Source organism: Semicossyphus pulcher, unplaced genomic scaffold, assembly GCF_022749685.1.
Source record: "Semicossyphus pulcher isolate SPU_LCO1_2020_fin unplaced genomic scaffold, fSemPul1.0.p SCAF_23, whole genome shotgun sequence".
NCBI classification, from domain to species: Eukaryota; Metazoa; Chordata; class Actinopteri; order Labriformes; family Labridae; genus Semicossyphus; species Semicossyphus pulcher.
In genome coordinates this window covers 14,641,103-14,713,191 of record NW_027211697.1, presented here as the reverse complement: position 1 = coordinate 14,713,191, position 72,089 = coordinate 14,641,103, and the positions used below count along the sequence as shown (strand labels likewise).

At 40.3% G+C, this 72,089-nt stretch overlaps 1 protein-coding gene and 2 pseudogenes across 1 annotated transcript; all 3 read left to right on the top strand.

Moving 5' to 3' along the window:
• Positions 1 to 20,118: 20,118 nt before the first annotated feature.
• On the top strand, positions 20,119 to 32,015 carry LOC138602575 (immunoglobulin gamma-1 heavy chain-like; annotated as a pseudogene).
• Positions 32,016 to 36,517: 4,502 nt separating this feature from the next.
• On the top strand, positions 36,518 to 64,233 carry LOC138602574 (immunoglobulin gamma-1 heavy chain-like; annotated as a pseudogene).
• On the top strand, positions 43,825 to 53,595 carry LOC138602765 (immunoglobulin gamma-1 heavy chain-like). The gene is made up of 9 exons (XM_069674335.1): positions 43,825 to 43,873; positions 43,952 to 43,986; positions 45,886 to 46,173; positions 49,307 to 49,355; positions 50,399 to 50,680; positions 50,848 to 51,474; positions 51,582 to 51,878; positions 52,341 to 52,474; positions 53,274 to 53,595. Exons 1-9 carry the CDS (start codon positions 43,825 to 43,827, stop codon positions 53,286 to 53,288), a joined length of 1,776 nt encoding a protein of 591 aa, XP_069530436.1. The 3' UTR covers positions 53,289 to 53,595.
• Positions 64,234 to 72,089: the final 7,856 nt, after the last annotated feature.

The following is a 72,089-nucleotide window of genomic DNA, read 5'->3' as shown; positions in this document are numbered from 1 at the left end:
TCAGCAGCTGATTTCACTTGATGTTTTTATCCTCTCTCCAGGTGTTGATGGTCAGACTCTGACACAATCTGGACCAGTGGTTAAACGTCCTGGAGAATCCCACAGACTGACCTGTACAGCCTCTGGATTCACATTCAGCAGCTATCAGATGGCCTGGGTCAGACAGGCACCTGGAAAAGGACTGGAGTGGGTCGCTCTCGTCTACGGTGATGGTAGCGACGAATACTACTCTCAGTCAGTTCAAGGTCGGTTCACCATCTCCAGAGACAACAGCAGACAGCAGGTGCATCTGCAGATGAACAGTCTGAAGACTGAAGACACAGCTGTGTATTACTGTGCCAGAGTCACAGTGAGAGACAATAACAGGAGAGTCGTACAAAAACTACTTCCTCTATTTATCACCAGCAGCAACATCATTACAATAATATCTATATATTTTTTTACATTTGAAGGACATTAATATTAATCCAAATCAATCTCTAAATCTAATCTTGTTTTATTAACATGTTACATGATATTTTAATTGCAGGACTTCAGAGAGTTTTTCAGTGATCATCATCATTAAAGTGCTCAAACATACTTCCTGTTTCTCACTAAAGTTACTTTCTCTGTAGTTTCCTCGTGAGTGTGAAATCTAATCAAACCAGCATTATTGTGACTCACATTCATTCAATTATCTGGCAGTGATAGAAATTCCACTGATAGTAAATCAGTCGAATTTCTATCAATATCATCAATCAATATTGAAATGTTCCAACAGTCCTGTACTGTAACAAAAATAATTGAATGAAAATAAATCTAAATATTCAGGCTCCATTCATCAATTAGTTTATCACATAACAGAAATGTATTGTGTCCCTATGGCGTCAAAAACGAGGAAACAACACATTATTCTATAATTCTTCATAGACACTCAAAACAGTCATGTGATGAGTAGGAGAAACTTCTGTCCAGTTTAGTAAATATGAGGACTTAACCCTGAAATCTATGTGGTTAAACACATTTAAAAACCTTCGACTGTCTCTGATTGCACTGAAACGTTTGTTCATTTTATAGAGTCACAAAGAAAGGAAGGGTTTCTGTTCATGTGTCAGAGAATGAGAAAACTGTAGATCTGCATTTATTACATGAAGTCTGTGGTTGTTATATTTTCTATTCAAATCTGAATAAAGTTATAAGAAGAAGAAACTGGATCAATAATGACAAAAAATGTGACAGAGAGAGAGAGACAGAGAGAGAAAGAGAGAGAGACAGACAGACAGAGAGAGAGAGAGAGAGAGACCATCATCCTCTCAGAAAAGAAATTCATGCAAACTGTGATGTCTTCCTCCTCTACTTATGTGACTGCAGAGAGGAGGACAGAGAACAGTGGACACACAGTTTAACATGATGGACTACAGGACAGGACTGCTGCTGTTAACTGTCTGCTGGGCAGGTGAAGATCATCACTATATTCATGTTACATAGCGTATATATCTGTCAGCAGCTGATTTCACTTGATGTTTTTATCCTCTCTCCAGGTGTTGATGGTCAGACTCTGAGACAATCTGAACCAGTGGTTAAACGTCCTGGAGAATCCCACAGACTGACCTGTACAGGCTCTGGATTCTCATTCAGCAACTACTGGATGAACTGGGTCAGACAGGCTCCTGGAAAAGGACTGGAGTGGATCACTTACATCAGCACTGGTGGTAGCAGCAAATACTACTCTCAGTCAGTTCGAGGCCGGTTCACCATCTCCAGAGACGACAGCAGACAGCAGCTGTATCTGCAGATGAACAGTCTGAAGACTGAAGACACTGCTGTGTATTACTGTGCCAGAGAGCCACAATAACACAAACCATCAGCAGAGCTGAACAAAAACCCCTCAGTGCCTGAACACTTGTAACATGAAGCCACCAGAGGAGGAGCCCTCAGACCACTAATGATTATAACAACAGTTCACTGTTAAGAACAGAACAGACATATTTAGAAACAGGAAAAGTCAAAGATTATAATGTATAAAAAGATATTTAATATACAGTGAAGTGTCAACATGTGAAATAGTGACATTATTTCTCTTCACAACTCTGTCTCAAAAAGGTTTCCATGAAACAAATGAAACATTAAAGATGGAATTTCTGTCTTTGACTAAATAACATGGGGTTAAATGGCATCTATGTTCTGAGGGCTGACACACGTTTCCTCACTTTGTTGTTAAAGCTTCATTAATATCCACAAATGTTTTCTACACATTTATTCCTGCTGTTTTTTTCCTAATGATGTTCTGAGAAATAAAACTGATGAGAACTCAGTGAGAAAATAAACAACAGCAAGAAAAACTCTGAAGGTTTGATTTGTTGGGAAAACTCACTTTGGCAAAACTTTAAAACTGATTAATTGTTGTCAAAGTCGTCACATCATGCAGCCTGAGCTCCAGAACGTAGAGCAGGGGTGTCCAAACTACGGCCCGTGGGCCAACTGCGGCCTGTGGTCCATTTCTAATTTGCAGCAATTTCTAAACACAGAATGGAATATGGCCCGCATGAGAAAATAAAGCTTGTGCTTGACTGTATTGTACGTCTTAGTTTTGACACTAGGCGGCGCTGCTGTCTTGAACAAGGCAGCTTCTCCGTCCTCACAAAACAGGTGCAATCACTCAGAGAAGATTTTGCCACGGGTGATTAAACATGAAAACCAAAGAAACACAAATTAGCAAGTGAGTGCATAAAGTTTCAGACACGGTGGGAAAATGAATATTTCTTCATGGAAGTCAAGGGGAAGTGTGTCTGTTGGATTTGCATTGAAACTGCTGCAGTGATGAAAGACTACAATGTTCAACGACACGATGAAACCAAGCATCAGTCCGACACGTCCTACACTGGTGCCGAGCCACAACAGAAAGTTAAGCAAATGGCAGCTAGCCTGTTAGCTCAACAACAGTATCTTTTCCATCCTAACAAAACACAAGAAGATGCCACAGTCACCAGATACGAGGTAGCTCAACTCATTGCCCGACACGGGAAACCTTCCTCAAAGGGTGACTTCATGAAACAGTGCCTCACTAAAGTGGCAGGAATAATGTGACCAGAGAAAATGCAGGAATTCAACGTCAGCACGTCCAGAAACACAGTCGCCCAGCGAATCCAAGACTTGTCAGCTGACTTAAAGCATCAAGTGTCAGATGAAGCTCGTGCTTTTGATTTCTACTTGATTGCATGTGATGAGAGCACAGAGGCCACTTTGTTCATTTTTTGTTTGCAGGAATTGACGAGAACGTTTGACAATAACTCTGTGCCAAGAAGGTCCAGCTTGGCGACGTGATGAACACTGTTGTGAAAACTGTCAACATATTTCGAGCTCGAGGGCTCTATCACAGAGAATTTCAGGCTCTCCTGAAATCGATGCTGAATACGGGGACCTAATCTTCCAATGTCCAAAGAGCAGTTTGTGCCACAGCTTTACACACACATGAAAGCCTTCTGTGTGAAGCTCCGTCTCTTTTAGACACAATGAGGCAATTTCAATGCTGCACACTTCCCCACGCTGTGTGAAATTAAATCTGCTTTTCCAAAGGCCAACTTCTCTGCTAAGAAAGGGAAATGTGTGTCTGGGATCATTTTTCTGCTATTGACAAAGACATCCAGCTGTTCTCTACCTCCTTCTTGATGGATGCAGAAGAAGTGGATGAGAGTCTGCAATTAGAACTGATGGAAATGCAGTGTGAAGACTCTGAAGAATCAACATCAGCTTCTCTTTGTACCCGACTTCTACTGGAGCTTAGAAGAGGCCAAGTTTCCTCTGATGAGGCGCCAAAAAGAATGATCAGTCTTTTTGTCTCTTCATACAAATGTGAGTAAACTTTAATACACGAGAGGTGAGGTAAATTAAAGTGGCCCAGTTTCTCTCTGTGAGGAGGAGTCAATGCAAACTGTGATGTCTTCCTCCTCTACTTATGTGACTGCAGAGAGGAGGACAGAGAACAGTGGACACACAGTTTAACATGATGGACTACAGGACAGGACTGCTGCTGTTAACTGTCTGCTGGGCAGGTGAAGATCATCACTATATTCAGGTTACATAGCGTATATATCTGTCAGCAGCTGATTTCACTTGATGTTTTTATCCTCTCTCCAGGTGTTGATGCTCAGACTCTGACACAATCTGAACCAGTGGTTAAACGTCCTGGAGAATCCCACAGACTGACCTGTACAGGCTCTGGATTCACATTAAGTAGCTACCACATGGGTTGGGTCAGACAGGCTCCTGGAAAAGGACTGGAGTGGATTGCTTACATCTACACTGGTAGTAGCACCAAATCCTACTCTCAGTCAGTTCAAGGCCGGTTCACCATCTCCAGAGACAACAGCAGACAGCAGCTGTATCTGCAGATGAACAGTCTGAAGACTGAAGACACTGCTGTGTATTACTGTGCCAGAGACCCACAGTGAGAGACAATAACAGGAGAGTCGTACAAAAACTACTTCCTCTATTTACAACCATCAACTTTCAGTTGTCTCAGCATCACTTTGTAAAAAGGCCTCTACAACTTATATTGGACCAAATGTAAAATCTAAAAGTAAATAAAAATGTAATAATGATCGCAGAGTTGAAGTTCATTGAAAAAGAAAAACAGCTGATCGGTCTGCGGCTAAACAGCCCCATACACAACAATGTGATGCTCTGTGTGTTCTGACACGTGTCTATCAGAACCAGCATCAACTCTTTCAGCTCTTTCAGCTACAGTAGCTCTTCTGTTGGATCGGACCACACGGGCCAGCCTTATCTCCACACGAGCATCAATGAACCTCGGCTGCCCATGACCCTGTCACCAGTTCACCTGTTTTCCTTCCTTGGACCACTTTTGGTCGGTACTGACCGCTGCAGACCGGGAACACCCCACAAGAGCTGCAGTTCTGGAGATGCTCTGACCCAGTCATCCAGCCATCACAATTTGGTCCTTGTCAAAGTCGCTCACATTCTTACACTTGACCATGTTTTTCTGTTTCCATTACATCAACTTTGAGGACAAAATGTTCTCTGGCCGCCTAACATATCCCACCCACTGACAGGAGCCATTGTAACGAGATCATCAATGTTATTCACTTCACCTGTCAGTGGTCATAATGTTTTGGCTGATTGGTGAATATTAAATGACCCTTGGCTGCTTGATCTCGAGGAACTTGAGTTACAGATCAAGTCTGTTCCAGCTGTACGTTCTGGTGAGGAGGAGTCAATGCAAAACTCAGATGTATCATATGTAAAGCAGAGGTGATTTACAGTCATGCTTTCATATAGTCAGAGCAACACTGATGCTTCATATGTTTGACTCTATGCAAACTCAGTGAGCTTCCTTGTTACTCGGCTATAAAAGCTTCACATCAGGCTGTCAGTGGAGTTCACAGCACGTCACTTTAACATAAAGCATGTTTTCTGTAGCTCTGCTGCTGCTGTTGGCAGCTGGATGTGAGTCTCTCTGGATTTGTCAAAGTCAACAGTTCTTCTTTTGCACTTTAACTTGATCATTTCTTACAAAACATGTTCTTTATTTTAACAGGTGTGAAGTGTGAACAGTTGACACAGCCAGCCTCTGTGACTGTGCAGCCGGATCAACGTCTGACCATCACCTGTCAGGTCTCTTATTCTCTTAGCAGCTACCGGACAGCCTGGATCAGACAGCCTGCAGGGAAAGGACTGGAGTGGATTGGAATGAAATACACTGGTGATTCATACTACAAAGATTCACTGAAGAACAAGTTCAGTATCGACTCAGACTCTTCCAGCAACACAGTGGCCCTCATTTATCAAACGAACGTACGGCAGAAAACTGTGCGTACGACCATTTCCATGCAAGCTTCGGCATTTATCAATTTAGACGTGAGCGGAAGCTACGATCAGATCTCACGTCAGGTCTGAGCTTGTGTACGCAAATCTGAGTCTGTGGATTTGCGGTGCAGCACAGCAAAATCTGGCTGAGTCTGAAAGTAATTATTAAACAAACCTCAGCTGTCATCTAAGCATAAGCAGCCACATATTCAGAACAGATCAAAGAGGATTCTTAAAACGAATAAAACAAAATGATTATTTTTTTAAATCCCACGTTTTTACTGATACCACTTTTTTGTAAAATAAAAAAAATATGATAGGCTAAATATCCTTAACATGACAACTAATTATTCAACATTAAAATTTGAAATAATAATAAATACAAGCAGAAATCCGTGTTTGCAAATGAACTCAAAATAGCCTTTGGTAAAATTGTGCAATTGTTTTTGAGCACAGGTTCAACAGTGCGCACACACGCACACGGGTCACAGTGGAGCGCTGCTTCAGGTTGCTCAGGGGCAGGTGGCTCTGTCTTGGACCAGCGGGGGAACGCTGCTGTATACCCCAGAGAAAGTGTGCGAAATGATTTTGGCCTGTTCAGGATTGCTCAACATTGCATTGGTAAATGGAGTGCCTTTTGATGTGCCGGCGCAGCCAGAGGAGCCAATGCCCAGGGAACCGTGGCCAGCACAGCCTCCACTGGGGGCTATACGGAGGAGACAGGACCTCATCCATCGCTTTTAAAATGTAAAGTTTACCTTAAACTTTTGCAAACGTGCTGCAGTATTTAATCAGTAATGTGATGAAGTATCTTAGGTGAAATTGGCTAAAGGCATACTAAACACAGACAATGGACAACATTTAGTCATTTAAACATTTTATTAAGGCTTTTTTAGGGTTTCGTTAATTTCTTTTAATGTGTTATTTATCGCCTCAAGTGTGCCAACAACTGAGGCAGCACAGCACGGGGCGCGGAGGGCACGCGCTCGCTCTCTGCAGCCTGACTCTGTGGGTCTGGCTCAGTGGGACCGCTCTGGGGAGGAGAGCTGGCCGACATACTGCTGGTGCCTGGCTCTGAAACATTTAAACATACAATAGAAATATATACCCATGTATCATGTGTAATCCGAATTATTTGTAAGAAATTTGTAAGTTATTGAGAATTTTAATCAAACCCCAGCCAGAGTCCGTTCCTGTACGGCAACGCTGTTGACTGCCTCCGTTATCCTCTTCCACACAGCGTTTTATGAGCTCCTTTAATTCCATTTTTCAGACTGCCAAAAAGCACATCTTTGTTTTGCTCCACCTCAGATGTGAGGATGCCGATTAACATCTCGGAAAAGTTTCTTTTCTTGCCAGTGTTTCTTTTCTCCATGTTTGACCTCAGTGGGCGAGGCCTCCGAACCAGGAATATTTAAGTTGTGTAACATGTTAATGACGGTCGAATTCAGCCGCCGCATTTATCAAGACCGGATCAATCGTACGCTGGGATTGGTCAGATACGAACGTTTCATAAATCACACGTGCGTCCTGTCGTAAGACCAATTCTGCGCTCAGATCTGCACCCGTTTTCACGCAAGATTGATAAATGAGGGCCAGCGACTCTAAACGGACAGAATGTGCAGCCTGAAGACACTGCTGTGTATTACTGTGCCAGAGAGCCACAGTGAGAGACAATAACAGGAGAGTCGTACAAAAACTACTTCCTCTGTTTACAACCATCACTGGGAACATTCAGTTCTCTCAGCATCACTTCATAAAAACTGAGTGTTATTATCTGTCAGTGATTAAAATGATGGTTATTGAATGTTTTTTCTTTTCTTTTATTTGTTGGAAGGTTTAATTCAGGTCCAACTTCACAAAAACAGTGAAATCATTTCAGTTTTTACTTGTAAGAAATGTTCACAGACACTTATGAAAGATTGTGTCCTGTTTCAATGCTGATTAAATTCATTTTAATTAATGTGATTAAACTGTGTCCATGTGTATTCAACATGTTAAAGCCCTTTATTATTATTACTGCAATATCTACAGTGGAGTGGGCATTTGTGATGGAAATTCTGAGGCTTCCGTTAAAATAAGCAAAATGAAACATAATTCTACACAAAGAAAGTCAAAAACAAACAGTAACCACCTCTTTACAGCGGTTTGAAGAGACATCCAAACATCTAAACACATTTTAAAGAGTGGGAAACTGAGTTTAATTTGATGTTCAGAGAAGAAGAAAGCTGTTAATCTTCAGTTTTCACATGAACTCTTTTAACATCAGTGTTTTTTGTGTTGATTTACTCATGGCTTTGCCCGACCATACTGCTGTTAAAACAGAGGAAAATATGATCAAATATGACTGGTCAATACAAAGAGATGTTCTCTCTGTGAGGAGGAGTCAATGCAAACTGTGATGTCTTCCTCCTCTACTTATGTGACTGCAGAGAGGAGGACAGAGAACAGTGGACACACAGTTTAACATGATGGACTACAGGACAGGACTGCTGCTGTTAACTGTCTGCTGGGCAGGTGAAGATCATCACTATATTCATGTTACATAGCGTATATATCTGTCAGCAGCTGATTTCACTTGATGTTTTTATCCTCTCTCCAGGTGTTGATGCTCAGACTCTGACACAATCTGAACCAGTGGTTAAACGTCCTGGAGAATCCCACAGACTGACCTGTACAGCCTCTGGATTCACATTCAGCAGCTATCCGATGCATTGGGTCAGACAGGCTCCTGGAAAAGGACTGGAGTGGGTCGCTGCTATAAGCAGTGGTGGTAGCGACAAATACTACTCTCAGTCAGTTCAAGGCCGGTTCACCGTCTCCAGAGACAACAGCAGACAGCAGCTGTATCTGCAGATGAACAGTCTGAAGACTGAAGACACTGCTGTGTATTACTGTGCCAGAAGAGACACAATAACACAAACCATCAGCAGAGCTGAACAAAAACCCCTCAGTGCCTGAACACTTGTAACATGAAGCCACCAGAGGAGGAGCCCTCAGACCACTAATGATTATAACAACAGTTCACTGTTAAGAACAGAACAGACATATTTAGAAACAGGAAAAGTCAAAGATTATAATGTATAAAAATATCTTTAATATACAGTGAAGTGTCAACATGTGAAATAGTGACATTATTTCTCTTCACAACTCTGTCTCAAAAAGGTTTCCATGAAACAAATGAAACATTAAAGATGGAATTTCTGTCTTTGACTAAATAACATGGGGTTAAATGGCATCTATGTTCTGAGGGCTTACACACGTTTCCTCACTTTGTTGTTAAAGCTTCATTAATATCCACAAATGTTTTCTACACATTTATTCCTGCTGTTTTTTTCCTAATGATGTTCTGAGAAATAAAACTGATGAGAACTCAGTGAGAAAATAAACAACAGAAAGAAAAACTCTGAAGGTTTGATTTGTTGGGAAAACTCACTTTGGCAAAACTTTCAAACTGATTAATTGTTGTCAAAGTCGTCACATCATGCAGCCTGAGCTCCAGAACGTAGAGCAGGGGTGTCCAAACTACGGCCCGTGGGCCAACTGCGGCTTGTAGTCCATTTCTAATTTGCAGCAATTCCTAAACACAGAATGGAATATGGCCCGCATGAGAAAATAAAGCTTGTGCTTGACTGTATTGTACGTCTTAGTTTTGACACTAGGCGGCGCTGCTGTCTTGAACAAGGCAGCTTCTCCGTCCTCACAAAACAGGTGCAATCACTCAGAGAAGATTTTGCCACGGGTGATTAAACATGAAAACCAAAGAAACACAAATTAGCAAGTGAGTGCAGAAAGTTTCAGACACGGTGGGAAAATGAATATTTCTTCATGGAAGTCAAGGGGAAGTGTGTCTGTTGGATTTGCATTGAAACTGCTGCAGTGATGAAAGACTACAATGTTCAACGACACGATGAAACCAAGCATCAGTCCGACACGTCCTACACTGGTGCCGAGCCACAACAGAAAGTTAAGCAAATGGTAGCTAGCCTGTTAGCTCAACAACAGTATTTTTTCCATCCTAACAAAACACAAGAAGATGCCACAGTCACCAGATACGAGGTAGCTCAACTCATTGCCCGACACGGGAAACCTTCCTCAGAGGGTGACTTCATGAAACAGTGCCTCACTAAAGTGGCAGGAATAATGTGACCAGAGAAAATGCAGGAATTCAACGTCAGCACGTCCAGAAACACAGTCGCCCAGCGAATCCAAGACTTGTCAGCTGACTTAAAGCATCAAGTGTCAGATGAAGCTCGTGCTTTTGATTTCTACTTGATTGCATGTGATGAGAGCACAGAGGCCACTTTGTTCATTGTTTGTTTGCAGGAATTGACGAGAACGTTTGACAATAACTCTGTGCCAAGAAGGTCCAGCTTGGCGACATGATGAACACTTCTGAAAACATATTTCGAGCTCGAGGGCTCTATCACAGAGAATTTCAGGCTGTCCTGAAATCGATGCTGAATACGGGGACCTAATCTTCCAATGTCCAAAGAGCAGTTTGTGCCACAGCTTTACACACACATGAAAGCCTTCTGTGTGAAGCTCCGTCTCTTTGAGACACAATGAGGCAACTTCAATGCTGCACACTTCCCCACGCTGTGTGAAATTAAATCTGCTTTTCCAAAGGCCAACTTCTCTGCTAAGAAAGGGAAATATGTGTCTGGGATCATTTTTCTGCTATTGACAAAGACATCCAGCTGTTCTCTACCTCCTTCTTGATGGATGCAGAAGAAGTGGATGAGAGTCTGCAATTAGAACTGATGGAAATGCAGTGTGAAGACTCTGAAGAATCAACATCAGCTTCTCTTCAAACACGACTTCTACTGGAGCTTAGAAGAGGCCAAGTTTCCTCTGATGAGGCGCCAAAAACAATGATCAGTCTTTTTGTCTCTTCATACGAATGTGAGCAAACTTTAATACACGAGAGGTGAGGTAAATTAAAGTGGCCCAGTTTCTCTCTGTGAGGAGGAGTCAATGCAAACTGTGATGTCTTCCTCCTCTACTTATGTGACTGCAGAGAGGAGGACAGAGAACAGTGGACACACAGTTTAACATGATGGACTACAGGACAGGACTGCTGCTGTTAACTGTCTGCTGGGCAGGTGAAGATCATCACTATATTCATGTTACATAGCGTATATATCTGTCAGCAGCTGATTTCACTTGATGTTTTTATCCTCTCTCCAGGTGTTGATGGTGAGACTCTGACACAATCTGGACCAGTGGTTAAACGTCCTGGAGAATCCCACAGTCTGACCTGTACAGGCTCTGGATTCACATTCAGTGGCTATGAGATGCACTGGGTCAGACAGGCTCCTGGAAAAGGACTGGAGTGGATCGCCTGGATCGAAACTGATAGTAGCGACAAATCCTACTCTCAGTCAGTTCAAGGCCGGTTCACCGTCTCCAGAGACAACAGCAGACAGCAGCTGTATCTGCAGATGAACAGTCTGAAGACTGAAGACACTGCTGTGTATTACTGTGCCAGAAGAGACACAGTGAGAGACAATAACAGGAGAGTCGTACAAAAACTACTTCCTCTGTTTACAACCATCACTGGGGGCAGTTGGAACATATGTTTGTAATACTGATGTGCCATAATGTCAATTCTTATTATAGATTCAATGTTGAAGTCTTGTTTAATCTCATTCGTCTGAATGTTAAAGTCGTTTCCATCAAGAATTCAACATCATTCATTTGTCATTGCACAACAGAGTTCCACAATGATTCAATGTTTTAGCCCATTCCTGCAACACACAGAACAAAAGGACACATTTTGTAAAGTAGAATAGAAAAAGAAAAAATAAATTGTTATATCTGAGTTATTTAGATACTAATACACTGTTTCATCTGCACACTTAAAGTTATAATTATGTTGCATTCTTTTTGGATTTGTTGTTTGGGGGAATGTAAACAGCAGCAACAAGATAGTGCTGATAACTTTATGCTGAAATCTGAACTTTAAAAACTTGACATCTGGGAAATATTATTAACTTTTATTATTATTTATTATTATTTAACAATATTTGAGCACCAAGTATCATCGATAAAAACAGTTTCTCCCCTTGTGAACACTAACATGAAGCCACCACAGGAGGAGCCCTCAGACCACCAAAGATTTCAACATCAGTTCACTGTTACAGCAGCAAGAAAAACTTGAGACTTCATGAAAGAACTCTTCTGTTTCCATCAATAGAACTGATCATTATCAGAATCATGTGAGCATTGGAAACTGAACCAGAAGTCACCTTTATTATTCAAACTACAACAAATGAAGCTTTCAATACCAATCTAAACTCTGGGCAGATACCCAGAAACAAAGGAGACAAAACCTCCCACACATGTCGACAGTGAGATCTATAATGAAAGAACATCACGGGCAGTTAACACCTGATAGAGGTTTATATGGGAGCAGATCTTCTGGTGTCAAACAAGAGAAGAACTTACTGCTTCAGTCTGGTGTGTGAGTGTGTGTTATTTGCCTTCTGTGTTGATGTTGATGGACTTAAGTTCAAGTTAGTGAATTTAAAACAGTGAAAGAAGAAACAAGTGGTATCTTAGTCAAATAGTTGTCGCCCTCCTGTGAGGAGGAGTCAATGCAAACTGTGATGTCTTCCTCCTCTACTTATGTGACTGCAGAGAGGAGGACAGAGAACAGTGGACACACAGTTTAACATGATGGACTACAGGACAGGACTGCTGCTGTTAACTGTCTGCTGGGCAGGTGAAGATCATCACTATATTCATGTTACATAGCGTATATATCTGTCAGCAGCTGATTTCACTTGATGTTTTTATCCTCTCTCCAGGTGTTGATGGTCAGACTCTGACAGAATCTGGACCAGTGGTTAAAGGTCCTGGAGAATCCCACAGACTGACCTGTACAGCCTCTGGATTAACAATCAGTGGCTATGAGATGAGCTGGGTCAGACAGGCTCCTGGAAAAGGACTGGAGTGGGTCGCTTACATCAGCAGTGCTAGTAGCAGCATCTACTACTCTCAGTCAGTTCAAGGCCGGTTCACCGTCTCCAGAGACAACAGCAGACAGCAGGTGTATCTGCAGATGAACAGACTGAAGACTCAAGACACTGCTGTGTATTACTGTGCCAGAGAGCCACAGTGACTGGAGGAGGCTGAGCAGCTGTACAAAATCCTACAGGACTCATCTTTACTGCACTGATAGACACTAGGAAACAGTTTAATACTAATATAACATATTTCATTAAACATCACCAACATAACCTTTAATCTCATAACTTAAAAGCTGTCTTTGTGTAATAATCACTTTTATAACCAGCTTTTGAAAACAGACTCTGCTGTTCATTATTGTGCGACTCATGGACTGAGTTACAGCACTGCCATTAAATATAGATATTGAGATCAATGTAAAAAGTACATCCAATCTATTTCAAAGGATTCAGAGCTTAACTTCAGTCAACAAAGTGTTTTTAATGTAGAGAACAGAACTTCAAAGTGCACACTCGTGACACTCAGATATCTAAATCATCATCATTAATATCATCATCACATCAACAATAATCATCTGTCCATCCATCCTTTTATTCTTCAGCTTCTTCTCCCTGTTCACTGTCAGGTCAGTTACAGTCCCTCCATTAAAACTGTTGAGGGCAGACAAGGACTGACTGTATTCAGTGCTGATCACAGTAATGGCCTCCATGGAACGAGCTGTATGTACAAGTAATGGCCCTGAGGAAAACACTGACAGTTTAACACAGTTAACACCCTCAAACATCCTCTGAGTGTCTGTGATGCTTTCCTCATCCTGTCAACACACATGTATTTAGGTAAAATGGCTTTTGGAATCCTTTCAGGTGACAATATGTGTGAATGTGTTTGTCTCGTGTTTCAACTTGCTTGTTGAGAATGCAATGAGAAAAGTCCAGTCACCATGAAAAAGACAAAGTGGTTTGGAAGCTTGAAACAATCCTGGTACCGCTCTACAAACAAAGTTGTGTCTCACGTCAGGCTATAAAACTCATTAGTGCAACGTGTCATTAATAAATGAAAGGGGTTATATGTTGCTTCTACTGTCTGTCTGTCTGTCTGCTGAAATCTGGCACCAAAGACTCGATCCATTCAGTTTGATTTATCGTGCACGTCTTGTCCAACCAGCCCTGAAACCTCCAATAAAAAACAACATGGAAATATGAGGCTAAATCTTCATGCTTCTATTTTCAGCTCTGTGAGGCGGAGTCAATGCAAATCTACATCTCTTCCATCGTTATTAATCTCACTGCAAACTGAGGACAAACCAATCCACCAACCAGACATACAAACACATTTTCACAATGACTTTGGATGTTTTTAGTTTCCATTAGTGCTTATCTTCATTGTTATAGCAGTGCTGATTCTAATAACATTTTCTATTGTCCATGAATGTTAAATTAACATGAAGTAATAATGTTTGTCATTTGAAAATCAACATAATGTTTCAGTATCATATTTCTTTCAATGCAAAACATTCAGACATTAATATTCTGTAAATGTTGGGACATTTAAATGTAAATGAAAATATCACATGTGAAGCAAAGGTGATTTCCAGGCATGTTTCCACTCGACTGCCCCTCCCTGCTTCACACACATAACATTCATAAAAACGTTTAAATCAAGAATGTCATGAATTAAAATAAAACTATTTAAATAAAGTTATTTAGAGGAACACCAATACACGTATGCATGAAGTAATAATTCTGTAGTGCATTTGAATTTGTGTTTGCAGCTGAGGGGAAATGTAAACTGCAGAAACGAGATAGGCCTGAAAGTATGGCTGACATCTTAACATTAATAAGTCAACATCTGCGTAACATTGTCCATCGACTTTGGCTACAATACAGCCCCAAGCATCACTGATGTAAACACACAGTTTACAATGTGAACAACAGGAGGAGCCCTCAGACCAACAATGATGTCAACATCAGTTCACTGTTACAGCAGAAAGAAAAACTTGAGACTTCATGAAAGAACTCTTCTGTTTCCATCAATAGAACTGATCATTATCAGAATCATGTGAGCATTGGAAACTGAACCAGAAGTCACCTTTATTATTCAGACTACAACAAACGAAGCTTTCAATACCAATCTAAACTCTGGGCAGATACCCAGAAACAAAGGAGACAAAACCTCCCACACATGTCGACAGTGAGATCTATAATGAAAGAACATCACGGGCAGTTAACACCTGATAGAGGTTTATATGGGAGCAGATCTTCTGGTGTCAAACAAGAGAAGAACTTACTGCTTCAGTCTGATGAACTGAAAATAACAGAGATAAAAGTCAAACGATATTCCTCCCTGAGGAGGAGTCAATGCAAACTGTGATGTCTTCCTCCTCTACTTATGTGACTGCAGAGAGGAGGACAGAGAACAGTGGACACACAGTTTAACATGATGGACTACAGGACAGGACTGCTGCTGTTAACTGTCTGCTGGGCAGGTGAAGATCATCACTATATTCATGTTACATAGCGTATATATCTGTCAGCAGCTGATTTCACTTGATGTTTTTATCCTCTCTCCAGGTGTTGATGCTCAGACTCTGACAGAATCTGAACCAGTGGTTAAACGTCCTGGAGAATCCCACAGACTGACCTGTACAGGCTCCGGATTCACACTCAGCAGCTCCTGGATGGCTTGGGTCAGACAGGCTCCTGGAAAAGGACTGGAGTGGATCGCTACTGATGGTGGTAGCAGCAGCAAATACTACTCTCAGTCATTTCAAGGCCGGTTCACCGTCTCCAGAGACGACAGCAGACAGCAGGTGTATCTGCAGATGAACAGTCTGAAGACTGAAGACACTGCTGTGTATTACTGTGCCAGAAGAGCCACAGTGAGAGACAATAACAGGAGAGTCGTACAAAAACTACTTCCTCTATTTATCACCAGCAGCAACATCATTACAATAATAACTATATTTTTTTTTACATTTGAAGGACATTAATATTAATCCAAATCAATCTCTAAATCTAATCTTGTTTTATTAACATGTTACATGATATTTTAATTGCAGGACTTCAGAGAGTTTTTCAGTGATCATCATCATTAAAGTGCTCAAACATACTTCCTGTTTTTCACTAAAGTTACTTTCTCTGTAGTTTCCTCGTGAGTGTGAAATCTAATCAAACCAGCATTACTGTGACTCACATTCATTCAATTATCTGGCAGTGATAGAAATTCCACTGATTGACTCAATGTTGGGATCTTTTTTCATCTCATTCAGCTGAATCTGAAATTCACATTCAACCTGAAAATCAACATTAATATAGAAAGTTGTTTTTTCTCTTATGAAGAAAAATAATGTGTGTGTGTTTTTACTGTGAAGCAATGTTTACAGATGATGGACAAAGACTGTTTCTGTTTGACACTATGTTGATTAAATTCTCTGTATTTGAGGTGAAACTGTGTCCACATATCTTCAAACAGTCCTTTACTGTCCTTTGAACAACAATCACAGTGAGGCAGTCATGGCAATAAATCTAAATATTCAGGCTCCATTCATCAATGAGTTTATCACATAACAGAAATGTATTGTGTCCCTATGGCGTCAAAAACGAGGAAACAACACATTATTCTATAATTCTTCATAGACACTCAAAACAGTCATGTGATGAGTAGGAGAAACTTCTGTCCAGTTTAGTAAATATGAGGACTTAACCCTGAAATCTATGTGGTTAAAAACATTGAAAAACCTTCGACTGTCTCTGATTGCACTGAAACGTTTGTTCATTTTATAGAGTCACAAAGAAAGGAAGGGTTTCTGTTCATGTGTCAGAGAATGAGAAAACTGTAGATCTGCATTTATTACATGAAGTCTGTGGTTGTTATATTTTCTATTCAATTCTGAATAAAGTTATAAGAAGAAGAAACTGGATCAATAATGACAAAAAATGTGACAGAGAGAGAGAGAGAGAGAGAGAGAAGAGAGAGAGAGAGAGAGAGAAAGAGAGAGAGAGAGAGAGAAAGAGAGAGAGAGAGAGAGAGAGAGAGAGAGAGAGACAGACAGAGAGAGAGAGAGAGAGACAGAGAGAGAGAGAGAGAGACAGACAGAGAGAGAGAGAGAGAGACAGAGAGAGAGAGAGAGACAGACAGAGAGAGAGAGAGAGAGACAGACAGAGAGAGAGAGAGAGAGACACCATCATCCTCTCAGAAAAGAAAGTCATGCAAACTGTGATGTCTTCCTCCTCTACTTATGTGACTGCAGAGAGGAGGACAGAGAACAGTGGACACACAGTTTAACATGATGGACTACAGGACAGGACTGCTGCTGTTAACTGTCTGCTGGGCAGGTGAAGATCATCACTATATTCATGTTACATAGCGTATATATCTGTCAGCAGCTGATTTCACTTGATGTTTTTATCCTCTCTCCAGGTGTTGATGGTCAGACTCTGACACAATCTGGACCAGTGGTTAAACGTCCTGGAGAATCCCACAGACTGACCTGTACAGCCTCTGGATTCACATTCAGCAGCAACAGCATGAACTGGGTCAGACAGGCTCCTGGAAAAGGACTGGAGTGGATCGCTTACATCAGATATGACAGTAGCAGCAAACACTACTCTCAGTCAGTTCAAGGCCGGTTCACCATCTCCAGAGACAACAGCAGACAGCAGCTGTATCTGCAGATGAACAGTCTGAAGACTGAAGACACTGCTGTGTATTACTGTGCCAGAGAGCCACAATAACACAAACCATCAGCAGAGCTGAACAAAAACCCCTCAGTGCCTGAACACTTGTAACATGAAGCCACCAGAGGAGGAGCCCTCAGACCACTAATGATTATAACAACAGTCTCAGTGGGACAAACAGGCTTTAAGTGTATTTAGGTGTTAAACACTGCAAAATAGTTCATAGTGGTAGTATCAGACCCTCCCATCAAAATGTATAAAATGTAACTCATAAAATTTGCACAAATTACCATAAAAATGGTGCATGTAGTTGAAAATTGTCCTTCTGAAACATCCTTTAGCTGAATCCTTGTTCTTGTAAAACGTCTTCACTTAACCTCAGTGAGATGTGAACCAAAACTACAAGTTAACGTGTCTTCATGATCCAATAAAAATAAAAACAAAAATAAAGATTAAGTTCATGTGAATAAACTTAATCTTTATTTCGTCACCTGTCACCTGTCAATACTTGACTCTGATTGGTTGCAGGGTGTCACTTCTTTTCTCACTTTGGATTGTTCTGGCCTCTAAGTCGTCCATAAGTTCATCATAATGGAAACATCATCAGGGAATGTCCCTTTCCTAGTTTTTTAAGAGAACAGTGTTTATTATTTTCTCTCGATTATAAGCATTATTAACAGGCAATATAAAAAGTCTATCTCTGTTTCTAACTATGCTGATTAAATCATTTGTATTTCTGTCATGAAACAGTATAATAAAGTCTTACTGCAGCAAAGAAATCAGTAGCAATGAAGTTCTTATTCTCAGGCTTCTTTTAATAATTGGTCTATTTTCATGTCAGAAATTCATGTTGTCTCTGATTCAATCATCAGAAAAATACACTGATACACATTTGAACGCAGAGAACATGAAAAACAGCAGACAAGTTACAGCCACAAGCGGCGATGAACGGGCCCTCGCACCCATGGCCACGTTGGGGAGTGTCGCGGCTACGGGGTGTGAGGCAGCCTCGGGACGTGCTGCAGCAGCAGGGTGTGCATGAGCCACAGCATGTGCTGCAGCCAGGGGCTGTTAACCAGTAGGTGGTGCTATCAGCATGACCCAAATTCCTTTGTAGATCTGTTCAGGCCGAGACTTTAATCAAGCAAATGAAATTTGAAGCTGATTGAAAATTGTATATGCGAGTTACTACTGCCTCTTTCCACTAGGTGGCGCCAAGAGTATGAGTGAAAATGTATATGCAGATCTCTTCAGGGCAGTACCCTAATGAAACAAGAGGAGATTGGACAATGCATATGAGGGTTGATACAGGCTGTCACCAGTGTGTGGCACTATAGCTATCATGAAAAAATGACTCTGTTCAGGGCGGGACTCAAGCATATGAAATTTGGTGCAGAGATGATGAAGTACAGCCACGTTATCAAAGCCTCGATGTTAGGCGAGGCATCATGGCGAAGGTTATCTTCGCCACGGCACCAGGGTCACGACGTCTGTTGAAACCTCACCGTGTTTTTTCACAAACCTTGATCAAGGTCTTAAGGCTTTCCTGGCCAAAGTTTGATGTTGATGTGTCTTACCACCTTGGAGGAGAAGCTTGGAGAGTAAAACATGTAATTTCCTGTTTCCAGTAGGGGGCGCTAGGCCCGATGGGAAATGTTTTGATGTAGTTGTGTTCAGGCAGGGGCTGTTATCATACATGTAAAATATAAAGAACATTGAACATTGTGTATGGGAGTTACAATGATTTTCTGTTTTTGGCCTTTGACCCCCCGCCAAGGCCCCGCCCTTTGATGAAAACTCAAGCTTGTAATAACTTTGAATGTCCAGTGTGTTGTCAATACACTGACTGAGTTTGAAAAGGATCAGATGAAGTCCCTAGGAGGAATTCGTTAAAGTATGACCACTGTAAATCACCAAAAACAAGCCTTATTTTGAAATTCAAAGCAAAATGGATGACTTCCTGTTGGGTTTGAGGTATTGGTGCAAGAGGCTGTTTTGTGCATCTTGACCTGCTATATATACCTACCAAAATTCACACGTGTAGGTCAAAGTAACCTATATTTGGAATTTTCTCGGGGACGCTATGGAGCCATTTTGCCACGCCCATGTGCGTAACCCACAAAATATCTAACTTTTCGTCACACCTGATGCACAATCCAAATGTGGTGAGTTTTTCGGCATGTTTAAGCTGCGAAATTTGCGCTTCATTTGGGGTAAAAAGAAAGGGTCTTTGCACCCATCGGTGCTTGGGCACCAATAATACGAGTGACTCCGGTTCAATTAAAAATGTCAGTAAATATTAGATTCTAGATTAAATTCTGAAAGCTATGTTATTCAACACAGTGAAATTTGAGGTGTTTCATATTCAGGACTAAAAGGAGGAAGATTTCTTTTATGTTCCAAAGAATGAGGAAACTGTACATGATCATTTTCTACGTGAAGTTTTCTTGCTTTGCCCGACCACACTGCAGTTAGAACAGAGGAAACATGATGATCAAATATGACTAAATATGTCGAGAACACACAAAGAAAATCTCCCACCTGCCCCCAAAACACTCCTTTTCTCTCTGTGAGGAGGAGTCAATGCAAACTGTGATGTCTTCCTCCTCTACTTATGTGACTGCAGAGAGGAGGACAGAGAACAGTGGACACTCAGTTTAACATGATGGACTACAGGACAGGACTGCTGCTGTTAACTGTCTGCTGGGCAGGTGAAGATCATCACTATATTCATGTTACATAGCGTATATATCTGTCAGCAGCTGATTTCACTTGATGTTTTTATCCTCTCTCCAGGTGTTGATGGTCAGACTCTGACAGAATCTGAACCAGTGGTTAAACGTCCTGGAGAATCCCACAGACTGACCTGTACAGCCTCTGGATTCACACTCAGCAGCTACGGCATGAACTGGGTCAGACAGGCTCCTGGAAAAGGACTGGAGTGGATCGCTCTCATCTACCAAGACAGTAGCAGCAAATCCTACTCTCAGTCAGTTCAAGGCCGGTTCACCGTCTCCAGAGACAACAGCAGACAGCAGCTGTATCTGCAGATGAACAGTCTGAAGACTGAAGACACTGCTGTGTATTACTGTGCCAGAGAGCCACAGTGAGAGACAATAACAGGAGAGTCGTACAAAAACTACTTCCTCTATTTGCCAGCACCACATGGGACACTTGGAACACATTTTTGCAATACTGATAGTGATTAACTGTCACGTTCATTCTAACGGTGCCCCAATTGGTCGGCCACCGATCGTGATCAGCCGATATACATACTAACTGGTTTGATCAGTGGCCTGTATTAAAGGGCGATCATAAGAGCTGATCAGATGATGCAAAAAAAACAATTTCTCTAAGCGACACTAAAATGGCGTCACAGGTCTGGCGGTTTTACTTGGTGTCTGAAGAAGATAATAAATTAGTCATTTGCAAGGTGTGTTCCAAGTTAGTACCTCGTGGGGGAACGCAAACGATAAACATTCAACACCACAAATCTCAGACGTTTGAGGTTGAGTCACGTCAAAGAATATGACGAGTATTCAAAGCGAGCTTGTAGCACTAAGGAGAGAGAGCAGCTGGCATCAGCAACACTGCCACGACTCACTCAAACATCTGCAGCAGAGACATTTCAATGACAGCAACCAGAGAGCAAGGTCAGAAAGAAATCCACCAAAATAATGGTATTGATCACCAGCCGCTGTCAGTTGTGAAAGACGAGGGGCTCAGATGACTCATGTCATACATGGATCTACGTTACTCTCTGCCGGGGCGTAAATATTTCACAGATGTACGCCAGCCGCAGTTATACCAAACAATCTATACGCTTATCGACAGCCTTATGAAGAACAAGATCACTTTGATAAGTTTCACAAGTGACATCTGGAGTTCGAGTGTGTGTCTCATGTCCATGTTGAGCCTAACTGGGCAGTTTATTGATCAAAACTTCAAACTAAACAAAGTTGTTCTTTATCCTCAAGAGTTCTGCAGGTCACACACCACAGTTGCATTCAGTGACATGTTACGAGCAACGGGGATACCGAAGGAAAAAGTGCACGTTATTCTAAGAGATAATGCCAAGAACATGGAAAAGGCCATGAGGGATACGGATTTACCCAGCCTGCCGTACATGGAGCGTACACTCCAGCTTCCCGTTGCCGAAGGAGTTTCGTCACAATGAAGCATCACATTTGAAGCATTTAATAGCCTCTGAAAGACGCATCGTTGGCCATTTCGAACACTCCAAGTATCCAGAAACAACTGGGTCAGCCTATCAACAGGCTTTGAAGAGCTCACACAACAGATTAGCTCATTAACGGCATCTGCTGCAGATGTGATAACATTCATCAGAGCTTTAACTCGTCTTGAGAAAAACTGCAGATTCTGACCATGAAGTAAAAACATCGAGAGCCACATTGTTGGAAGCAGTCCAGAGGAGATTTAGGGACATTGAATCTGAGCGCCTGTATACCATCGCTACAGTCCTAGATCCGAGGTGAGAAAACCTCATGAGCGCATGTGCGTTTGTGTGTGTCCAGTGCTTATGTCGCTCTGAGCGAATTAAAGAACAGGAAAGAAAGCAAGCAAAATGAGTAGGCTATTGAAAATGTTTAGATTCAGAAGCAATGTAAATTAAAACGTATTCATTGCTTTGATAAAAATATGACAAATCAAAACGAGACTTATGAACAATCTTCGAAATTCATAAAATTATTGTTTACATTTATTTATTTGAATAAAAAGGTATAAAGAGATATTTTCCCGACACACTAAAGCCAAAGATACGTGGGCTGTTTTCTGAAGTCCTAGCTGCCCAAACGGAGCAACAGAATAGTCAGGCGAGTTCAGAAGCAAGTGGCTCCAAGCCCCCAGAGAAAGTACCACGAGCTAGGTCCTAGCATGCTATGTATGCTGAATTGTTGGATGAAGATGGGGAACATGGTGGCGGCGGCATCGTCAGCCCAACATCATCACAGATGAACCTCTGCCTATTGGAACAAGTTATCCCACGAAGCCGGCAGCCACTTGTTTTTTAAGCAGGACAATAAAAGTCGCTTCCCTGCTCTTGCACAAGCAGCACGAGCCTACCTCGGTGCACCATGCACAAGTGTAGATAGCAAAAGACTTTTCAGCACAGCAGGGGATAGTGTTGATGACAAGAGGAACAAGCTGTCTGCCAAAAATGCAGAGATGCTTATATTTATAAAGAAACATTTGCCATTGATGCCAAATAAATAAGCTTAGAGAGACACTGATCTCCACCCCCCACCACCACCACCTTTCACCCTCTAAACATGCACCAAACTGCCTCAGCTTTACAGAACAAAAGAACAGGACTGTATTATTTACTTGTGATGCCAAAGTCATCATAATGTTGGAAACATTTTTGAAACTTTATAATCAAATGTTTTAGAGTTGAAGTTATATATCCATAAGATTTATAAATTAAATGTTTTAAAAGTTAAAGGATAACATAATGCTTTTGTGACTCTGTGGCTTTGCAGAAATAACTGTGGCTGTATTCTTATGTATTATTTTCCCATTGCATTGAGTTCATGTTCATTTTATGAAAACACTGTAAACATTGTTTAAACATTAATTTACCTAAAAAAATACTGAACTCTTCATCAATGATGAAGATGAAGGATGATGGTAAGACCATGATAACAAAGTTAAATCTTTCATTTGTAATTTCAGTTGTCAGTTAAATTGTAGTAAATATTATATAGAAAAGAAAGTGGGCTACCATTAATTATAAATGGTACTGTATAGCATAGCACAAATACAATTCAGTATTGTGTCATTACTCTCGTGCACATGAGATAGTAAATCGTGGCCTCGTTTTAAATAATGGTCATAGATTCTCGAAGCTGCAGCTTCGCTCTCATCCTGATGGAGCTCAATTCTGCCACATAGGCACTTTGTACGTCTACTGCCCAAACTTTGCTGTGTTTTAGCCCAGACACCCGCTCTACGTATAGACGGCAATTAGACTTCTATTAGCTGCAAAATTGCTTGCTGGGTAATTTTGTGAGTGCAACCTTAAGAAGTCCAAACTGTGCAGTCGGCTGATGCACGGACATCTAAGTGACATAATGAAAATAGCCACTGCTCAGAAACTAGTTCCTGATGTCGACAGGCTGGTAAGAGCCAAAAGTGTCGGGTGCAAGTGAAAATGCGAGTGTACGGCATTCATCCGCGTTGTACGTCTTGTTTTGAAAGTGTGTCTGTATGTGCGGGGGGTAAGCCTTGGACAGCCTGTACTGATTTAACACCTGGTATTAACAATAATAGTAATGTCTTAATGACTTCACAGTAAACTGGTGAGAGGTGCCTCCTCCCCATCCAGCTCATCATCTGTGAGAGTGGAGGTGCGGACAGCTCCTCTCCTCAATCATACATAAACTAAGAGCAAACTGCACGGAGAAGAGAAACTTTATGCTTGTGTTTGTGCTTGATTATCATTAACACAATATGCTTTGGGAATTGGACCTTGAGACAGGCCTGACATAACCCAGCAAGCAAAAGCCATCATTTAAACAGATGGGCTCGATATAGGCCCGATTTAGTCTGGCTATGTGTAGCAAATTTCAGCCCGAATTTTAATGAAGTAGATTAGTTAGTTAGTACTGTTATGACATCAACGTGTCAGAAATACATTTTTGTTTAATCATTTTGTTAATTTGTTCATCAAAGCAATGAAAGGGTGATGAAAGTAATGACATAGCTTCATTTCTCAAAAATCATTTGGCAGTGGTATGTGAAATACGGTCCACACAAAGATGTAATTTCAACACATTTTATTTTACATACAAAAACCATAAACACCGCGCTTTATGGGCTGTGTGATGTTAATAATTACATTCAGAGACATCATAAAGGGAACAGTTTGGAACTTTTTCCACAGAAGAAGAAAAAAGAAGAGTGCGCATGCTCAGGTTCTTTGGCTGTGCAGCTCTGACTGTGAATGCTGAACGATCCCTGGATGCTGACGTAGTTCATTAATACCTAAGGGACATGTGATTAGACAAAGTGTCCGGTAGCCGACAGGGATAAGAGCTCAGCTTGAATACATGCATGCAGTGATGGAATCCCAGTCGATCCTTTTCTGCAACATTTTTTTTGGGTTACTGTGATGCACTGCTCACTTACATAATCATTTTAGCCACTATGAGACTTGAAAGTTGCTGTAAATGTGTGTCAATGTGTGATGAATCTTGTGACAGAAGCAGGTGAAATCTGGTCCAAACACAAACGTTTAATCAAAGTCTTCAAATAGACGTCTACTGAATTATCACGGACAGCCCAAATTTTGCCGTGTATTAGCCCAGACGCCAGGTCTACGCAAAAGATATGAGAATTAAATGTGGTCTGTTAAAGCTGCAGTAGGTAAGATGGTTCCCTGTGGTTGTGATTTCTAGCCATTGTGGACACAAGCTGGCTCATGCTGCGCACACTGAAGTAATTAAGCCTGACAATGTGAGCATGCACGGAGAATTGGTGATGTGCAGCGTGCAATTAAAAGCAGCCTCAGAGACTGCTCGGCTCTGATTGGTTGTGTGTTTCGGGCGTTTGAGCGTTGGATTCCTACAAATGCCATTAGGAGCAGTAGGAGGAGCCAGAGGAACATGACTTTTTTCACAGTTTATCTTTCTTATGTACTACTGCATGTTTAAAGTGACAGTACATTACTGAAGTTTGAATCTAAAATGAAAGGACCCAATACATGTTGGGTCACTACTACACTACTATTTTGTATTCATTACTTTAAATACACTAATACTAACATGAATACATTGTTAAATTCAATTGATGCTGAACAAGCTATCAAAAGAATAAGGGAAATGTCAGTACACTTTGGCCTCATGCTGAATACCAAACTGAAACAGACTGAAAGACAACGAACACAGCTGCATTTTATTGATGGCATTTTGAATGCACAGAGATACCATGACGAGATCCTGAGGCCCATTGTTGTGCCATTCATCCACGACCATCACCTCATGTTGCAGCATGATAATGCACGGCCCCATGTTGCAAGGATCTGTGCACAATTCCTGGAAGCTGAAAACATCCCAGTTCTTGCATGGCCAGCATACTCACCGGACATGTCACCCACAACTTGGCACAGCCATTGAAGAGGAGTGGACCAACATTCCACAGGCAGCAATCAACAACCTGATCAACTCTATGCGAAGGAGATGTGTTGCACTGCGTGAGGCAAATGGTGGTCACACCAGATACTGACTGGTTTTCTGACCCCCCCCGAACCCCCCCCCAATACAGTAAAACTGCACATTTTAGAGTGGCCTTTTATTGTGGCCAGCCTAAGGCTCACCTGTGCAATAATCATGCTGTCTAGTCAGCATCTTGATATGCCACACCTGGGAGGTGGATGGATTATCTCGGCAAAGGAGAAGTGCTCATTAACACTGATTTAGACAAATTTGTGAACAATATTTGAGAAAAATCGGCCTTTTGTGTTCATAGAACAAGTCTTAGATCTTTGAGTTCAGCTCATGAAAAATGGGAGCAAAAACAAAAGTGTTGCGTTTATATTTTTGTTCAGTGTATATATATATACATACATTTCATAAATTGTACTTAAAAACAACCTCAGTATATTTCCCAGCACCGAGCTTTATGACCGCAAATTGTGAGTTGAATGTCTTTGTCCTATTAAATTGTTCTGAGTGTAGCCTTTCTCCCAGGAAACCTATACTCAACAGTTGAAGTTGCTAAATTACCAGCTGAATAACACTAAAACAAATTTTGCAATTGTCTTGTAATAATGAACTTAATCTGGCATTGTTAATACAAAGCCCTGAACGAGGACATGATACATCTCCTCTATTCCGTTGGTAAAGAAGCCTAAATAAACCCTAAAATATTACAGAAATAGAAAAGAGAACACCTTCCACTGACTGTTAAATATTTGATTATTATTACTTATGCATTGATGTAGTTGGAAGATGTGGAGTTCATTTTAAACTATTTTGTAATAGTTTTTTTATTATAGGAATGTTGTCACAATAATATAGAGTCTAGCAGGTTTGAATAAATATAAAAATGTGGGGTGCCAGTCAGAGTCAAGTCTGACAAATAACAAAAATAAAGAACAAAAATAGTTTCCTGGTAAGCTGGCGTTCCTCTCCTCCACTCAACAAACAACACATTAGCCTCTGACATACAGTATATAAAGATATTTCTGGGTTTTCCACTGCGTGGTTATTTTGGGAGGGTGTGATTGGGTTATTGAATGATTGTGGCTGCTGACTGTGTGAATGAACACAAGGAATATTGGGCGGTGTTATTTGACCCAGATCGCTACAAGAGCTTAAAGGGACACCTTCCGATGTTTTGGTTTGCCCAACCTTTTGCCAAATCTGAACCATGACATGATGAATGGAGATCCTGATAATAGTTGCCAAGTTAAACAGAAAAAGCTTGTAAGCTGTTTTGACATTGCTTCTTGAAGATTCACAACCGAGAATAATTAAAAATCCTCCAGTAAGAACTGAGTCAGAATGACTAAAATCCATACGTTACCTAAACCTAAAAAGTTAATGGACTAAAACATGAGATACTTTCAGTATGGATGTTGTGGATGATTGAGTGGATATGACAGCCCGATATCATAAACCTATATCCATGTCCAAGTAATGCAGCTAAATCAAGTATATCTGGTTATCCACGTTGCAGTAACTGAAGGTGACAGGAGGATGTGATAAAGCTGTACACCAACTGTTGGCAAACACTTAGTTTTATATAAGCCCCACCACAGGAAAGGAATACCTTTAGGGAAGTGGTTAATAAATGGTACATTGGGGATTGCTTTAGTCAGTGAAACATGTTTGCTTTTCATGGTTTTTTTCATTATAAAAATGTATGTTGGTTAAAACTGTACTCAAACTAACATTTAATCTTTAGTTAAAACATAAGATCAGAGTAAATATTACATATATACACTAATTTACTGAGTAAGTACAACAATTTAGAATATGATACAAGCTCCCAAGTATTTTCCTACTATAGTTCAATTGAAACCTCTCCTTACATTTCAAATGTCATTGATATCACATAATTTGACCTCAGTGGCGTGAAAGGCGTCTTTGAGGTGCTTGTTTTTGTATGTTGGATGTGTTGACATATCACACTGTGACAATGCTTTTGACATCTGGGGAAAAGGAACCATGGTGACCGTCACATCAGGTAAAATAATTCATTTTGGTCTTGATAATGACAATTTGGTGATTACACAGTTAAATATAAGGTATTTTGACCTCAGTGGCTCGAAGGGAGTCTTTGAGGTGCTTGTTTTTGTATGTTGGATGTGTTGACATATCACACTGTGACGGTGCTTTTGACATCTGGGGAAAAGGAACGATGGTTACAGTCACATCAGGTAAGCCAAACACTTTTTTTGTCTTTTTAATTTGTTTGTTTGATTTTGAAGCAGAATTAGGAAATCCAGTTTTGACACCGTAAGTTAATGTATATCTGGAATACTGTATGTTAAAGGTGTTAAAATCCATAGACTCAATTTAAACTGAGCGGATCCAATTTCAAAGTTGGTAATTGCAGAGGCCAATGTAACTATGTAATAGGGTAGATTATTACAAAATCACACACTATGGAACATGTAGATGCTTGAGATCCAGGTTTTTGTATGCAGCGGTTAATTATTTGTTGAACTGTGACAACTGGGCTTTTGACTACTGGGGAAAAGGCACTATGGTCACTGTCACTTCAGGTAAGTGATTTTAATATGTTTGATTAGTGAATGAAACTCCCATTGATCCCATTACTAATGCAATTTCATCTTTTTTCATGTGGTCACAAGTGTTGAACAAGGATATCATAGCCAACAGTATTTTGTAGGCTGGCATAGAATCTCTGATAATATTAAAACTCCTGGCTGGTAGTTCTATGGACAGGTTTATATCTAACTTTGGTTTTGGCAACAGTTCAAATCAACTGTTTGATGAGAAGTTATTATTAAGGGATATTACAGTAAAAAGTAAGTTTTCGTGTTAAGTCCTTATGACTTTCTGAACTGTGACAACTGGGGTGCTTTCGACTACTGGGGAAAAGGCACTATGGTAACGGTGTCATCAGGTAAGATTTGCACTGCTAAATCCCTTTTTAAGTTACATTTAAATTGCTAAAACCTCTAAAGATTTGGAGTGTCACAAAATGAAAGTGTTTTACTATAAGGGTAAAAAAAAAAACATCTGTTCGCCGGTAAAAATTCTCTGAAGACACTGGTGAAGATTTATACTAAGTGTATTTAATTTCATTGGAAGAAAATATATGACAAAGCGAGCATTATTAAAAGTTAGAGTAGAGTAGAGTAGCTCTCAACGTTAGTAGACAGCCTTTTCAGACTAGTGGTTCAGTAATTTCAGCGCTGTGTTACTATGAAGCTTTTGACTACTGGGGAAAGGGTACAATGGTAACTGTTACATCAGGTAAGAATACTGTTTAATCTCAAACATATTTGCCTAATTTAAACAAAAGTTAAAGTTAACAAAATGATATGATGCCATAAACTCAGTACTGTATGTTTGTCAAATGTACAGCTACACTCCATTTAACTTTGAAAAAATAACAATGATTATCATCAAAGTTACGGACTAAAAGTTATCGACATTTATATTTTAAAAAGAGTAGACCACAAATGATATTACTGAGGGAGGCTAGTTCATCAAATAACATCTAAAGAAATGTGATAAGATAAAGATGTATGTACGGAGCGCACTTCTCTCATTCAACATATGAAAAGGTTAAGGTATTAAAATGTATCCTTGATTGCAATGCTTTGCTATGCTTTTGATGAAGTAAGCCAACTTCATTCCATTGTTAACTTATGTTTGATGAAAAATATCTTATTTTAAATGTTCACTTCACTTTTTTAACGGCATTTTTGTTTCTACTTTGTTAGCATGTGTTTCCAAGCCAACCGTGTATCCTCTGATACAATGTGATTCTGGGACTGGTGACCTGGTCACTCTTGGCTGCCTTGCCACTGGCTTCACACCGTCCTCAGTGACCTACACATGGAACAAACAGGGGTCTAACTTGCGGGAATTCACTCAGTATCCTCCAGTACTGAAAGACAATGTTTATACGGGAGTCAGTCAACTCAAAGTGAGCAGACAGGACTGGGACAACATGAAGCCCTTCCACTGTGTTGTGACAAATACAGCAGGAACAGGACAGGGGACATTCATCAATCCACGTAAGTCTTGTGTTTAGTCATATATAAATGCCTTTATAGTAGTTGATTTGAAATTTAGCAGGTTAACATGGCAGAGCTGTTAACATATTTTAGCATTGTGAAACAATTTAAAAGGTTTTCAAATTGATTGTGATGACACAAAGCGTACATGTATTGCCAGTAGATAACAGTAGAATACAGTACCAAATACATAAGATCCATTTCTTACGGTGCACTAATCAATAATAATAATACATTGATAAATGTTATTGGTGCAATGTGTCTCTACTAGTTGGTTTTATTACTGTGTTCTTTAGAGGTGTTATCAGAGGTAGACTAACCCCGTCATTGTACCTTTATCCTGAGCTGATATTTTGACGTTTGAACTAAAAGTAAAAGTGAGCCATCACTGTTGTAATTGTTTTACAATATACTCAATTATGAAGGAACGTGAACACAAAGGAGAGCACAAAAAATAATTTAGCTATTAAAAGGTTAGAGTGTTTCTAAGGTTTCTAATGTCATAATGAGCAGACCTGACCGGTTAACCAAACAGTGTGGTGGAATGAGAAGGTTGGCACTTTCTCGTGCACATACAGCTGCTGACTCAGTCTATATTATCTATTACTAATATTCTGCATGCCCTCTGCACCTGCTGAAGAACAAATTATTGTTGTGTGCTCTGCTTCTTTCCATCTATCTGCATAATCATAGTGATGCAGATAGATTGAACCTTTATGGTGATAATTAATGTTCAAGTTAACTCCATGTTTGCTTGCCTGAGCAGTCAATGTATATGCAGAAGCGAGCATCAGAGCTCTGCTGTTCAATTGTATTTTCCTCGAGTCCTTCTGCGCACTTTAAAAACAAGCTAAAGAGATCCTTTGAGTTTTATCAAACTACATGAACCTCTGCTTCTGCATATATATATTATACACACACACAGACACACACACACACACACACACACACACACACATCCCCTGCTTGCGCATACATATATTTGTTTATATCTTTTTCTTTTTCAGATATGCCTTATCAGATACCAGATGTTAAAGTGTTTGTCTCATGTTATGAGGATCAGGAGGTTGCCTTCACCTGCATTGCCAGTGATTTTTCACCAAGTAATCAAAAAGATCAAATGGCTGAAAAATGAAGCACCAATAGCCGATGAAGCAAATGTGATGAAAAGCTCTTCTGCAGAGAAAAAGACAGCTAATGGACTGTACAGTGTTTACAGTGTTCTCAAAGTACCAGCCAGTGAATGGACTGAGAGCATTAATTATACATGCGAGTTTGAAGGGAAAGGTCAAAATGGTGCAACGTTCAATAGATCCACTGTGTCCTACAAACAGACGTCCTCTCCCTCTAGTAAGTAAATGAATACTAATTATTGAAACATTTTGTGTGAATTTCTATGGTTTATATTCTCATTGGTTTGCAGCCATTCCTGTCCAATAATGTTTCCCTTATTCCTCAGCCCCAAAGGTGACGGATGCAGTGAATTAGCTGCTGACGTAGTGATCAAAGACCCTTCACTGGAGGACTTGTTTTCAAAAGGAAAAGGAACAATAGTATGTGAAGTCAAGGTAAATACGCCATCAGTAGAAGAGGTACGTTGGGAGGACGAGGAAGGAACTGAAATCGCTAATGCCAAATCGAAGGACAAAAAAGGACGTGGAGGCCTTTACAGAGTACCACTCGAGATCACATTTGAGGACTGGACCCGGGGGATAAAACCCAGCTGTGTTGTTATTCATCCAGATTTACATGAACCGCTCAAGAAACCCTTTGAAAGGAATATTGGTAAGAAAACTGAAGGGCTGTCTTTATTTTTTCTAATCATGCCATCAAATCCAGTGATCTTTCTCAGCTGATTATGGAGCAGAGATTTTCTTCAGCACTGTATGTGTGGCAGGAGGTTTAATGTTTCTCTCATGCTTGCAGGAGGACCGACTCGGCGTCCTTCAGTGTTTATGCTGGCTCCAGTAGAACATACTAGACAAGAAATGGTGACCTTGACTTGCTATGTGAAAGACTTCTACCCTCGTGAGGTTTTGGTGTCTTGGCTTGTTGATGACGAGAAAGCAGATTCAACATACACGTTCCATACCACAGAGCCTGTAGAAAACCAAGGATCCTATTCGGCTTATGGCCAGTTATCGCTCAGCCTTGATCAGTGGAAACAGAGTGATGTAGTGTATAGCTGTGAAGTGTCCCACGAGTCTATGGCTCAACCAAACTCAACCAAAGCTATTGTCAGGTCCATTGGGTACAGAATGCATGAAGGGAACAACCTGGTCCACCTCAACATGTTTCGACACATGCCAATACTGCCTTTTTAAAATGCGTTGTTGTCTATTGAATTAACTGACCGAACAACTGTTTAAATCTGGTCTTACCTCGAAGGTTATAAAGTATATAACCCTACAAAAAATGACTCAAATACTTTTGAAATCCAAAAACCAACATTTAGCTTTGAACGTTTTACTTAAACTATGAAGGGCATAATTATGAAGATGTCAGACAAGTACTCATTGTGATATTTTATTATACAGTAATGTAGGCCTAACTGGAAAAGCAGGACTTTGATGACTTTGGTGCATTTTCACTCAACATTTGTTTTCTTTGTCTTCACAGGTTAAATGAAACAAGGTGAACTTTCTGTAAGACTTATTTTGTCTGCCTTTTTTTCATTAACTTAAGAGTCATTATTAAGAGTATTGTGTAAGTATTTTCCTTTGTTTTAATTACAAAAGCTTTATGTCTGCTGAACAAAAATGTTTAAATGTCATTAACCATTGATGTTGATCCATTTTTTGCTTTTCCATTTAATTGTTCATACTATCTATTGTCTAAATGTCTATTTCACCAATAAATATTTTAATACGTAACACTTATTTCTTGTTATTGACATTTTAATTGTTTTATCATGTTATTTATTGCATTACTCTGTTTATCATCTCCATTGCATCTGCAAAAGACAAAAGTTCTCGGTTCTATTATTAAGAGACTTAAACCTTCAGCAGGTCCTGACAAGCAATGCAAAAACTATAGTGCATGTACACTGACATGAGACGACATGAGATATTTAAATGTGCACTCTGTTTCTCTTACTGGCATAACCCCACCTCACACCTGGAGTCTGTGATGCTCCGTTGCTCATAACTTTGTTTCACTTCTGTAATTTGGTGCTTTACTAGGGGCGGCTGTGGCTCAGTGCTAGAGCCGGTCGTCTTTCAAACGGAAGGTCGGAGGTTCGATCCCCAGCTCCCTCACGCTCAGGTCGAAGTGTCCTAAATTGCTCCCGGTGGCATAGCCAACGGGTATGAATGTGATATCTGATTGACAGTTGGGCACTTTACGTAGCAGTCCTGCCATCAGTGTGTGTGAATGGTTGAATGTGAAATGTAGTGTAAAAGCAGCTTTGAGTGGTCGCAAAGACTAGAAAAGCACACAAGTACAGTCCATTTACTTTAGTGGGAGCTGGGTGTTACTCAATGCCTGCTGCTTGCCCTGATCACTCTACCCTGTCATGCTGCAACATCTGTGCAACAGACTTCCAGCCTTCTCTACACCTAACTTTTAGGACACACACCATCTAGCCTAGACACAAAGGTATTACCATTTACAATTCAGGCCCACATAATGTAAAGGTATGTACAACTGCTGATATGATATCAGCTCATTTTTTATAAATAAACATCTAATAGTTAGAAAGAAGCAAGCAAAGGTAAAATAATACTCTCTCTCTCTCTCAGGACCGCAGGTTCTATCTCCAAACATCAATAAAATCAGCAATAAAAAAAAGGTCATAACTTTCTTCAAGGATAGGCTTATACTGCAGTACATTGTTCTCACAATACCAACACCCCTGTGTTACTTAGACTGTCCACAAGAGTGAGACAAAGCTCCACGTACAGCAATGTTGAGCTGCATCCTCTGTGAAACACCAGCTGGGTAGACATTTGATGATTCTGAACTGGACTTGCTAAATGCTAAGACACAGAGGTACATTCACTTGAAGAACAGAGACTGTTTTTCTAACCATTTCTGTTCCTCCATACATACACATGCAGAGTTACTGTCAATGTGTGCACATTCTGTCTTTGAGGTAGAACTGCTTGTTTGTATTGTTTATAGATGCCGATGGTCTCTTTTCCCATTCCCAGTGGAGTGTAGTGCTTTCAGTCTCTTTTCTGCTGCGTCACCATCTGACGTCACAAACGTGCCGGGGACAGGGTTAGTAAAGGTTTTTATTGTACCTATTACTCAGTCTGTTTATCAAACTCGGCACCCACAACTTGGAACGATGTTCGAGCGCTGCTTGGAAGGAGACGGGCGGAAATTGTAGCTGAGTTGACAAGGAGTCACAGAAGTTACCGACGTAGCATGGCATTGCGCCTGAAAGGGGGCGGAGATTAGCGTGTCAACATGGTTTTTGTGTTCCCATCAATGCCGATTGGAGACGAGGCGATAATTACCCGGGTCTACTGCAGAGTCATTTGACCCGGGTCTGAATGTTGATTGTAGCCTTTCCCATTAAGAAAAAAAGATGAGTGTTCCCGGGTGTTAGAGGGTTTTTCGACCAGTGGGGAAAGGGCTTAAGAGAGAGTGTTCAAACATGGTTAGATTAACGTAAGTGGTCCATTCAGGAGACAGGGACTCATATTGGCCCCCGAGCCCACGTTGAGGCACAGATCTTATTCAACATTAAACAGAGCTGAATAAAATTCCAACAAGGTCTTCCACAACATCTATACTTTGATGTTACAAGGGTGATTCCTTTCTTCCTAAACCCTCATTTACAAAAAAACATTGAGATTTCAATTATTTTCATTTTTGGAAATAATATAGTGTAATTATAGTTAATTATAGTGTAATAGTGTGATTAAAAAGCACCTGTAAAGTGCCTTTGAGTGTCATGAAAAGCGCAATATAAATAAAATGTATTATTATTTTAAAATTAAACTGAAATTTAATAAGTGAGCCACTTGTCCCAAACAGTCAAAAAGTACATTTCTATCTGATGCTACTTCAACACACAACCATAAAAATATTGTACCGACAAAAATTGTGACAACTTCAAATCTTCAATACAAAAACAAAAAGACACTTCACCCGTCATAGCTGCAAATGCACAGGTGTTACTCATAAAACTGATAGCTGTTTTATCAGTGTCCCAGTGAGCTGTGATAAAAGAGTCTTTGCTACGTCTTAACTTAAGGATGAGCTCTGTCTCCTCTTGGACCCTTTAACAATATAATGTGATTAAAATGTTTTTCTTGCTCTTTACTTTAATTAACGGGTTTTGCTTTTGCCGAAATTTCAACGTCATGATGCGGATTAGTAAGTAGTAAACATGAAGCTTTGTCAGGTCTGTCCTCAAGAGGAAACTACTTTTACAATGCTGGTTTGTTGAACGGAGGTCGGATTGATCATTTCTTATGCATTTGAAGAAGTCGGGAAATCTAAACGCTGAACGGCTTTTGTGACACCGTGTCAGGAAATGTAACTCAAGTTGAACCTTGATCTAGATGTATCTTTAGCTGTTAGCATGATGTCTGTTTATAGAGATTAATAAAACACTAAATCATCGCCAGACAGCCGCTGATGGGAGCCGGGATGTCATCTGCCTGCTTTTGCTCTCCACACAGACTGTTTTTCCTGCATACGCAGCAGCCTGCTGATATGTGATTGGTCACAGCCTACAGATTAATGCAAATATTAGGTCTGTGGGTAACATGAGCTTTTAAAAAGTATGACATATACATGTATATTGACAATATGTTTATACTGATGACATGTTGGCACTGCAGTAAATATTGTTTGAGAAACTGACCTTGCTTGTTTTGTTCATCTTCTCGTTCTTCGGTGGAAAAAAGCAGCCAGAGTGTTAAGTTTATTACTGCCACCAAACCATGGATGCATGTGCTTCCTGGAGTGACCTTTGTTGTTACTCACTCCTGCAGTCCTTCCAGGGTGGATCGAGCAAAGTTCCCTTCAGTTTTTCAGACAAAAGGAACTACACTTGTTGGCTGCGGGGATACCCCAACTCATGGGAGTAGACACATGAAAGGCATCTTATGTGAAGTCTGCAGAAAGTTTGCTCTGAGGCCTTCGTGGAATGGATGAAATGTGGATTTGGAGAGCATTTCTTTGTTGCAGAAGAACAGTGGTAGAAATTCACGGTGGGAAATGACGTTTTTTGTACGTTTTTGGAGTATGTTTGCTTTTTCAAACATAGAAACAAAACAAGCTCCTCAGACTGGATCAAGTTTCCATTTGTTGGTAAGCCTCAGAAAGAAATACCTTAAGCAGCATCAAGAAGCTGCAGCATCTGTTGTCCGAGCGTTTGTTAGACCTACCTGTAGGGTTGCAAGCCTTTAGGGAAGGTGGCCTGTGGGTAGGATAAGTTTGTGGCATAGACTGGCAGGTTTGTTATGTTTAGTGAATCTCACCTGTGTGTCAATTGTAATTAACTTTAATTACTCAACATGTGTGAAACATTGTCCATCAGCTTTGACTACAATTTGATAATGATGATGTATAATTGATGTAAACACAGTTTACACCAGAGGAGGAGCCCTCAGACCACCAATGATTTCAACAGCAGTTTAGTATTATAGCAGAAAGAAAAACTTTAGACTTCTTCTGTTTTTATTTGGGAGCAGATCTTCAGTTCAAGTTAGTGAATTTAAAACAGTAAAAGAAGGAACGAGTGGTATCTTATTCAAATAGTTGTCGCCCTCCTGTGAGGAGGAGTCAATGCAAACTGTGATGTCTTCCTCCTCTACTTATGTGACTGCAGAGAGGAGGACAGAGAACAGTGGACACACAGTTTAACATGATGGACTACAGGACAGGACTGCTGCTGTTAACTGTCTGCTGGGCAGGTGAAGATCATCACTATATTCATGTTACATAGCGTATATATCTGTCAGCAGCTGATTTCACTTGATGTTTTTATCCTCTCTCCAGGTGTTGATGCTCAGACTCTGACACAATCTGGACCAGTGGTTAAACGTCCTGGAGAATCCCACAGACTGACCTGTACAGGCTCTGGATTCTCATTCAGCAGCTACTGGATGCACTGGGTCAGACAGGCTCCTGGAAAAGGACTGGAGTGGATCGCTGCTGATGGTGGTGGTAGCAGCAAATACTACTCTCAGTCAGTTCATGGCCGGTTCACCATCTCCAGAGACAACAGCAGACAGCAGCTGTATCTGCAGATGAACAGTCTGAAGACTGAAGACACTGCTGTGTATTACTGTGCCAGAGACACACAGTGAAAAACAATAACAGGAGAATCGTACAAAAACTACTTCCTCTATTTGCCAGCACCACATGGGACACTTGGAACACATTTTTGCAATACTGATTGTGATTAACTGTCATGTTCATTCTAACGGTGCCCCAATTGGTCGGCCACCGATCGTGATCAGCCGATATACATACTAACTGGTTTGATCAGTGGCCTGTATTAAAGGCCGATCATAAGAGCTGATCAGATGATGCAAAAAAACAATTTCTCTAAGCGACACTAAAATGGCGTCACCGGTCTGGCAGTTTTACTTGGTGTCTGAAGAAGACAATAAATTAGTCATTTGCAAGGTGTGTTCCAAGTTAGTACCTCGTGGGGGAACGCAAACGATAACATTCAACACCACAAATCTCAGACGTTTGAGGTTGAGTCACGTCAAAGAATATGACGAGTATTCAAAGCGAGCTTGTAGCACTAAGGAGAGAGAGCAGCTGGCATCAGCAACACTGCCACGACTCACTCAAACATCTGCAGCAGAGACATTTCAATGACAGCAACCAGAGAGCAAGGTCAGAAAGAAATCCACCAAAATAATGGTATTGATCACCAGCCGCTGTCAGTTGTGAAAGACGAGGGGCTCAGATGACTCATGTCATACATGGATCTACGTTACTCTCTGCCGGGGCGTAAGTATTTCACAGATGTACGCCAGCCGCAGTTATACCAAACAATCTATACGCTTATCGACAGCCTTATGAAGAACAAGATCACTTTGATGAGTTTCACAAGTGACATCTGGAGTTCGAGTGTGTGTCTCATGTCCATGTTGAGCCTAACTGGGCAGTTTATTGATCAAAACTTCAAACTAAATGTGGCAGTGACAGCGAGTGGAAGCGCATTGGAACAATATCTGTCTAATGTTATCAGATCAATTGAATATTTAGTTGCCAAACAACGCCACTCTGGGAGTTTCACCCAGAGAATTATTTAGTTTACCCACACTTAGGACACACAGATTCATATAGTCAGGAGGCCAGAGACGTGGTTCCAATACTTACAATACCAATACTTTATTTTTAAATCCGTTTTCTTTTTAAAGTACTGAAAACACATCAATCACACAAGGGGGGGGGGGAGGAAAATAAAGAAAAACCTAATCAGGTGCTGAGGCTTACCAGATGGACGAGGGACTAGTGAAGGGCGGAGGGATCCACCAAAACAAACCAAACAAATCACCCAGGCACAAGTGACACACACACGATGGTGAAGTAACTAAATCCCAGGGGAGCACAGCACACAAAGGGGGGGGATACCGCCACCTGGATCACCAGTACCACCACCGGCCCTCAGCAACTGAAAAGGAATAACACATTTAGTGAAGTTGAAACAATAAAACAAACAAACAATATAACAAAACTATACTAACTTATCGGTAGGTTACAAATTAGACAAACTATACAAATTAACTTCCCAAATGAAACAAAACAAACAACTTAAGTTCACACAAAAAGGAAACTACCTACACACCCAAAGGAAAACCCACAAACTACCCAAATTCAAATAAAGGAACTAAGGAACAGGTAATCTGACTAAATCAAAATAATCAAACAACAGGAGTACACTTCTAGAAATTAATCTAAACAAAAAGGGACATAAATCCCCACCACTCGATCACACCATTAAAATGTCCATTAAATGCCAATAAGCGGTGTGGCTGGCATCCGTCTCCCTCTGAAGGAGGAGGTGAAGCAGCCAACTCTAGCAGGTGGCCAGACGAGCAGCATGCAGGGCAAGAGACGGACAACCAAACAACTTCCAAACAGTCAGTCGGATCCTCGAACACAAAGCAGCAGTGTTTCCTCGTCAGCTGATGGTGACGTGACGTATAGCGGCGAAATATTTACAGCCACTCAGTTCAACTTCACCTGTCAGAAATATTAACATTTACCATCTAGCTGACAATGATGCGGTTGCGACCTACAGTGATGGATCTACATACCTCTCAGCAGCAGCAGACCCACACACACACGAGAGGAGGGCAGAAGAGAGAGACCCAGGCAGCTACCGGCATCTCACTTGCGACCACACTAGCATTAGCCAGCTATGAGCATGCACAATAACGCAGAGAGAGATGAGAACACTCACCACAGCAACCCGGAGAGAGACATGCACGCGCCAGGGGCACACCAGTCGCTCTGTCACAGCCGGAAGTGACAGACAGGAGCGCAAAAGAAAGAGGCAGGGGGGAAGTCGCTGCTTAAATGCTTCCCTCTAGTTCAATGATTGGCCACCAGTGGCGCTCCGTTAATTGAAGCCGCACACTGCATAGAGAAATAAATATATTTCTATGCTGCTACATAAACAAAGTTGTTCTTTATCCTCAAGAGTTCTGCAGGTCACACACCACAGTTGCATTCAGTGACATGTTACGAGCAACGGGGATACCGAAGGAAAAAGTGCACGTTATTCTAAGAGATCATGCCAAGAACATGGAAAAGGCCATGAGGGATACGGATTTACCCAGCCTGCCGTACATGGAGCGTACACTCCAGCTTCCCGTTGCCGAAGGAGTTTCGTCACAATGAAGCATCACATTTGAAGCATTTAATAGCCTCTGAAAGACGCATCGTTGGCCAACACTCCCAGCTTGCCTACTGGCGACTTCAAAGTATCCAGAAACAACTGGGTCAGTCTATCAAAAGACTTGAGCAAGACGTACCCACCCGATGGAACAGTTCGTTATTTATGCTACAGAGTCTACTTGAACAGAAACGTGCACTGTGCACTTATGGAGCTGACTACAACAGAGTTGTTACTGTTGATCTCAAATCTACTCACGGCTGAAAGGACATTAAATTAAGCTCTCATCAATTTCAAACAATCGTCATTGCATCATTTTTGTTTATCCTTGTTTACAGCCTCTGGATTCACACTCAGCAGCTACTGGATGCACTGGGTCAGACAGGCTCCTGGAAAAGGACTGGAGTGGCTTGCCTGGATACACACTGGTAGTAGCAGCAAATACTACTCTCAGTCAGTTCAAGGCCGGTTCACCGTCTCCAGAGACAACAGCAGACAGCAGCTGTATCTGCAGATGAACAGTCTGAAGACTGAAGACACTGCTGTGTATTACTGTGCCAGAGAGCCACAATAACACAAACCATCAGCAGAGCTGAACAAAAACCCCTCAGTGCCTGAACACTTGTAACATGAAGCCACCAGAGGAGGAGCCCTCAGACCACTAATGATTATAACAACAGTCTCAGTGGGACAAACAGGCTTTAAATAATATACAATCATATTCGGAAATAATTTTAAAAATGTAATGGTCATATCAGATACTTAAACAAAAAGTCTGAATCTTTTCATCAGTGATCATGAATGAAAAATGTACAAATAGAATATAAACAAAAGTTGTATTCAATTGTGTTAGTGTATGAATTATTAAAACATGTTTAAATGTAAGAGACTCAGATTAAATTAAATTGACCTGCTTCAGTTTAATAAATGGAGGATGTATTTTAAATGGATGTGTTATGAAATGATTGAGCATGAACCTGTTACTTCAAACATGCAGCATAGATGGACAATCAGCTACATGAAATGTTGAATTGAACTCTAACAGTGCTGAGTTCAGGAGCCACTCCCTCTTGATGCAAATGTTCAGTGTGTGCAGAGTACTTGTGTCCTGCTGACTGCTCTCGTCCTCTGTGTGGAGCTTCAGAGGTCACATCTCCAGCCTCAGGATGATGAACACACTCACTCTTCTGCTGGTTGCTCTCTCTCTGCCCTGTGAGTTCTCCTGCTTCTTGCTCTTTAATATTTTATCAGACAACATCGCCTGATGGTCAGTCAGTGATTCCAGATCCCCGTCTCACTTTCTCCTGTGGTTCCTGTCTGCTTTCCTCTCATCAGGTTGTACAGGTCAGAGTATGGAGTCCATTCCTTCCAGTTCAGTGGTGAAAATGCCCGGGGAGACTCTCAGTCTCTCCTGCAGGGGATCTGGCTTCACTTTTAGCTGCTGTGTTATGAGCTGGATAAGACGACCTGCAGGAAAAGCCCTGGAATGGATAGGGAGCAGTTTCTCTGATGCCAGCAGGAACACTTATGCCAGATGACTCTAAGGAGAGTGTAACACACTCTAAAACACACACGCATGAACACACTGAAGGCAACAGCTGTAGTTGTGGTTTGTGACTTCCTGTTTCTTAGTGTCACATTAAACATGAGCTTTTCTACAACAACAATGGTCAGTGCTGTTATCATTACTCACTTTTAACAGCAGCTGTCAATCATTTATTCGGTCATGTATAATATATCCAGGTTATGGATGAAATGCTGCTGTGCAGAATGAATCTACATTTAATGGTTCTGTGGCTTAAAAGGCCTCTTCATCATTTAAAAAAACATGTTTAGAATCATGATGTTAAAAAATGTCTACATCAGATCTCTCTCAGATACATGTATGAGGAGGAGGAGTCAGTGCAAATCTCTGATGTCTTCCATCACTACATATGTGTGTGTCAGAGTGAGGACAGAGACTGAATCACTGACACACACACTGGAGACTGGACAGAGACAACCGGCTTTAACAACGACAACACCTGATTATTTGGTTGTTTTTCTCATACTGTCTTTTCACTGGGCAGGTAAGAACAGTCATTGTTTTTCTGACAAACCTGTTGGAACATTACAGGAACTAATGAGCTGTTGAAATGTCTGCAGGTACTGACCCTGCAGACCCTGACCCTCTGAGGCAGTGGTTAAAAGTCCTGGAGAAGGGCACTGGTTTAGCTCAGTTGGTAGAGCAGGCATCCTATGTCCAGAGGCTACATTCTCGACGCACTGATTGCAGGTTCGACTCCAGGTTCCTATATAATAAAGGCAAGGCAAAGGCAAAATAATCTAAAAAAGAAAAGTCCTGGAGAATCCCACAGACTGACCTGTACAGGCTCTGGATTCACATTCGGTAGCCACTGGATGCAGTGGATCAGACAGGCTCCTGGAAAAGGACTGGAGTGGGTCGCTTACATCTACTATGATGGTAGCAGCAAATCCTACTCTCAGTCAGTTCGAGGCTGGTTCACCGTCTCCAGAGACAACAGCAGACAGCAGCTGTATCTGCAGATGAACAGTCTGAAGACTGAAGACACTGCTGTGTATTACTGTGCCAGAGAGTCACAATAACACAAACCATCAGCAGAGCTGAACAAAAACCCCTCAGTGCCTGAACACTTGTAACATGAAGCCACCAGAGGAGGAGCCCTCAGACCACTAATGATTATAACAACAGTCTCAGTGGGACAAACAGGCTTTAAACAACCCTGATCGCTGTACGAGAAGCACTGAAGCATGTCGGGCTTTAAAAACATTTCCCCTTCAACAATGAAGAATTAACACTGACGCACATTTGATCAATGAAAGTGTGTTTGTCAGCATGTTGGGACAGTTCATCATGACTCACAGCAACAGCTGCATTTATGTAAATACATCATCAATACGACTGAACAGAGAACTGTACTTTAAAAAGCTCTATCACATTATATTCTGTTTTTCTACATAAACCTACAAATACATCTCCACATAAACTTTTACAAGTTTAAACACATTTTCACTGTATGACTCAAATCAGAGCGGCCCTACAAGTTTGATATATTAACCATCTAGATGGTGACATTTCATAAAAACAGAACAAATAAAAAATTACGTTTATGTTCATTTAAGAAGAAAACAGAACCTCCAACTGATTCAAATTAAACTGAGATTATTTAAAAATATGCAAATATATGTAACTTGTACTTAAGGGCGTGTTTGTGTCAGAGAGAGGACAGAAGATCTCTACCTCACTAAATGTTAACTTTATAAAGACAATACTCTCTGATTAGTAGATAAGATAAATGTTTATGTAACTCACAGAATCAGAGAGTTCAATATTTCAAAGAATCAAAGCAGATCTAGTTTCACCTTTACTGCAGCCGACATCAGTACAGAAGAATCAGAGAGAAGCTTCATCTTGTGATACCTAGAAACAGTTTGTTTCTGTTTTTATGGGATGGGGCAGAAATTACCATCTGATAATGTAACTACATAAACATTATAGCTCCCCGTCTCACACTTTTGTAAATCGTCAAGATAAAAACAGGCTCTAAACTGCTGAACCATGAGTTAAAGATCGTCAGTGAGGAGAGAAAGGTGTATTCTCCTTCTCAGCTGGTTCAGTTACTGTATGAATATATAAGTATTAAAGTCGCGGCTCTGTGCTGCAGCGGTTTTTATTCCCTGAGATCAGAAATCGACCAGTTTTTGAAAGAGAAGGACCGACCTCTTCATGAACCGAGTGACCCTCTCTGGTTGGCAGACCTGGCGTTTTTAGTTCATCCGACTGGTCATCTTGACACACTGAACAAGAGCCCACAAGGCAAAGACCAGTTTGTTCCACAGCTTTACACACAAATCATCACTGCTCCCACTGAGTGCAACGCTCTTCACATCTTCCCTGCTGTTTTGAAAATGAGCTGCCAGAAAAGAACGAATTTCACAAGCTACAATTTTAGGCCATTTTATTAAAGTCATGGACCACCGAACCCGCCCTCTTTTCTGTCACCTTCCTGAGACATTCATATTTCAACCCTTTGTGCTCAGGAACAAATGAAAACCATTCATGGAAAGCTGTGATGGAGGCTGTTTGTTTCTTTAAGCATATTCAATTACCAAGCATATCTTACCTTCATTGGATTGGTTTCACTAACTTTAATACACGAGAGGTGAGGTATGTTAAAGTGGGCCAGTTTCTCTCTGTGAGGAGGAGTCAATGCAAACTGTGATGTCTTCCTCCTCTACTTATGTGACTGCAGAGAGGAGGACAGAGAACAGTGGACACACAGTTTAACATGATGGACTACAGGACAGGACTGCTGCTGTTAACTGTCTGCTGGGCAGGTGAAGATCATCACTATATTCATGTTACATAGCGTATATATCTGTCAGCAGCTGATTTCACTTTTATCCTCTCTCCAGGTGTTGATGGTCAGACTCTGAAACAATCTGAACCAGTGGTTAAAGGTCCTGGAGAATCCCACAGACTGATCTGTGCAGCCTATGGATTAGACTTCAGCAACTTCCGGATGCACTGGGTCAGACAGGCTCCTGGAAAAGGACTGGAGTGGATCGCTGCTATAAGCGATGGTGGTGGTAGCAGCAAATACTACTCTCAGTCAGTTCAAGGCCGGTTCACCGTCTCCAGAGACAACAGCAAACGGCAGCTGCATCTGCAGATGAACAGTCTGAAGACTGAAGACACTGCTGTGTATTACTGTGCCAGAGAGACACAGTGAGAGACAATAACAGGAGAGTCGTACAAAAACTACTTCCTCTATTTATCACCAGCAGCAACATCATTACAATAATAACTATATTTTTTTTTTTACATTTGAAGGACATTAATATTAATCCAAATCAATCTCTAAATCTAATTTAGTTTTATTAACATGTTACATGATATTTTAATTGCAGGACTTCAGAGAGTTTTTCAGTGATCATCATCATTAAAGTGCTCAAACATACTTCCTGTTTCTCACTAAAGTTACTTTCTCTGTAGTTTCCTCGTGAGTGTGAAATCTGATCAAACCAGCATTACTGTGACTCACATTCATTCAATTATCTGGCAGTGATAGAAATTCCACTGATTGACTCAATGTTGGGATCTTTTTTCATCTCATTCAGCTGACCACTAATGATTATAACAACAGTCTCAGTGGGACAAACAGGCTTTAAATAATATACAATCATATTCGGAAATAATTTAAAAATGTAATGGTCATATCAGATATTTCCAAAAAATCTGAATCTTTTCATCAGTGATCATGAATGAAAAATGTACAAATAGAATATAAACAAAAGTTTTATTCAAATGTGTTAGTGTATGAATTATTAAAACATGTTTAAATGTAAGAGACTCAGATTAAATTAAATTGACCTGCTTCAGTTTAATAAATGGAGGATGTATTTTAAATGGATGTGTTATGAAATGATTGAGCATGAACCTGTTACTTCAAACATCCAGCATAGATGGACAATCAGCTACATGAAATGTTGAATTGAACTCTAACAGTGCTGAGTTCAGGAGCCACTCCCTCTTGATGCAAATGTTCAGTGTGTGCAGAGTACTTGTGTCCTGCTGACTGCTCTCGTCCTCTGTGTGGAGCTTCAGAGGTCACATCTCCAGCCTCAGGATGATGAACACACTCACTCTTCTGCTGGTTGCTCTCTCTCTGCCCTGTGAGTTCTCCTGCTTCTTGCTCTTTAATATTTTATCAGACAACATCGCCTGATGGTCAGTCAGTGATTCCAGATCCCCGTCTCACTTTCTCCTGTGGTTCCTGTCTGCTTTCCTCTCATCAGGTTGTACAGGTCAGAGTATGGAGTCCATTCCTTCCAGTTCAGTGGTGAAAATGCCCGGGGAGACTCTCAGTCTCTCCTGCAGGGGATCTGGCTTCACTTTTAGCTGCTGTGTTATGAGCTGGATAAGACGACCTGCAGGAAAAGCCCTGGAATGGATAGGGAGCAGTTTCTCTGATGCCAGCAGGAACACTTATGCCAGCAGTGTGCGAGGACGTGCAGAAGTCAGCAGAGATGACAGCAGCAGCATGGTGTATCTGAGACTGTCCAACTTAAAGCCAGAGGACTCTGCTGTGTATTACTGTGCCAGAGACACACTGGTTACAAGAAGCACAGAGGCTTTACAAAAGCGTCTCAGACAGTGTTTTAACAAAGACCTACAGGTGGCAGCAGAACACATGAAGTCAGATGACTTTAAGGAGAGTGTAACACGCTCTAAAACACACATGCAGGAACACACTGAAGGCAACAGCTGTAGTTGTGGTTTGTGACTTCCTGTTTCTTAGTGTCACATTAAACGAATGTTGACCCTGACCCTGCAGACCCTGACTCAGTCTGGACCAGTGGTTAAACGTCCTGGAGAATCCCACAGACTGACCTGTTACGCCTCTGGATTCACATTCAGCAGCCACTGGATGCACTGGATCAGACAGGCTCCTGGAAAAGGACTGGAGTGGGTCGCTGCTATAACTGATGGTGGTGGTAGCAACAAATACTACTCTCAGTCAGTTCGAGGCCGGTTCACCATCTCCAGAGACGACAGCAGACAGCAGCTGTATCTGCAGATGAACAGTCTGAAGACTGAAGATTCTGCTGTTTATTATTGTGCTCGAGACCCACAGTGACCGGAGGAGGCTGAGCAGCTGTACAAAATCCTGTTTCATATTCTTTATTTTACATTATAAACATTATTTAAATAACAAACAAAATATAGAATCCTTCAAACTGCTCCTAAAATGTTTCTAAGAAACACAATAAAGATCACTGGCTCGAACAGGCCGAACACAAAACAACAGTTTGGTTGCTGAAATTATATTTTGTAATATTTTTTTTATCTTGTTCACACAAGATAATAAAAGATTATTTCCACAAGAGTTCAAACACAAGACACACACAGGGCAGCAAGTTAATACATCTCTGAGAAGATGATCGCATTGTGCGCACAAGATTTGCATCTGGTCTCAGATCCTCTGGCCTGCTTGAAGTTTCTTGTATTTCTGTGTCTTTAAACTGTGATAACACTGACACCTTTAAGAGTCTGTATGCAAACCTGCAAAGCAGCGCTATTAAATATGACTACTATTTACATGATGCTGACTGACGTCACTGTATTTCTGTTAGCAGCAAATGAGTAGAGTTAGTGAGAAAATACATTAATTCATAAATGCTACAATTAGAAACAAAGCTGTTTATAAATGTTCAAAGTCAATCATAAATTTAATGTAGCAGGCGACCGGTGATAAATTCTGTCAGGAAAACTGCTGAAGTAATATTTAAAGTGGATTTTAATCATTTGTAAACTTATTATTAAACTTAAGAGATAATGCCAAGAACATGGAAAAGGCCATGAGGGATACGGATTTACCCAGCCTGCCGTACATGGAGCGTACACTCCAGCTTCCCGTTGCCGAAGGAGTTTCGTCACAATGAAGCATCACATTTGAAGCATTTAATAGCCTCTGAAAGACGCATCGTTGGCCAACACTCCCAGCTTGCCTACTGGCGACTTCAAAGTATCCAGAAACAACTGGGTCAGCCTATCACAAGACTTGAGCAAGACGTACCCACCCGATGGAACAGTTCGTTATTTATGCTACAGAGTCTACTTGAACAGAAACGTGCACTGTGCGCTTATGGAGCTGACTACAACAGAGTTGTTACTGTTGATCTCAAATCTACTGACGGCTGAAAGGACATTAAATTAAGCTCTCATCAATTTCAAACGATCGTCATTGCATCATTTTTATTTATCAATGTTAAACATATTCGCCTTCATTTTTCACCAGTTTGATTCAGTGTGATCTGTCCTGTTTAATGATCTTTAAATGCCTTAAACCACCAAGACTTTGAAAGCTTCTAGTTTTTCTTTAATATCTTAAAAGTACTTACAAAATGTTGCTATTGTTAGAAAATAAAAAGGTGTTGTACAAAAATGTAGATGTTTAAACTAATGTAGAAGATTGTGATGCAACAGTTTATTGAATATCATAGCTGACTGAAGAATGGTAATGATGGGACTGATGTTCCACCATCTCTTTCTGTGAGATTCTGAGAAAAACAAAACATTTCATCGACACTTTGAATGATTGAATAAAGTTAGTCAGCTGATTAACTGTCCTGTGTGTGTAAATACGCCTCCTTGTGTGTTGCCTTATAAGGACATGAAGTCTCTGTTGGACATGATACATTTCATGAATTATTTTATACCTAGAAATGATTAGGCACTATTATTTTTTCCACTCAACAGGGTGGAAATTCAGTTGATAACTATAAAATACTAAAATAATGTGGCTCCCTTTCTCACACAAACAGGAACTCATTTTCCCTTTTGTAAATCATCAAGATGAAAAATAAGCTCTTTTTTTACTTTCTTGGAGATGTACAACATATAGTTAATGTATTATTTCCTCCTCTGTCATTTGCTGAGGTTTGCTGTTGAAGAGATACTCTGCTGAACTAAATGTATCTGGTTCATATTTAAATTTCCCTGTTAAACCTGCAGAGGGAGGTCCATGCAAACTCTTCCTCTCTTATAAACACACCATCAGTAACCTGTGGCAGAACACCGGGACACTTTAGTTTATTCTGTAACACTGAGATCAGAGAGAACTAAACTACAGGATGGAACTACTGGATGTTTGATAATGATCACAATTCATTTTTCTACAGGAGTTTGGAGTGAGATCAAACTGGAGCAGTCTCCCTCTGAGGTGAAAAGACCTGGAGAGACAGTGAAGATGTCATGTATCACATCAGGTTATAGCATGACAAGCAACAATATGCACTGGATACGACAGAGGCCAGGGAGAGCTCTGGAGTGGATTGGTAGGATGAATACAGGCACAAACTCTGCTAGCTATGCCAGCTCCTTTCAAAGTCGTTTCATCATGACTGAAGATGAGCCCAGCAGCACTCAGCACCTCCAGGTCAACAGCCTGACAGCAGAAGATTCTGCTGTTTACTTCTGTGCTCGAGAAGACACAGTGAGTGAAGACAGTGGAGCAGCTGCACAAAAACCTCCACAGGCAAACAGCCATGTGATCTCAATGACATCTGGGTTTACATACCATAATCCTTTTTACCAAGTCATCTGGTGAGTTTATGTAGAAACAGTTTATGTAATATCATAGATGATAAAGAATGGTAATGGACATCTAGTAGGTTGGCGTTCAATATATCAATACAAGAGTATAAAGTAATGTGATTTAAATCAAATGCTTTATACAAACTATAATGCAAAAAAGTAAATGACCTATTTAAAACCTTAAATAGTTCTGCACTGTTTCTTCAGTGCAGGAAACTGTGTTGGGTTTTTGTATGAGGGTTTATCACAGTGCTTATTCGGGTGGGGCACTGAGATACAGAGCCATACAAAAACCTTACAGCAATAATCTCAAACTCAACCATTCATGTGATGGACCAAAGAGCACAGGACGAAATATATCCCTCTAAAAACGTGGTCACTACTGTGTCGATGACTTTGATACGGAGATTTGTGGTTAGAAGTCCGGTTTTTAGTCGTTTACAGCCACAGTTAGTCCACAGATGTAAATGTTACCTCTCAGTAAACCTCTACTTTAAAATAATATTTTGCATCACTCCGAGCCGACGCTTACAAGATGACACCAGGGTTTCACACTGACCGGGACTCCTGACCAGGACTTCTGTCTAATAAGGTTTTAACACATTTTTCTGGTACTTCAGGTTTTTGTTCAAGCTTTGAATGGAGGCGTATCACTGTGATATTATCACTATGGCTACTTTGACTACTGGGGGAAGGGGACTCAAGTCAGCGTTTATTCAGGTAAGTCACATTTAATGTAATATATTTAGAGACTAGTTTCTTTTACTTTTCTTAAAATGATCATTGATGTTTGAGAGGTTCAGCTCAGTTCATATTTAGAAAAATGATTTCACTGCAGCCGTTTCTTAGAAAGCATTTAGAAAAGTTCCTCTTTGGCATTAAAAGTTCATATTTAAGAGATGGTTCGTTTTAATCTTTAAATCCACCCGGCCGATTGAAATCCATAGTTTTTGAGAGGTTTGTGTGTTTGAATACAAGGTCTCGATGCCCTTCAATTAAACTCTGAGTGAAGAGATTATTGAGCTCACACTTAAATAAAATGTTAAATATATATTATAAAGTTTATTTTGAAATTCCAGGAGCATTGACTTTAATAGGACTATATAATTACACTGAACTGTTGATCAGTTTAAGTTCTGAGAAAACAATTCTCATCAAGTGTTTTATATGTCTTGTTACAATTAAACAATAGACCCACTACATTCTAATAATAAATACTTCAATACTTTATTAAAACTGATTATTATCATATACGATTATTATGGCCACAGAACAGTGCAGTGACTTCACTGGCTTCACTAGCTTCTAACATTAAGATTTAATACGCAAGTTCATTATGTAAACATTTTTATTTAATCAGTATGTTTTTCTTTATATTACGTTTTATTAAAAATTGTATTATTTAAATTCTTTTCAGGTTCATGTCTGTGAAATGCTTAAATTTTGTATAAAGATAACAAAATAATTTTAAATTTTAGACAGAAATTGTTCAGTATATCAAATAAGAATTCTTGAACAAAACATTTGGTAGTCGTAGTTTATAGTAGTTTTAGTTTTTAGTGTTTAAGTGTCAGTATCAGAGTCACATCCCTTGAAAGTGTCCACATACTTGGCCAATAAAACTGATTCTGAAATCTGCCGCAATATATTTTATAACAATAGAATAGTTGTTATTTATATATGATTCATATATGATGAGTTGTGATCATTTGTTAATTTCTATTAATTTTATTTTAACCTTATAAAATCTCTCTCTTTGAAAGGACCTCCACCGACTCTGTTCCCTTTGGTTCCATGCGATTCTGGGACTGGAGATACAATCACTGTTGGCTGTATGGCAGACGACTTCTACCCACAGGGTACTTTGCAGTGGACCGATGCCACAGGGAACAGCTTGACTTCTGTACAATATCCTGCGCTTGTCAAAGACAACAAATATATAGGAGTCAGTTTGGTCAACGTACCAAAATCTGACTGGAACTCCTTCAAGTCTTTGAACTGTTCTGCGACTCATCCTCAAGGCCCCCGAAGTGTGAAAGTTAAAAGTATGTAATTTTTTACCCTCTATCGTGGCTCTCTTATGTGTAGTCTAAACGCATGACCTTGTTTTTATGTTAGCAACTGATTTTCTATTTTAAATTTGTATCTACAAAGTCTACAATGAACAATCTTCTTAACTAATCTTCCTCTGCTTTGTCATTACTACGCATAGAGGCCTCCCCTCCAAAGATAAATCTGGTATCAGCGCCAAGAGGAGACACTCAGACTCTGGTGTGTACAATTGAGGAATTACCTAACAAAGACCTGTCAGTAAAATGGAAGAAAAATGGAATCAATGTACAAGACTTCACTTCTTGCCCCGTCCAATCATCCGGAGACCTGTATTCATCTGTCAGTGTCCTGAATGTGAAGAACACAGACTGGGACAGTAATGCTGTTTACACATGTGAGATGACGCACAAAGGCACACCATATACAAAGAAGGCCTCTAAAGGTACAGTCATTACTGTTACTCCAAGTAACCTAGCTGCTGTCACAATGACACTCAAACAACCAAGTCCCAAAGAGCTGTTCAATAACAATCAGGCACAGTTGGAGTGTATCGTTACCGGACAAGACAAGGCCATTGTAGATGTGATGAAGATAACTTGGCTAATTGACGGAAACAATGTGACTGACAACATAACAGAGAAAACAGAATCCAGAAACGGTCAACACAGCAGAACCAGCACGATGACTCGGAGTTTCTCGAAGTGGCAGGAAGTTAACAAAGTGCGCTGTTCTGCTGGAGGAGACAACAGGACACCGGTAATTCAAGAATTCACTGTCCACAAAGGAGGTATGTTACCGAGTGATGGAAACTCATTGATGAAACAGCAAGCTGTGTGTAAAATGAACATTAATCTTGTAGATGAACCTCATTGCTAAAACAAGTGTCTCTTTCAGATCAGACGAAACATACTGTGACAGTCAACATCTTCCAAGAGGATCCACTCACTGTGGTGTGTCTGGTCTCCAGTGACAAAGAGCAGGACTACTACATCACCTGGGCAGAGAATAAAGGAGACAAGACTGGCAACTATGTTGATGGCTTTGACCTCCCCCCACAGAAGACTCCAAAGGGCTACTTAGTTACAAGTATTTACTATCCAACTGAGAAGACAAATATGTTTGTGTGCAACGTCTGGCCTGCTGGCAGCGAAAGATCCTCCATGATTCCAAAATCAGTGTCTCAGACCAAGGGTAACTCGAGTGAATGCGAAACAGTTTAGATTGCATGTGGTATGTAGTGCTCACGTTTTGTTCTGTCTGTGTGTGTAATCTGTGCTGCGGTAACATGTGCACCCTGTGATGTCACCAGTCTTTGTGATTGTAAAACACAACAGTCAACATGTCAATGTAGTTTTGTTTGTCATCATATGGTGTTTCAAACTGTCTGTCACATTGTCTAACAGCTTGAGAAGCATGCTTATTGTTCCAAATAAATGTTGCATGGAGAAAAGTTTGTTACATGTTCATGAATGACTTCTACATTTTTAAACAAACTGAAAAGCTTGCACAAAGTAACTCAATAAATAGGCTTTAATATTAGATTCATTTTGTACTGTTCAACTGGAGAAACCTCCACACATGTGATCATAGAGTTAACAATGCTTCACGTTCACACACGCTTCAAAATAACCACCTTTACCTTCCTCTTCTTAGATTGTTTTGCTCTGAACTGCATAGATGATGCCAGTGAAGAGGATGAGTTCAGCAGCCTGTGGTCTACAACCTCCTCTTTCATATTCCTCTTCATATCCTCTCTCTTCTATAGCATGATAATCAGCCTGGTCAAGGTAAACATGGAGGTATTTTCTTCATTTTAGCTTTACTGTGTTATGATCATCATAACGTAAGTTATGAAATAAAGGCCAGTGACATACACAATGGAAATGCTGATGATAAAGGAAAGACACCTCTGACCAACTCATCTTTGCATAAGTGCTCTGAGTGCCACAGTTTCCTCTGATCTTCACAGACAAATATGTGCAGGAGAAGAAAAGACTTGTTCAGAGACATCACTGTGAAAGTTAGTGTAGTCTACGTGAGCTTGTGATGAACTGCAAACTCAAATACAGTATAATAATGGTCTTACTGATTATCAACGATCTGTAAAGTTTACTGGCACCAAATCATACATTGTGATACATTATATTTTGTTGACGTTGAAGGACACAATTACACAATAAAGTGGTTAGCTCTGTTATGAAGAGTTTCAATGAAAAGCTTCTCCAAACACTTAAAATGTGCTGGTCTGTGCGTTTAAAATGCTCCACAGCACATAATAAGGATTAAACACTGTGCTGAATCAAATGCATTGCAAGTGTTGGAGTTCCTCTTGCATCAAAGCAAACCTTCAGGCAAATTATTCCAAAAGCAATAACAATGAAGGAATCGGTCCAACACTGAATACAACTGTCATTAAACATCAGTCGCCTGCAGCAAATCTGCAGGTCAGAACTGTCTTCTGTCTTGAAGACACTGGTGAACTCCAGTTTGATTAATCAGTCAAATTGTACTATTGATTAACAATCTGTATTGAATAAGTGAAAATAATCTATTGTTTGTAATTGTTTGATGTTTCTTTATTCCTAGATGAGGAGTCAATAAGGGACGAAATTGCTGCACAGCAGAAACAAGTATTTGTCTTCATTTGTTTGTCTTTTTTTTATCAAGTTTTAAAGCAAAGTACATAATGCTACTGCTGTATATCTGCTAAATAAAACTGTCATACATAATGCTTTAAATATTGTTTAAAGTGTACTTATATGTAACCTTTAAAAATATACAGAATATACAGCAGACAATTATTTTGCCATTTTATTTCTGACACTTTTACTGTCATCAAAATGTTGTGTAAGTGAGGTGTAGTGCTAACTTTTGATTGGCGCATTAATAAATTGCACTGCAGTGAAAATGGATTTATTGTGATGCTTTTTAAATTTTGACTTGAAATCTTTGCTTTCTACAAACACTCACATAATAGACAAAAACATATGAGATTATGGGAGACATAAAACTAAAGGGAGAAGGAATGATGGAGTGCTCATGATTAAAAGCTTTTGAGGATTTTGTTGTCACTCGAGGCCCAACAAAGGAATTTAAGAACAGCATGTGAAGTCAACGTCCTGCAGACTTCTGTTATCAGTTAAGAGCAGAAGGGTTTTCAATTTCCTGCCGCTGCTAAACATATCATCTTTCGAGAGTCACTTCCCCTTTTCTATGCACCTCTGGGACCACACCTGTGGCAATGGAACTTTGTAGAAACTGTCAGAGCTAGAAATACACTTCCTTGAAGTGAGACACTCATCTTTCACTGCATATATTTGCAAATCAGCACGTAACCAAGCGTGAAGAGGCGAATTTGCACACAGCAGACACATCCTCACAGACAAAGATAACATTAAAAAATGTCTAGAGAAAAGTGTTGATGAAAGCTTTTTACACAAACGTGAAGCAGCAGCATAAATCAGATATATCCAATACACAGAATATTGAAAGCTCGTTAAACAGTACAACAGAACATATGTATGTGTGTAGTGTGTTTGTTTTGCTGTGTGGTGAAGAGTTCATGGTGATATAGAGAGGGATAGTTTCATATAAGCGTTCTTGGTTTGTAGAACATCATGGCAGCACACATCAGACAGAGCTGGAAGCCTCTGAGGTGGTGTTTAATGAGTCTGACCTTCTCACTGGTTCAATTGAGACCAAAGTTAAGAGGCTAGAAATGTGTGATCTTGTAACCAAATTGGCAGATATGAATGGTGATGACAGAGCCAACGAGCAGTTTGCTGCAGTTACTTATAAGGTATGTCATCCAACATTTCTAACAATGTTTAAATATATGTTTAATGAGCGTAATCAGCCTGATGACAGTAACTTTTGGAAATGAAAGCTCGCTGCATCCCACTTCCTGATGGCACACACAACCTCACGCCGTGTGTGTGCTGCAGGTGAAGCCGCTAAAGTAAACCTTTCGCAGTATGTCCACTCAGTTACCAGCCAGTATCTGTAGCACCGAGACGAGGTGCCGCTGACAAAAGCACGCACCCCAAACGTTTTAGCCCAAACTGGATGAAGATTCAGCTGAGCAATTCATGAAAAAAGCAACTGTGCTTAAAGATGGAAACAACTTCAACATTTAATAATAATAATAATACATTTTATTTATAAGCGCCTTTCAGGACACTCAAGGTCGCTGTACAAAAAAACACAAACAAGAGTAAAAACACCAGCAAAGGTAAAACAGACCAGATAAAATACATTAGGAGTGGGTGAGGGACAGTGCTTAGAGTTGGGGAGAGTAGGTGAGGCGGAACAGATGGGTTTTGAGATTTGATTTAAAGATCGGGAGGGTGGAGCAGTTTCGGAGTTCGGGTGGGAGGGAATTCCAGAGCTGGGGAGCAGAGTGGCTGAAAGCTCTGGCCCCCATGGTGCTGAGGCGGGCAGGGGGTACGGTGAGGTGGATGGAGGAGGAAGACCGGAGGGTGCGGGATGGAGTGGCAATGTGCAGGAGGTCGGAGAGGTAAGGAGGGGCGAGGTTGTGAATAGATTTGAAAGTATACAGAAGGATTTTGTAGGTGATCCGTTGGTTGATTGGGAGCCAGTGGAGTTGCTGAAGGATGGGGGTGATGTGGTGGGAAGAAGGTGTTCTGGTGATGATCCGGGCGGCAGAGTTCTGGACAAGCTGAAGTTTATGGAGGGCTTTCTGGGGGAGGCCGAAGAGAAGGGAGTTGCAGTAGTCAAGGCGGGAGGTGACGAGGCTGTGGACAAGAATAGCAGAGGTGTGGGGAGTGAGGGAGGGGCGGAGACGGTTGATATTACGTAAGTGAAAGTAAGCGGACCGGGTGACGTTATTGATGTGTGATTGGAAAGATAGAGTACTGTCGAGGATGACACCCAGACTCTTAACCTGAGGGGAGGGGGAAACAGGGGTGTCGTCAATGGAGAGTGAGAAACTGTCAACTTTAGATAGGGTGGATTTGGTGCCGATAAGAAGGATTTCGGTTTTATTGCTGTTTAATTTTAGAAAGTTTGAGGTGAACCAGGATTTTATTTCAGAAAGGCAGGAGGAGAGGGAGGGGGGTGGGAGTGTGGAATTCGGTTTGCAGGAGAGGTAGAGCTGGGTGTCATCCGCGAAGCAGTGGAAATGGATGTTAAATTTGCGGAGGATATGGCCAAGGGGGAGGAGGTAAGTGATGAAGAGGAGGGGCCCCAGGACAGAGCCCTGGGGCACACCTGTAGTGACTGGGGAGGGGACGGATGTGAAGGACTTGAGCTGAATGAACTGGGTGCGGCCTGTGAGGTAGGAGCGGAACCAGGAAAGGGGGGTGTGAGTGATGCCAATGGAGGAGAGTCTACTGAGGAGGATGGGGTGGGAGATAGTGTCGAAGGCCGCACTCAGGTCAAGGAGGATGAGGATGGAGAGTGAACCGGTGTCAGCTGCAGTGAGGAGATCGTTGGTGATTTTGATGAGGGCAGTTTCGGTGCTGTGACGGGGACGGAAACCAGATTGAAAAGGCTCGTAGAGGCTATTGTGGGTGAGATGGGCGTGAAGTTGAAAAGAGACTATTTTTTAGAAGAACTTCCTATTGCAGAAACGTGGGGTTTAAGCACATCGACGGTATCACCTTTAAGTTCATCACCTTTGTTTACTAAACAAACTCCTTTATTAAAAAGTCATACTTTACTAACCCCAGATACCATAAAAGGTTTGTCTGATATATGATCTGATAAATGCAATGTCACTTCTAACGTAGATGTCAAATTCATTTTGCACATTCAGAACCTCTTGGGCCACCAGAAGAGCCACTTTTTGTAAACTAATTCAATAAAACTAATTTTAAATCATATTTATTGGGCAGTTTACTTGTATGTTGTTTATTGAATGTTGTACTATGTTTCATTCAAACTCACTACAACAACTGTGTCCTCCTTGAGAATCATATCAAACCGTCAGATGGACAGTTTCAACCATCAAGAAATGTTTCAGTTTCAGCTTGTTGATATGCAAGAGAGATATTTTGGTTTAAATGCCAGCTCCTTACTAGAAGTGGGAAAAGTAGGTAAAAACCACCATCTAGTGGCAAAAGCATCAAGTGTTCTGTCATATTGCTGCAGCAAATGAAGGGGACACAGTTTACAACTTAAACCTCTCCTATGTGAGAAGATTTTAACATTGTATAACACTGTTAGATTTGACACATTTATGACATTTGTTGTTTAAGAAAACAAATCATTACAAAGATATAAAAAAAACCCCTCTACACTACCACAACATTATTACTAATACTTTGCTGCCATCCACAGGCTTCTACTTTTACTGAACCAGCTGCCCACTCTGCCCGGTGTCACCACTTCACAACACATCATTATCTGACACGACATGCAACGCTGATTTCCATTCTTTTTTGTAATTGATCTTTTAAAAGCTCAAGTGATGAGATAGATCTGAGATGACCAGCATCAGAGGAAGGGTCTAAATGATACTGAAATTCTCACACACAGAGAAATACATTTAAAAATATGCACTAAGGCTATAATTCATCCACCACTAAGATATTAAAAGCATAGACCTAACACTAACACCAGAAGCAGTGGAAGCAGACGGCACTGATTCAGCCCATATTCTAACATTAGCTGCAGCCAAATGCATCTTGGTGTATCTTTGATGTTATAAAATATGCAGCTTTATATTCTTGTATTGCGTTCACATCGTTCACATCCTGCTTGAAAAAATAACATAAAACATCAAGAGAATTGCACTTTCATTTATTTTCATATTTTTGTAAAACAATCTCTAAACCATTTTAATTTTTATTTAAAATAAAATCCACTGATTTTCTGACCAAGTCAGAGAACTGTGTTGTCTCCTGCAGATGTGGTGAGGTTTTGTCATGTACTTTTGTCACTGTGGTAACTGATAGCAGCTGGGGTTACGACACAGTGTTACACACTGTAACCAAAACCCTGTTCATACATTCATCTCTCTTTTTAATTGAAATGGCAGCAGAGCTGCTGGTGAATGACCATCAGGCTGTCACAGGATTGGTTCAGTAAAAGTACTTATGTTCATTTCAACTATGGAGATTGTAGAAATATAGCAAAAAACATGTTAAGAGAAGTGAAATCCTGTGTTTATATGCAGAGAATATTGTCTGACTTGACTCTGCATTTACTAAAATGAGTCAGCATAAACGATGTCAGCTATAAAGTCATATTTAGTTTGCTTTGCAACATAATGCTTTTGTGACTCTGTGGCTTTGCAGAAATAACTGTGGCTGTATTCTTATGTATTATTTTCCCATTGCATTGAGTTCATGTTCATTTTATGAAAACACTGTAAACATTGTTTAAACATTAATTTACCTAAAATACTGAACTCTTCATCAATGATGAAGATGAAGGATGATGGTAAGACCATGATAATAAAGTTAAATCTTTCATTTGTAATTTCAGTTGTCAGTTAAACTGTAGTAAATATTATATAGAAAAGAAAGTGGGCTACCATTAATTATAAATGGTACTGTATAGCATAGCACAAATACAATTCAGTATTGTGTCATTACTCTCGTGCACATGAGATAGTAAATCGTGGCCTCGTTTTAAATAATGGTCATAGATTCTCGAAGCTGCAGCTTCGCTCTCATCCTGATGGAGCTCAATTCTGCCACATAGGCACTTTGTACGTCTACTGCCCAAATTTTGTCGTGTATTAGCCCAGACGCCAGGTCTACGCAAAAGATATGAGAATTAAATGTGGTCTGTTAAAGCTGCAGTAGGTAGCTGTAATAATGAACTTAATCTGGCATTGTTAATACAAAGCCCTGAACAAGGACATGATACATCTCCTCTATTCCGTTGGTAAAGAAGCCTAAATAAACCCTAAAATATTACAGAAATAGAAAAGAGAACACCTTCCACTGACTGTTAAATATTTGATTATTATTACTTATGCATTGATGTAGCTGGAAGATGTGGAGTTCATTTTAAACTATTTTGTAATAGTTTTTTTATTATAGGAATGTTGTCACAATAATATAGAGTCTAGCAGGTTTGAATAAATATAAAAATGTGGGGTGCCAGTCAGAGTCAAGTCTGACAAATACCAAAAATAAAGAACAAAAATAGTTTCCTGGTAAGCTGGCGTTCCTCTCCTCCACTCAACAAACAACACATTAGCCTCTGACATACAGTATATAAAGATATGTCTGGGTTTTCCACTGCATGGTTATTTTGGGAGGGTGTGATTGGGTTATTGAATGATTGTGGCTGCTGACTGTGTGAATGAACACAAGGAATATTGGGCGGTGTTATTTGAACCAGATCGCTACAAGAGCTTAAAGGGACACCTTCCGATGTTTTGGTTTGCCCAACCTTTTGTCAAATCTGAACCATGACATGATGAATGGAGGTCCTGATAATAGTTGCCAAGCTAAACAGAAAAAGCTTGTAAGCTGTTTTGACATTGCTTCTTGAAGATTCACAACCGAGAATAATTAAAAATCCTCCAGTAAGAACTGAGTCAGAATGACTAAAATCCATACGTTACCTAAACCTAAAAAGTTAATGGACTAAAACATGAGATACTTTCAGTATGGATGTTGTGGATGATTGAGTGGATATGACAGCCCGATATCATAAACCTATATCCATGTCCAAGTAATGCAGCTAAATCAAGTATATCTGGTTATCCACGCTGCAGTAACTGAAGGTGACAGGAGGATGTGATAAAGCTGTACACCAACTGTTGGCAAACACTTAGTTTTATATAAGCCCCACCACAGGAAAGGAATATCTTTAGGGAAGTGGTTAATAAATGGTACATTGGGGATTGCTTTAGTCAGTGAAACATGTTTGCTTTTCATGGTTTTTTTCATTATAAAAATGTATGTTGGTTAAAACTGTACTCAAACTAACATTTAATCTTTAGTTAAAACATAAGATCAGAGTAAATATTACATATATACACTAATTTACTGAGTAAGTACAACAATTTAGAATATGATACAAGCTCCCAAGTATTTTCGTACTATAGTTCAATTGAAACCTCTCCTTACATTTAAAATGTCATTGATATCACATAATTTGACCTCAGTGGCGTGAAAGGCGTCTTTGAGGTGCTTGTTTTTGTATGTTGGATGTGTTGACATATCACACTGTGACAATGCTTTTGACATCTGGGGAAAAGGAACCATGGTGACCGTCACATCAGGTAAAATAATTCATTTTGGTCTTGATAATGACAATTTGGTGATTACACAGTTAAATATGAGGTATTTTGACCTCAGTGGCTCGAAGGGAGTCTTTGAGGTGCTTGTTTTTGTATGTTGGATGTGTTCACATATCACACTGTGACGGTGCTTTTGACATCTGGGGAAAAGGAACGATGGTTACAGTCACATCAGGTAAGCCAAACACTTTTTTTGTCTTTTTAATTTGTTTGTTTGATTTTGAAGCAGAATTAGGAAATCCAGTTTTGACACCGTAAGTTAATGTATATCTGGAATACTGTATGTTAAAGGTGTTAAAATCCATAGACTCAATTTAAACTGAGCGGATCCAATTTCAAAGTTGGTAATTGCAGAGGCCAATGTAACTATGTAATAGGGTAGATTATTACAAAATCACACACTATGGAACATGTAGATGCTTGAGATCCAGGTTTTTGTATGCAGCGGTTAATTATTTGTTGAACTGTGACAACTGGGCTTTTGACTACTGGGGAAAAGGCACTATGGTCACTGTCACTTCAGGTAAGTGATTTTAATATGTTTGATTAGTGAATGAAACTCCCATTGATCCCATTACTAATGCAATTTCATCTTTTTTCATGTGGTCACAAGTGTTGAACAAGGATATCATAGCCAACAGTATTTTGTAGGCTGGCATAGAATCTCTGATAATATTAAAACTCCTGGCTGGTAGTTCTATGGACAGGTTTATATCTTACTTTGGTTTTGGCAACAGTTCAAATCAAACTGTTTGATGAGAAGTTATTATTAAGGGATATTACAGTAAAAAGTAAGTTTTCGTGTTAAGTCCTTATGACTTTCTGAACTGTGACAACTGGGGTGCTTTCAACTACTGGGGAAAAGGCACTATGGTAACGGTGTCATCAGGTAAGATTTGCACTGCTAAATCCCTTTTTAAGTTACATTTAAATTGCTAAAACCTCTAAAGATTTGGAGTGTCACAAAATGAAAGTGTTTTACTATAAGGGTAAAAAAAAAAAATCTGTTTGCCGGTAAAAATTCTCTGAAGACACTGGTGAAGATTTATACTAAGTGTATTTTATTTCATTGGAAGAAAATATATGACAAAGCGAGCATTATTAAAAGTTAGAGTAGAGTAGAGTAGCTCTCAACGTTAGTAGACAGCCTTTTCAGACTAGTGGTTCAGTAATTTCAGCGCTGTGTTACTATGAAGCTTTTGACTACTGGGGAAAGGGTACAATGGTAACTGTTACATCAGGTAAGAATACTGTTTAATCTCAAACATATTTGCCTAATTTAAACAAAAGTTAAAGTTAACAAAATGATATGATGCCATAAACTCAGTACTGTATGTTTGTCAAATGTACAGCTACACTCCATTTAACTTTGAAAAAATAACAATGATTATCATCAAAGTTACGGACTAAAAGTTATCGACATTTATATTTTAAAAAGAGTAGACCACAAATGATATTACTGAGGGAGGCTAGTTCATCAAATAACATCTAAAGAAATGTGATAAGATAAAGATGTATGTACGGAGCGCACTTCTCTCATTCAACATATGAAAAGGTTAAGGTATTAAAATGTATCCTTGATTGCAATGCTTTGCTATGCTTTTGATGAAGTAAGCCAACTTCATTCCATTGTTAACTTATGTTTGATGAAAAATATCTTATTTTAAATGTTCACTTCACTTTTTTAACGGCATTTTTGTTTCTACTTTGTTAGCATGTGTTTCCAAGCCAACCGTGTATCCTCTGATACAATGTGATTCTGGGACTGGTGACCTGGTCACTCTTGGCTGCCTTGCCACTGGCTTCACACCGTCCTCAGTGACCTACACATGGAACAAACAGGGGTCTGACTTGCGGGAATTCACTCAGTATCCTCCAGTACTGAAAGACAATGTTTATACGGGAGTCAGTCAACTCAAAGTGAGCAGACAGGACTGGGACAACATGAAGCCCTTCCACTGTGTTGTGAGAAATACAGCAGGAACAGGACAGGGGACATTCATCAAGCCACGTAAGTCTTGTGTTTAGTCATATATAAATGCCTTTATAGTAGTTGATTTGAAATTTAGCAGGTTAACATGGCAGAGCTGTTAACATATTTTAGCATTGTGAAACAATTTAAAAGGTTTTCAAATTGATTGTGATGACACAAAGCGTACATGTATTGCCAGTAGATAACAGTAGAATACAGTACCAAATACATAAGATCCATTTCTTACGGTGCACTAATCAATAATAATAATACATTGATAAATGTTATTGGTGTAATGTGTCTCTACTAGTTGGTTTTATTACTGTGTTCTTTAGAGGTGTTATCAGAGGTAGACTAACCCCGTCATTGTACCTTTATCCTGAGCTGATATTTTGACGTTTGAAGTAAAAGTAAAAGTGAGCCATCACTGTTGTAATTGTTTTACAATATACTCAATTATGAAGGAACGTGAACACAAAGGAGAGCACAAAAAAGAATTTAGCTATTAAAAGGTTAGAGTGTTTCTAAGGTTTCTAATGTCATAATGAGCAGACCTGACCGGTTAACCAAACAGTGTGGTGGAATGAGAAGGTTGGCACTTTCTCGTGCACATACAGCTGCTGACTCAGTCTATATTATCTATTACTAATATTCTGCATGCCCTCTGCACCTGCTGAAGAACAAATTATTGTTGTGTGCTCTGCTTCTTTCCATCTATCTGCATAATCATAGTGATGCAGATAGATTGAACCTTTATGGTGATAATTAACGTTCAAGTTAACTCCATGTTTGTTTGCCTGAGCAGTCAATGTATATGCAGAAGCGAGCATCAGAGCTCTGCTGTTCAATTGTATTTTCCTCGAGTCCTTCTGCGCACTTTAAAAACAAGCTAAAGAGATCCTTTGAGTTTTATCAAACTACATGAACCTCTGCTTCTGCATATATATATTATACACACACACACACACACACACACACACACACATCCCCTGCTTGCGCATACATATATTTGTTTATATCTTTTTTTTTTTCAGATATGCCTTATCAGATACCAGATGTTAAAGTGTTTGTCTCATGTTATGAGGATCAGGAGGTTGCCTTCACCTGCATTGCCAGTGATTTTTCACCAAGTAATCAAAAAGATCAAATGGCTGAAAAATGAAGCACCAATAGCTGATGAAGCAAATGTGATGAAAAGCTCTTCTGCAGAGAAAAAGACAGCTAATGGACTGTACAGTGTTTACAGTGTTCTCAAAGTACCAGCCAGTGAATGGACTGAGAGCATTAATTATACATGCGAGTTTGAAGGGAAAGGTCAAAATGGTGCAACGTTCAATAGATCCACTGTGTCCTACAAACAGACGTCCTCTCCCTCTAGTAAGTAAATGAATACTAATTATTGAAACATTTTGTGTGAATTTCTATGGTTTATATTCTCATTGGTTTGCAGCCATTCCTGTCCAATAATGTTTCCCTTATTCCTCAGCCCCAAAGGTGACGGATGCAGTGAATTAGCTGCTGACGTAGTGATCAAAGACCCTTCACTGGAGGACTTGTTTTCAAAAGGAAAAGGAACAATAGTATGTGAAGTCAAGGTAAATACGCCATCAGTAGAAGAGGTACGTTGGGAGGACGAGGAAGGAACTGAAATCGCTAATGCCAAATCGAAGGACAAAAAAGGACGTGGAGGCCTTTACAGAGTACCACTCGAGATCACATTTGAGGACTGGACCCGGGGGATAAAACCCAGCTGTGTTGTTATTCATCCAGATTTACATGAACCGCTCAAGAAACCCTTTGAAAGGAATATTGGTAAGAAAACTGAAGGGCTGTCTTTATTTTTTCTAATCATGCCATCAAATCCAGTGATCTTTCTCAGCTGATTATGGAGCAGAGATTTTCTTCAGCACTGTATGTGTGGCAGGAGGTTTAATGTTTCTCTCATGCTTGCAGGAGGACCGACTCGGCGTCCTTCAGTGTTTATGCTGGCTCCAGTAGAACATACTAGACAAGAAATGGTGACCTTGACTTGCTATGTGAAAGACTTCTACCCTCGTGAGGTTTTGGTGTCTTGGCTTGTTGATGACGAGAAAGCAGATTCAACATACACGTTCCATACCACAGAGCCTGTAGAAAACCAAGGATCCTATTCGGCTTATGGCCAGTTATCGCTCAGCCTTGATCAGTGGAAACAGAGTGATGTAGTGTATAGCTGTGAAGTGTCCCACGAGTCTATGGCTCAACCAAACTCAACCAAAGCTATTGTCAGGTCCATTGGGTACAGAATGCATGAAGGGAACAACCTGGTCCACCTCAACATGTTTCGACACATGCCAATACTGCCTTTTTAAAATGCGTTGTTGTCTATTGAATTAACTGACCGAACAACTGTTTAAATCTGGTCTTACCTCGAAGGTTATAAAGTATATAACCCTACAAAAAATGACTCAAATACTTTTGAAATCCAAAAACCAACATTTAGCTTTGAACGTTTTACTTAAACTATGAAGGTCATAATTATGAAGATGTCAGACAAGTACTCATTGTGATATTTTATTATACAGTAATGTAGGCCTAACTGGAAAAGCAGGACTTTGATTACTTTGGTGCATTTTCACTCAACATTTGTTTTCTTTGTCTTCACAGGTTAAATGAAACAAGGTGAACTTTCTGTAAGACTTATTTTGTCTGCCTTTTTTTCATTAACTTAAGAGTCATTATTAAGAGTATTGTGTAAGTATTTTCCTTTGTTTTAATTACAAAAGCTTTATGTCTGCTGAACAAAAATGTTTAAATGTCATTAACCATTGATGTTGATCCATTTTTTGCTTTTCCATTTAATTGTTCATACTATCTATTGTCTAAATGTCTATTTCACCAATAAATGTTTTAATACGTAACACTTATTTCTTGTTATTGACATTTTAATTGTTTTATCATGTTATTTATTGCATTACTCTGTTTATCATCTCCATTGCATCTGCAAAAGACAAAAGTTCTCGGTTCTATTATTAAGAGACTTAAACCTTCAGCAGGTCCTGACAAGCAATGCAAAAACTATAGTGCATGTACACTGACATGAGACGACATGAGATATTTAAATGTGCACTCTGTTTCTCTTACTGGCATAACCCCACCTCACACCTGGAGTCTGTGATGCACCGTTGCTCATAACTTTGTTTCACTTCTGTAATTTGGTACTTTACTAGGGGGCGGCTGTGGCTCAGTGCTAGAGCCGGTCGTCTTTCAAACGGAAGGTCGGAGGTTCGATCCCCAGCTCCCTCACGCTCAGGTCGAAGTGTCCTAAATTGCTCCCGGTGGCATAGCCAACGGGTATGAATGTGATATCTGATTGACAGTTGGGCACTTTACGTAGCAGTCCTGCCATCAGTGTGTGTGAATGGTTGAATGTGAAATGTAGTGTAAAAGCAGCTTTGAGTGGTCGCAAAGACTAGAAAAGCACACAAGTACAGTCCATTTACTTTATTGGGAGCTGGGTGTTACTCAATGCTTCCGCCTGCTGCTTGCCCTGATCACTCTACCCTGTCATGCTGCAACATCTGTGCAACAGACTTCCAGCCTTCTCTCCACCTAACCTTTAGGACACACACCATCGAGCCTAGACACAAAGGTATTACCATTTACAATTCAGGCCCACATAATGTAAAGGTATGTACGACTGCTGATATGATATCAGCTCATTTTTTATAAATAAACATCTAATAGTGAGAAAGAAGCAAGCAAAGGTAAAATAATACTCTCTCTCTCTCTCAGGACCGCAGGTTCTATCTCCAAACATCAATAAAATCAGCAATAAAAAAAAGGTCATAACTTTCTTCAAGGATAGGCTTATACTGCAGTACATTGTTCTCACAATACCAACACCCCTGTGTTACTTAGACTGTCCACAAGAGTGAGACAAAGCTCCACGTACAGCAATGTTGAGCTGCATCCTCTGTGAAACACCAGTTGGGTAGACATTTGATGATTCTGAACTGGACTTGCTAAATGCTAAGACGCAGAGGTACATTCACTTGAAGAACAGAGACTGTTTTTCTAACCATTTCTGTTCCTCCATACATACACATGCAGAGTTACTGTCAATGTGTGCACATTCTGTCTTTGAGGTAGAACTGCTTGTTTGTATTGTTTATAGATGCCGATGGTCTCTTTTCCCATTCCCAGTGGAGTGTAGTGCTTTCAGTCTCTTTTCTGCTGCGTCACCATCTGACGTCACAAACGTGCCGGGGACAGGGTTAGTAAAGGTTTTTATTGTACCTATTACTCAGTCTATTTATCAAACTCGGCACCCACAACTTGGAACAATGTTCGAACGCTGCTTGGAAGGAGACGGGCGGAAATTGTAGCTGAGTTGACAAGGAGTCACAGAAGTTACCGACGTAGCATGGCATTGCGCCTGAAAGGGGGCGGAGATTAGCGTGTCAACATGGTTTTTGTGTTCCCATCAATGCCGATTGGAGACGAGGCGATTATTACCCAGGTCTACTGCAGAGTCATTTGACCCGGGTCTGAATGTTGATTGTAGCCTTTCCCATTAAGAAAAAAAGATGAGTGTTCCCGGGTGTTAGAGGGTTTTTCGACCAGTGGGGAAAGGGCTTAAGAGAGAGTGTTCAAACATGGTTAGATTAACGTAAGTGGTCCATTCAGGAGACAGGGACTCATATTGGCCCCCGAGCCCACCTTGAGGCACAGATCTTATTCAACATTAAACAGAGCTGAATAAAATTCCAACAAGGTCTTCCACAACATCTATACTTTGATGTTACAAGGGTGATTCCTTTCTTCCTAAACCCTCATTTACAAAAAAACATTGAGATTTCAATTATTTTCATTTTTGGAAATAATATAGTGTAATTATAGTTAATTATAGTGTAATAGTGTAATTAAAAAGCACCTGTAAAGTGCCTTTGAGTGTCATGAAAAGCGCAATATAAATAAAATGTATTATTATTTTAAAATTAAACTGAAATTTAATAAGTGAGCCACTTGTCCCAAACAGTCAAAAAGTACATTTCTATCTGATGCTACTTCAACAGACAACCATAAAAATATTGTACCGACAAAAATAGTGACAACTTCAAATCTTCAATACAAAAACAAAAAGACACTTCACCCGTCATAGCTGCAAATGCACAGGTGTTACTCATAAAACTGATAGCTGTTTTATCAGTGTCCCAGTGAGCTGTGATAAAAGAGTCTTTGCTACGTCTTAACTTAAGGATGAGCTCTGTCTCCTCTTGGACCCTTTAACAATATAATGTGATTAAAATGTTTGAAATGCCCCACAGCATTAATGGAGGCATAGCAAATCAGTTCATGCAAATGCAATCTCGGATCCCATTGGCTACAGTCTGACGATGATATAGTCTCTGGGCACACCTGTTAACATGCCGGAGCAAGTACCCAGCGGTTAGCAATAAACAACTTCCTTTTCTGCCTGCTGCATTGTATACAGAAAAAGAAACCGTTTTTCTTGCTCTTTACTTTAATTAACGGGTTTTGCCTTTGCCGAAATTTCAACGTCATGATGCGGATTAGTAAGTAGTAAACATGAAGCTTTGTCAGGTCTGTCCTCAAGAGGAAACTACTTTTACAATGCTGGTTTGTTGAACGGAGGTCGGATTGATCATTTCTTATGCATTTGAAGAAGTCGGGAAATCTAAACGCTGAACGGCTTTTGTGACACCGTGTCAGGAAATTTAACTCAAGTTGAATCTTGATCTAGATGTATCTTTAGCTGTTAGCATGATGTCTGTTTATAGAGATTAATAAAACACTAAATCATCGCCAGACAGCCGCTGATGGGAGCCGGGATGTCATCTGCCTGCTTTTGCTCTCCACACGGACTGTTTTTCCTGCATACGCAGCAGCCTGCTGATATGTGATTGGTCACAGCCTACAGATTAATGCAAGTATTAGGTCTGTGGGTAACATGAGCTTTTAAAAAGTATGACATATACATGTATATTGACAATATGTTTATACTGATGACATGTTGGCACTGCAGTAAATATTGTTTTAGAAACTGACCTTGCTTGTTTTGTTCATCTTCTCGTTCTTCGGTGGTAAAAAGCAGCCAGAGTGTTAAGTTTATTACTGCCACCAAACCATGGATGCATGTTCTTCCTGGAGTGACCTTTGTTGTTACTCACTCCTGCAGTCCTTCCAGGGTGGATCGAGCAAAGTTCCCTTCAGTTTTTCAGACAAAAGGAACTACACTTGTTGGCTGCGGGGATACCCCAACTCATGGGAGTAGACACATGAAAGGCATCTTATGTGAAGTCTGCAGAAAGTTTGCTCTGAGGCCTTCGTGGAATGGATGAAATGTGGATTTGGAGAGCATTTCAGAATGTGTCCAAAGTGAAGAGACATTTACGAGACAGAACTGATGAATGTCATTCAGGTTTGCTAAAAATATAAATCACACCGACACATTACTGCTTATGTTGGCATTAGAGTATTTGTCAACTAGCTACCATGCATTTTGGCCTGCAGGCAGATAGCATTGTTGACTATGATAGACTCATTACACTCTATTTAAACAGTTTTACTCAGACCCTAAACATTACATGTAGAACCGTGCGCATGCTCTCATTTGAAGGACATTAAAATAAATCCAAATCAATCTCTAAATCTAATCTTGTTTTATTAACATGTTACATGATATTTTAATTGCAGGACTTCAGAGAGTTTTTCAGTGATCATCATCATTAAAGTGCTCAAACATACTTCCTGTTTCTCACTAAAGTTACTTTCTCTGTAGTTTCCTCGTGAGTGTGAAATCTAATCAAACCAGCATTACTGTGACTCACATTCATTCAATTATCTGGCAGTGATAGAAATTCCACTGATTGACTCAATGTTGGGATCTTTTTTCATCTCATTCAGCTGAATCTGAAATTCACATTCAACCTGAAAATCAACATTAATATAGAAAGTTGTTTTTTCTCTCATGAAGAAAAATAATGTGTGTGTGTTTTTACTGTGAAGCAATGTTTACAGATGATGGACAAAGACTGTTTTCTGTTTGACACTATGTTGATTAAATTCTCTGTATTTGAGGTGAAACTGTGTCCACATATCTTCAAACAGTCCTTTACTGTCCTTTGAACAACAATCACAGTGAGGCAGTCATGGCAATAAATCTAAATATTCAGGCTCCATTCATCAATTAGTTTATCACATAACAGAAATGTATTGTGTCCCTATGGCGTCAAAAACGAGGAAACAACACATTATTCTATAATTCTTCATAGACACTCAAAACAGTCATGTGATGAGTAGGAGAAACTTCTGTCCAGTTTAGTAAATATGAGGACTTAACCCTGAAATCTATGTGGTTAAAAACATTGAAAAACCTTCGACTGTCTCTGATTGCACTGAAACGTTTCATTTTATAGAGTCACAAAGAAAGGAAGGGTTTCTGTTCATGTGTCAGAGAATGAGAAAACTGTAGATCTGCATTTATTACATGAAGTCTGTGGTTGTTATATTTTCTATTCAAATCTGAATAAAGTTATAAGAAGAAGAAACTGGATCAATAATGACAAAAAATGTGACAGAGAGAGAGAGAGAGAGAGAGAGAGACACCATCATCCTCTCAGAAAAGAAATTCATGCAAACTGTGATGTCTTCCTCCTCTACTTATGTGACTGCAGAGAGGAGGACAGAGAACAGTGGACACACAGTTTAACATGATGGACTACAGGACAGGACTGCTGCTGTTAACTGTCTGCTGGGCAGGTGAAGATCATCACTATATTCATGTTACATAGCGTATATATCTGTCAGCAGCTGATTTCACTTGATGTTTTTATCCTCTCTCCAGGTGTTGATGGTCAGACTCTGACAGAATCTGAACCAGTGGTTAAACGTCCTGGAGAATCCCACAGACTGACCTGTACAGGCTCTGGATTCTCATTCAGCAGCTTCTGGATGGCCTGGGTCAGACAGGCTCCTGGAAAAGGACTGGAGTGGATCACTTACATCAGCACTGGTGGTAGCAGCAAATACTACTCTCAGTCAGTTCAAGGCCGGTTCACCATCTCCAGAGACGACAGCAGACAGCAGCTGTATCTGCAGATGAACAGTCTGAAGACTGAAGACACTGCTGTGTATTACTGTGCCAGAGACCCACAGTGAGAGACAATAACAGGAGAGTCGTACAAAAACTACTTCCTCTATTTACAACCATCAACTTTCAGCTGTCTCAGCATCACTTTGTAAAAAGGCCTCTACAACTTATATTAGACTAAATGTAAAATATAACAAATAAAAATGTAATAATGATCGCAGAGTTGAAGTTCATTGAAAAAGAAAAACAGCTGATCGGTCTGCGGCTAAGCAGCCCCATACACAACAATGTGATGCTCTGTGTGTTCTGACACCTGTCTATCAGAACCAGCATCAACACTTTCAGCTCTTTCAGCTACAGTAGCTCTTCTGTTGGATCGGACCACATGGTCCAGCCTTCACTCCACACGAGCATCAATGAACCTCGGCTGCCCATGACCCTGTCAGCAGTTCACCTGTTTTCCTTCCTTGGACCACTTTTGGTCGGTACTGACCGCTGCAGACCGGGAACACCCCACAAGAGCTGCAGTTCTGGAGATGCTCTGACCCAGTCATCCAGCCATCACATTTTGGTCCTTGTCAAACTCGCTCACATTCTTACACTTGACCATGTTTTTCTGTTTCCATTACATCAACTTTGAGGACAAAATGTTCCCTTGCTGCCTAACATATCCCACCCACTGACAGGAGCCATTGTAACGAGATCATCAATGTTATTCACTTCACCTGTCAGTGGTCATAATGTTATGGCTGATTAGTGAATATTAAATGACCCTTGGCTGCTTGATCTCGAGGAACTTTAGTTACAGATCAAGTCTGTTCCAGCTGTACGTTCTGGTGAGGAGGAGTCAATGCAAAACTCAGATGTATCATATGTAAAGCAGAGGTGATTTACAGTCATGCTTTCATATAGTCAGAGCAACACTGATGCTTCATATGTTTGATTCTATGCAAACTCAGTGAGCTTCCTTGTTACTCGGCTATAAAAGCTTCACATCAGGCTGTCAGTGGAGTTCACAGCACGTCACTTTAACATAAAGCATGTTTTCTGTAGCTCTGCTGCTGCTGTTGGCAGCTGGATGTGAGTCTCTCTGGATTTGTCAAAGTCAACAGTTCTTCTTTTGCACTTTAACTTGATCATTTCTTACAAAACATGTTCTTTATTTTAACAGGTGTGAAGTGTGAACAGTTGACACAGCCAGCCTCTGTGACTGTGCAGCCAGGTCAACGTCTGACCATCACCTGTCAGGTCTCTTATTCTCTTAGCGGCTACTGGACAGCCTGGATCAGACAGCCTGCAGGGAAAGGACTGGAGTGGATTGGAATGAGAGCTGGATCCACAACTTACTACAAAGATTCACTGAAGAACAAGTTCAGTATCGACTTAGACTCTTCCAGCAAGACAGTGACTCTAAACGGACAGAATGTGCAGCCTGAAGACACTGCTGTGTATTACTGTGCCAGAGAGCCACAGTGAGAGACAATAACAGGAGAGTCGTACAAAAACCACTTCCTCTATTTACAACCATCATTGGGAACATTCACTTGTCTCAGCATCACTTTATTAAAAAGGCCTCTACAAACAATATTAGTCCGAATGTAAAATATAAAAAAATAAACAAAAATGTAACAATGATTGCAGAGTTGAAGTAGATTGACAAAGGAAAAACAGATTGGATCATCAAACTGATGTAAAAGACTGACGGATAAAAACATTGATCTACATACACGGATCAGCCGTAATATTATGACCACCTGCCTGATATTGTGTAGGTCCCCCTTTTGCCACCACAGCCCTGACCCATCAAGGCATGGACTCCATGACACGTCTAAAGATGAGCTGAGGTATCTGGCACCAAGACGTTAGCAGCAGATCTTTTAAGTCCTGTAAGTTGCGAGGTGGGGCCTCCACAGATCGGACTTGTTTGACCTGCACATCCCACAGACGCTCGATTAAATTGAGATCTGGGTAATTTGGATGATCTTTTACATGATGTCAATGATGTCATGATGGCACCCTTGGTCCTTGTCAAACTCGCTCACATTCTTACACTTGACCATGTTTTTCTGTTTCCATTACATCAACTTTGAGGACAAAATGTTCCCTTGCTGC

Bases quoted from the DNA above. Each gene is read 5' to 3' on its own strand.
- LOC138602765 (XM_069674335.1), top strand. From the start codon at position 43,825: ATGATGGACTACAGGACAGGACTGCTGCTGTTAACTGTCTGCTGGGCA. The intron at 43,987-45,885 runs GTGGTTAAAGGT...ACCCTGACTCAG, and splicing joins CTCTGAAACAATCTGAACCA to TCTGGACCAGTGGTTAAACG. The intron at 51,475-51,581 runs GTATGTTACCGA...TGTCTCTTTCAG, and splicing joins ATTCACTGTCCACAAAGGAG to ATCAGACGAAACATACTGTG.